The following is a 58710-nucleotide window of genomic DNA, read 5'->3' on the forward strand; positions in this document are numbered from 1 at the left end:
TGGTCGTACCCCGAGATGATTCAAACCCGCAAACCTCCCACCAGAGCGTTGTTTTACCATGTATCAGCACTATCCCTAATTTATGAGCATGAGTGTAGAATGTCGTAGGGATCTCGACCCTAAACCAGGTAGCATGTCATATCGTTCTCAAAGGTGACTAAGTTGCTACAGTGTTTGGCTTCAAAAAAGACTTGACTTAGAAGGTGAGTGGTTTGGCCAGCAGATGGAGGTGAAGGATTCGGAGCTGCTGTGGCCACTGTCCTCGGTGCTGGGGGAGCTGCGACTGCTGGGGCTGTGGGTGCCACCCCCGGGCCGCCGACTGCGCCATCGCCTGGCCCTCGCCTTCGTCATGGTTTCACACATCGCCAACCTCCTCGGCGCCCTCGCCTGCATCACCATGGACGCACCTAGCGATCTTCCACAGCTCTCCTTCATAGCCTACAACTGCCTCACTGACGCTGGTCTCACTTGCAAAGTAAGTAACGCAGTTGTAGATATCTTCTTCCTCATTACTACGTTTCCGACTTGCTTAATCACTGCCTGCTTTGCTCATTTTGGTACCTTATCCCATGTTTTTTTTTCCCTTTATTGTTATTTTATACCTTTACAAAAGGCAGCCCGGAAGTGGCCTATCCAGCCGCTCTTTGGCGACAGAAAAAAACCATACACAAAACATGAAGACATTAAAACAGATGTACAAGTAGGATAAAAACAGGAGACAGACAAACGAAAAAGGAAGGAAGTCGTTCACGGAAGGCACTGGTCGCACAGGGAAGGTCAGCTCAGCGCACAAACGTAGACAGACGGTTAAACACACGAATGTAGAAGCACCGATGAAGAAACACTTTTGTACTAAGACGAAAACAAACACTAACACAATGATGGCAATCTTTGACGCACTATAAACACACTTTTGTACGAAAAAGTGGGGGGGGGGGGGGGTGTCTGCCACAGGGTAATACGGGAGGGTAGGGGGAAGCGGAGGGGAAGGATGCCAGGTGGAGAGAAGATGAGAACGAGAGAGGAGAGGGTATGGGGAGGGTGTGGAAGCCCAGGGAGGGGGGAGGACAGGGAGAGAGGAGGCAGAAAGTGAGGAGGGAGAGAAGGGAAAGAGGGTGCCCAGGAGGAAAAACGCAGGAGGAAGAAGGGAAGGATTAAATGGAGGGGTAGCGTCTTTGATTCATAATCAAAACGTTTTCGGTCCCGGGTTCGATCACCGCCACTGCCTAAATTTTGATAAATAGTCAGCATTGGCGGCCGAATACTTCCGGCATAAGAAGTCTGCCTCATTCTGCCAACGGCCTTGTCAAAGAGGGCGGAGAAGCGGACAGAGGTTCTGGGCACTCTCTTGTCCTAGGGGTGGGAAACTGCAGCTAAAGGCGGAAAAATCAGCAATGATCAACGACGTGAGGATGCAGAAGGCAATGGAAACCGCTGCATTAAAGACACGTAACGTGTATCCACAGGACATGTGGCCTGTAGTTGAAGAAGTGTCATGATGATCTCTCCAGTGGCAAAAGATTCCGGAATAGTCCCCCATTCGGATCTCCGGGAGGGGACTGCCAAGGGGGAGGTTACCATGAGAAAAAGATTGAATAATCAACGTAAGGATAATGTTGTACGAGTCGGGGCGCGGAGTGTCAGAAGCTTGAACGTGGTAGGGAAACTAGAAAATCTGAAAAGGGAAATGCAAAGGCTCAATCTAGATATTGTAGGGGTCAGTGAAGTGAAGTGGAAGGAAGACAAGGATTTCTGGTCAGATGAGTATCGGGTAATATCAACAGCAGCAGAAAATGGTATAACAGGTGTAGGATTCGTTATGAATAAGAAGGTAGGGCAGAGGGTGTGTTGCTGTGAACAGTTCAGTGACCGGGTTGTTCTAATCCGAATCGACAGCAGACCAACACCGACAACGATAGTTCAGGTATACATGCCGACGTCGCAAGCTGAAGATGAACAGATAGAGAAAGTGTATGAGGATATTGAAAGGGTAATGCAGTATGTAATGGGGGACGAAAATCTAATAGTCATGGGCGACTAGAATGCAGTTGTAGGGGAAGGAGTAGAAAAAAAGGTTACAGGAGAATATGGGCTTGGGACAAGGAAAGAAAGAGGAGAAAGACTAATTGAGTTCTGTAACAAGTTTCAGCTAGTAATAGCGAATACCCTGTTCAAGAATCACAAGAGGAGGAGGTATACTTGGAAAAGGCCGGGAAATACGGGAAGATTTCAATTAGATTACATCATGGTCAGACAGAGATTCCGAAATCAGATACTGGACTGTAAGGCGTACCCAGGAGCAGATATAGACTCGGATCACAATATAGTAGTGATGAAGAGTAGGCTGAAGTTCAAGACATTAGTCAGGAAGAATCAATATGCTAAGAAGTGGGATACGGAATTTCTAAGGAGGAATGACGAGATACGTTTGAAGTTCTCTAACGCCATAGATACAGCAATAAGGAATAGCGCAGTAGGCAGCACAGTTGAAGATGAATGGACATCTCTAAAAAGGGCCATCACAGAAGTTGGGAAGGAAAACATAGGTAAAAAGAAGGTAGCTGCGAAGAAACCATGGGTAACAGAACAAATACTTCAGTTGATTGATGAAAGGAGGAAGTACAAACATGCTCCGGGAAAATCAGGAATACAGAAATACAAGTCGCTGAGGAATGAAATAAATAGGAAGTGCAGGGAAGCTAAGACGAAATGGCTGCAGTAAAAATGTGAAGACATCGAAAAAGGTATGATTGTCGGATGGACAGACTCAGTATACAGGTAAGTCAAAACAACCTTTGGTGACATTAAAAGCAACGGTGGTAACATTAAGAGTGCAACGGGAATTCCACTGTTAAATGCAGAGGAGAGAGAGAGAGAGAGAGAGAGAGAGAGAGAGAGAGAGAGAGAGCAGATAGGCGGAAACAATACGTTGAAAGCCTCTATGAGGGTGAAGATTTGTCTAATGTGTTAGAAGAGGAAACAGGAGTCGATTTAGAAGATATTGGGGATCCAGTATTCGAATCGGAATTTAAAAGAGCTTTGGAGGACTTACGGTCAAATAAGGTGGAAGGGATAGATAACATTCCATCAGAATTTCTAAAATCATTAGGAGAAGTGGCAACAAAACGACTATTCACGTTGGTGTGTAGAATATATGAGTCTGGCAACATACCATCTGACTTTCGGAAAAGCATCATCCACACAATTCCGAAGACGGCAAGAGCTGACAAGTGCGAGAATCATCGCACAATCAGCTCAACATCTCATGCATCGAAGCTGCTTACAAGAATAATATACAGAAGAATGGAAAAGAAAACTGAGAATGCGCTAGGTGACGATCAGTTTGGCTTTAGGAAAAGTAAAGGCACGAGAGAGGCAATTCTGACGTTACGGCTAATAATGGAAGCAAGGCTAAAGAAAAATCAAGACACGTTCATAGGATCTGTCGACCTTGAAAAAGCGTTCGACAATATAAAATGGTGCAAGCTGTTCGAGATTCTGAAAAAAAGTAGGGGTAAGCTGTAGGGAGAGACGGGTCACATACAATATGTATAACAACCAAGTGGGAATAATAAGAGTGGACGATCAAGAACGAAGTGCTCGTATTAAGAAGGGTGTAAGACAAGGCTGTAGCCTTTCGCCCCTACTCTTCAATCTGTACATCGAGGAAGCAATGATGGAAATAAAAGGAAGGTTCAGGAGTGGAATTAAAATACAAGGTGAAAGGATATCAATTATACGATTCGCTGATGACATTGCTATCCTGAGTAAAGGTGAAGAAGAATTAAATGATCTGCTGAACGGAATGAACAGTCTAAAGAATACACAGTATGGTTTGAGAGTAAATCGGAGAAAGACGAAGGTAATGAGAAGTAGTATAAATGAGAGCAGCGAGAAACTTAACATCAGGATTGATGGTCACGAAGTCGGTGAAGATAAGGAATTCTACTACCTAGGCAGTAAAATAACCAATGAAGGACGGAGCAAGGAGGACATCAAAAGCAGACTCGCTATGGCAAAAAAAAGCATTTCTGGCCAAGAGAAGTCTACTAATATCAAATACCGGCCTTAATTTGAGGAAGACATTTCTGAGGATGTACGTCTGGAGTACAGCATTGTATGGTAGTGAAACATGGACTGTGAGAAAACCGGAACAGAAGAGAATCGAAGCATTTGAGATGTGGTGCTATAGACGAATGTTGAAAATTAGGTGGACTGATAAGGTAAGGAATGAGGAGGTTCTACGCAGAATCGGAGAGGAAAGGAATATGTGGAAAACACTGATAAGGAGAAGGGACAGGATGATAGGACATCTGCTAAGACATGAGGGAATGATTTCCATGGTACTAGAGGGAGATGTAGAGGGCAAAAACTCTAGAGAAAGACAGAGATTGGAATACGTCAAGCAAATATTGAGGACGTAGGTTGCAAGTGCTACTCTGAGATGAAGAGGTTAGCACAGGAAAGGAATTAGTGGCGGGCCGCATCAAACCAGTCAGCAGACTGATAACCAAAAAAAAAAGTGTAGATGGAGGGGCGAGGGGATCATACGGGAGGGGAAGTTGGCAGAAGCCACATAGGACAAGGGTATGAAGTGTGGTAAATTGGAGAGCAGGTGGGATGCAGGTGTACAGGCGCAGCAGCTGACGGGGGTGGGAAACGATAAAGGGTGGGAGAGACGAGAGACAAGCGGGTGAGGGCTATCAGGTTTACGGGAGGTGTAAAGACTCTGTATCCGTTCAAGGAAGAGGAGGAGGTGTGCGAAAGGAATTTAGTCGTAGAGGATCCACGTGGGGGATGGGAGGCGGATGCGATAGGCGAGACACACCTCATGGCTCATCCCATGTCAATGGAGACAATTCTTGTTTCGTAGCTCTTGCGATACACTCTTGATATTTATAGTCTCTCACCCTCGAAGGTAAGGGTACAACTCACTGTAGGCACATCTACATGATCGTCTGCTGATCTGCTGATCGCTTCATAGATACAACAATTATACGAGGGGCATTCAATAAGTAATGCAACCCTTTTTTTTTGGGCACTTTCGGTCGAAAAATGCGGAATTTATCGTGGGACATCATGGAACAGTCCCGCTTCAGCCACTATAGTTTAACGAATTTCCCAAAGGTGGCGGCACTATACGTAGCTTTCGAAATGGCGTCTGTAACGGAGGTGGGTTCCAAGCAGAGAGCTGTCATTGCGTTTCTTTTGGAGGAAAACCAGAGCATCAGAGATATTCATAGGCACTTGTAGACCGTCTACAGGGACCTGGCAGTGAACAAAAGTATGATTAAATCAATGTTGTACAGAGCACACAAATTTCCACTTCAACGTAGTGAAGTAAGAAATAGAAACCATAACATATTCTGCAATAAACAATGGATATGATCCTTCTCTAATTAATACAATGTCACAACAGATAAAAAATAAACTGAACAAACAACATCAAACTACACTCACAACTGACAGTGCCCCAGCAGTCAAATATGTTAAAATGTTATACTTTGGAATAATATCTGACAAATTAGCAAGACTATTCAAAAACACAGAAGTATAAATCAGCTTCAGCATCAACAACAACCTAATTAGGAAGCTTATTCACAATATAAAACCACCAGATAAAAGTATTAATGCATCTGGCGCTTACAAAATTACCTGCAGCCAATATAATAAATATTATATCGGCCAAACAGGCAGAAATTTCAGAACCAGATTTAAAGAAAATTTAGACAGCTACAGGCTTCATAAATGTAACAAATCAGCAGTAGCAACTCACATTAAAGACACAGGCCACCCTTTGAAAATCGAAGACAATCTCGAAATTTTACACAAAATAGGAAAAAGTAAAAGAATGGATATCATTGAAGAAAAAGAAATTTTCATACATAATACAAAGCATGGAGATAAAATTCTTAATGAAGTAACCGAATTTAAAAACTCAAAATTCTTCAACAGTCTTAAGCCAGTTTTAAGTCAATAGATTCTAGATAAGTAATAAACCCAGCAAGACAATGGCTCCGACGTCGACCATTAGATTGATACCATGCGGACATACAGGTCGTCTGTGTAAAGTGGCGCAAGGTCCTTGATTTGAAGGGAGTGTACGTTGAAAAATAGGGTTTTTTAGCTAAAAGAGTGAGGAATAATATGGTGTATTAGAAACCTGAGTAAAACCCATATGCTTACAGGAAAAAATGTATTGTGGTATTTATTGAACGCCGCTCTTAAATTGGCTTCTCAACTAGTAATTATGTAAGGACAGGTAATTATAAATCCAGCCGTGGATGCTGCTGAAGAACATCATTTCTATGGATACAATAACAAAGAGGTACACACTTCAGACATTAAACTACGAACCCAGCCACCTGACCTGATCGTGTTGGCTGGTAAAGTTATTGGATGCATGAATCCCGCACACATTTTCAGCTATGACGAGTGGTAATATATGTACCTCCCGAAAGCTGCCCAGCATATGCACCCACTTCGTGAAGTCTTGTGTGTTCCATACTCGACTATATTATCGTGTCGTTGGATGATATTGCTGATGCCCCATCGAAAACTTGCTTCCGTTGCCTGACGCCTCTCCCCACTCACTTCAGATGTGCGGAAACTTGCCATGGAAGACCGAGGAACAATTCTGTGAGGAATGTTGACGGTAAAAGTTGGCGGTGACCGACAACTAACAGAGCATGTTAGGCGCAGATAACTGCAACTCCAGGGTGGAAATGCAGCTTTAGGCTGGACTCTCACCACCCAAAAGACAAAGAGTATATGGGTGAAGATGGTCGGAATGTGACGGGCAACAGTGATGCATTTTCGAACAGGGGGATCATCTCCCACAAGCATGAAGCTAAAAGACAGGAACAGAAGCATATCACACCACAACACCCTCCATAAAGCCAAAGGAATTACTAGGATGTATCTATGGACTATAAGCGATGTAGTGCTTTTGTGGACTGAGCTACAAAAAAATTTATTAACATTGATTACAATGTATTTTGAGTAGACTAAAGAAATAGTAATGAAACTGGAGTAGCATTATGTATCGCTAACTATAGGAGTAGAAGCACTGATTTAGGCTAGAAATGGTTAGGGTGATGGCAAGTACATTACTTTCCATTAAAACTACACAATGAAAGACAGCAAGTAACGAAATGTAAGACTATTACTTATTCTAGTATTGTAGAAAGAATACGCAAGTAAATTTGTGGGTGGCTTGGTGGAATAAAAGGTGTGAAAATTGATACTCTGAGTTACCGGTTCTGGCAGCAACGAAGCCTCAAACCCTGCCCGATATTGAGTCGAACTGAACTTGAATGACAGGTACGACGTTGGATCCATGTTGCCATCAATCATAGTGGCTCGCAAGTGACGGCATGTTTGTCTCGCGGCGCCCCGTGACCAAACGATGGTTCAGACGGCTCTAAGCACTATGGGACTTATCAGCTGAGGTCAACAGTCCCCTAGACCTAGAACTACTCAAACCTAACTAATTTAAGGACATCACACACATCCATGGCCGAGGCAGGATTCGAACCTGCGACCGCAGCAGCAGCTCGGTTACGGACTGAAGCACCTAGAACCGCTCTTCCACAGCGGCCGGCCATGACCAAATATTTCCATTGAATATGAGATCTGTAGAACGTGTACAACAGGGAGGCAGTCGAACATTTTCTGGTCTGAACAACATGGGTAACACCCAGTGCTGCGTTAATTCGTTGAGCGATAAATCCACGCAGACTTCAAAGATACGGCACAACCGCCAGCCTTAACGCGTCGGAAATGTAATGGCTCCTGCCCAGGGTGAGTCATTTGGAAACGGCACTTCTGATTTCCTTCCCTATCGAAGCTTGTATTCCACACCTTTTGCTCGTAACTCACCTGAGCAAGCTGACACCGCGGTTAAGACACTGATATTTTGACGACAGTAGATATAATCTTGAACTGGAAGTGAAAGCCAGTATTTTTTCCTTTGAAAGTGGCGTGGCCGACTTCCTTTCCCGTCCTTCGTCAAGCTAAACTAGTGCATTTTATGTACTGACCCTGTGGCCCATAAGCTGTTAAACTTTAATCTTCGTTCGTGTTCTAATGATCTAATTGTCCCTGAGACATTAAATCCTAACGGTTCTTCCTTAGTAAGTAGAGGCGCAGTGGTTAGCACACTGGACTCGCATTCGGGAGGACGACGGTTCAATCCCGTCTCCGGCCATCCTGATTGAGGTTTTCCGTGATTTCCCTAAATCGCTTCAGGCAAATGCCCGGATGGTTCCTTTGAAAGGGCACGGCCGATTTCCTTCCCTATCCTTCCCTCACCCGAGCTTGCGCTCCGTCTCTAATGACCTCGTTGTTGACGGGACGTTAAACACTAATCTCCTCCCCCTCCTTAGTAAGTTGAGATTAAAACACGTTATCCTTCAGCTTTTCTCGACGTGTTTGATGCATGTGTGTTTCCAGGAGTCCATCAGAGTTCTTGTATTCGTTTTCTGCAGAATAACTCGTCGACCGACCCAGTTGTCCTCTTTTGGATCTGCAAGTTGTACTGTCGCGTGTACTCGCTGTCTGGACTCCAGCCAGGTTCAAATAGCTCTGAGCACTATGGGACTCAACTGCTGTGGTCATCAGTCCTCTAGAACTTAGAACTACTTAAACCTAACTAACCTAAGGACATCACACACATCCATGCCCGAGGCAGCATTCGAACCTGCGACCGTAGCTGTCGCACGGTTCCGGACTGCGCGCCTAGAACCGCGAGACCAACGCGGCCGGCTGGACTCCAGCCAGACTGCGTCGTTGTATACTCTTTTGTTTTTCAGATACTGCACTGATACTGAGTGAAACACACGTTCTTTCCGCGCTTGTCAGCTACGTTACACGTAATGGAACAGATACCAAGACTTGTTTAAACTAAAATCTCTATCTCTGTTTATTAGGTCTTCCAGCATATTTCAATAGACTCCTTCGTTGTGCTGTCTCCGAAATTTAACGTTTGCATCACGTTGCTGGTCTCATTGTATCTCATTTGCTGATTATGTTCGAGTCAGCTGCCAGCAATAGCTGGCTTGATTGGTTATTTTAGCCAGGTGGTCACTGATGTTCCTTCCATCTCTCCTCAACTGTTATGCAGGGTGTCTTTGCAACTTAAGACTTTAATATCTTCAAAACATGTGATAAAATAACTCATTAAGTTTTGTTTCCTCATTCATACGCATCAACATGTGCACCTTTTGGAATTCTATATTTCTCCACGTCTGAGCCAAGATATCCACGGTGACATGTTCAGATCCAATGTGAATGCGTGCCTTCAAGTCCTGTAGGTCTCTAGCCTTAATTCGGCACACCAGTTTATTCGCAAAACCGCACAGAAAGAAGTCTAGTTGTGTAAGGTCAGAAGATCGTAGCGGCCATCGAATTAGACCATCTCGTCCCGTCCACCTATACGGATAATTATCATCGAGAATTTTTAGGCAACAGGTGGATGGTGCAATTAGTGGGAAGGTGCCCCATCCTGTTGGAGTATGACATCAGACCATCTCGTCCCGTCCACCTATACGGATAATTATCATCTAGAATTTTTAGGCAACAGGTGGATGGTGCAATTAGTGGGAAGGTGCCCCATCCTGTTGGAATATGACATCAGGTTGCAGCTGTTCCAATTGTGCACATTCATGTTACATGTCCAGGTAAACACCACCGTTGACAGCAGACTCGATTAAAAAAGAATTGACCATTGCTGCAATTGTGCATCAGTCCGCGCCACTGACCTTGGGACTGCCTCTTTCCATTTCATGTGTAACACGAGGACACTGCGAATGCCATATACGAAGGTACTGACAATTCAGGTTGCCGGCTACATCAAACATCGCCTCACAGAAGAAACAAGTCACTGGTTGCGTCAATCTTGCCTATCATAACCACTGCAAAATGGTCGCACAGATGGTTGTCCGTAGGCTTTAATGCCTGAAGCAGCTGCACCTTGTAAGGACTTAGCCATAAACTCTTCTGCAAGACACTGCTCATTGTTGATTGTTTCATTTCCAACTCTCTGGTCGCCATTCGCATTTGTGGGACTCCTTGCAATCGCCTGGCCCACCTTGTTCACGTCGGCTTCTGAAACAGATGTCCCCGCCATTTTCATAGCGAACACTACCTGTTTCCATAAACGCCGTATGCGAAGCCCGAATAGATGGCCGGGACGGTTGCCTTCCATATCTAGTTCGAAAATTTCGTTGCACTTGGGTATCGGATGTCGTCTGTATGAACCAAACCATACACTCAGCTTTCCCTGTGGCGTTCACATTTCATCAGTTTTTCAACTTCAGTTTTACTTAAAATTGCGGCGTTTCGAAGATAAAAAACTTGCTGAAAGCCATTTTTTAATATATAGCATAGTTTTCAAGTAATAAAAAACTTATTTTTTGGACACCCCGTATTACTGTCCCTTCGTAAGACACGCCACATTTGCACGGAACATGGTACACACCCGCCTTTCGAAGACGTAGATCTTCTTTAGCATTACAAAAAAAAAAAAAAAAAAAAAAAAAAAAAAAAAAAAAAAAAAAAAAAGGCTCTGAGCACTCAACTGCTGTGGTCATCAGTCCCCTAGAACTTAGAACTACTTAAACCTAGCTAACCTAAGGACGTCACACACATCCATGCCCGAGGCAGGATTAGAACCTGCGACCGTAGCAGCCGCACGGTTCCGGACTGCGTGCCTAGAACCGCGAGACCACCGCGGCCGGCTTACAAAGAAAATTTTTTTAAATCTGTCGATGAGAGCGAAGTACTGTGTATATCATGTTACCGATCTTTACGAATACTGGGCCAGCATAAGGTAGATACGCGGATCTGGACTTCTCTTTCTCTGTCTCTGTCTCAACCTCTTGCTCAGGCGTTCTTGGTTTTACTGCAATGCCTACTCAAGTTGAGGATATGAATAACCATTCCAGCGAAACACTGTTCGCTGTGTTGCCATTCTTAGGCGAAGGATTCCTTGTCTGAAATTGTTCGAGCCCATTCAACCTGAGTCTTTAGACCGAATTTGATGGTGACTGGTGGTACTGACTGAAGGCTTGGAGGTAGAGGTCAGTGTCCGTGGGTTTCCTATATGCTCTGAGATGTCTCCGCTTTTCTCATAACACGTCGAGAAAAGGTAGCAGGCCCTCTTTCTCACTCGGAAGCACACCATTAGAGATGATTACAACCTGTGGTTAACTTGAAGGTACACTATGTGATCAAAAGTATCCGGACACTGCCAAAAACATACGTTTTTCATATTAGGTGCATTGTGCTGCCACATACTTCCAGGTACTCCACATCAGACACCTCAGTAGTCATTAGACATCATGACAGAGCAGAATGGGACGCTTCGCGGAACTCACGAACTTTGAAAGTCGTCAGGTGATTGGGTGTCAGTTGGTCATACATCTGTGCGTGAGATTTTCACACTCCTTAACATCCCTAGGTCCACTGTTTCCGATGTGATAGTGAAGTGGAAACGTTAAGGGACACCTACAGCACAAAAGCGTACAGGCCGACCTCGTCTGTTGACTGACAGACACCGCCGACACTTGAAGAGCGTCGTAATGTGTAATAGGCAGACATCCATCAAGACCATCACACAGGAATTCCAAACTGCATCAGGATCCACTGCAAGTACTATGACAGTTAAGCGGGAGGTGAGAAAACTTAGATTTCGTGGTCGAGCGGCTGCTCATAACCCATACATCACGCCGGTAAATGACAAACGACGCCTCGCTTGGTGTAAGAAGTGTAAGCATTGGATGAGTGAACAGTGGAGAAACATTGTGTGGAGTGACGAATCACGGTACACAATGTGGCGATCCGATGGCAGGGTGTGGGTGTGGCGAAAGTCCGGTGAACGTCATCTGCCACTGTGTGTAATGCCAACAGTAAAATTCGGAGGCGGTGGTGTTATGGTGTGGTCGTGTTTCTCATGGAGGGGGTTGCATCCCTTGTTGCTTTGCGTGACAGTATCACAGCACAGCCCTACACTGATGTTTTGAGCGCCGGTCGCTGTGGCCGAGCGGTTCTAGGCGATTCAGTCTAGAACCGCGCTGCTGCTACGGTCGCAGTTTCGAATCCTGCCTCCCTCGGGCATGGATGTGTGTGATGTCCTTAGGTTAGTTAAGTTTAAGTAGTCCTAAGTCTAGGGGACTGATTACCTCTGAAGTCAAGTTCCATAGTGCTTAGACTTAATTGAACCATTTGATGTTTTGAGCACCGCCGGCCGCGGTGGTCTCGCGGTTCTAGGCGTGCAGTCCGGAACCGTGCGACTGCTACGGTCGCAGGTTCGAATCCTGCCTCGGGCATGGATGTGTGTGATGTCCTTAGGTTAGTTAGGTTTAAGCAGTTCTAAGTTCTAGGGGACTGATGATCACAGCCGTTGAGTCCCATAGTGCTCAGAGCCATTTGAACCATTTTTTTGAGCATCTTTTTGCTTCCCCCTGCTGAAAAGCAATTCGAGGCTGGCGACTGCACCTTTCAACAAGATGGAGCACCTGTTTATAATGCAAGGCATGTGGTGGAGTGGTTACATGACAATAAAATCCCTGTAATGGACTGGCCTGCACAGAGTCCTGACCTGAATCCTATGGAACACCTTTGGGATATTTTGGAAAGCCGACTTCGTGCCAGGCCTCACCAACCGACATCGATACCTCTCCTCAGTGCATGACTCCGTGAAGAATGGATTTCCATTCCCCAAGAAACCTTCCAGCACCTGACTGAATGCATGCCTGCGAGAGTGGAAGTTGTCATCAAGGCTAAGGGTGGGTCAACAACCATACTGGATTCCACATTACCGATGGAGGCCGCCACGAACTTTTAAATCATTTTCAGCCAGTTGTCCGGATACTTCTGATCACATAGTGTACAACGTTACGATGAAAGAAAAATAAATGTCCTTCCTCTCGGTGCAGCATGTACTGACAGAGTCGCAGTCTTATTCTTTCAAGTGTTTATCAGCAAAAATTGTTCGACTACGCCCTTGGAAGGCCTGGACTGTCCTTGCCTGAACTTTGTGGACAGCTAAACCTGTGTGTAGCGAACTAATCTCACAGCCTACGAACGACATGAAGATTTAACGACAAACTCTTCTCCTGGTTGTTCCTTCTTCCAACTTGCGCTACGGAACTTAACCGCAGTTCATCTGACAAATTGTGCACGGTCGCCATTCGACCAAGCTGCTTGTCCTAACTGCTACCTTATAATCTAACACCATCAAATCAAACTATATGGTTCCAGAAACGTTTTCAAGTCTCAAACCTACGACGTATTCATGCAGACTGAAGTTACAAATGAGAATTTCTACCAAGGCTTGGATTCGAACCTAGGTTTCCTGTACACTAGGCAGATGCGCTAACCACTACGCCACCGTGGCGTAGTAGCTTAGCGCTGCTGCATGGACTACCGAGCACGTCTCCTTCCTCAGTCCAAATTCACATTGACGCCTCAGCCCACTTGGTATTCACAGCTTTGATATATATTTTCATTCGTCGCTTCAGTCTGCATACATACATCATAGATGTTTGCGACTTGAAACGATCTCTGGGACCATGTTGTTGTTGTGGTCTTCAGTCCTTCTTGTCCAAACTATTTATCGTCCATACACTCCATACAAATACTTTCAGAAACGACTTCCTGACACTTAAATCTGTACTCGATGTTAAGAAATTTTCTCTTCTTCAGAAGCGCTTTCCTTGCCATTGACAGTCTACATTTGATATCCTCTCTACTTCGACCATCATCAGTTATTTTGCTCCCCAAATAGCAAAACTCATTTACTACTTTAAGTGTCTCACTTCCTGATCTAATTCGCTCGGAATCACCCCACTTAATTAGACTACATTCCATTATTCTCGTTTTGCTTTTGTTGATGTTCATCTTATATCGTCCTTTCAAGACACTGTCCATTCGGTTCAACTGCTCTTCCAAATCCTTTGCAGTCTCTGACATTATTACAATGTCACCGGCGATCCTCAAAGATTTTATTTCTTCTCCATGGATTTTAATTCCTACTCCGAATTTTTCTTTTGTTCCTTTTACTGGTTGCTCAATATACAGATTGAAGAACATCAGGGAGAGGCTACAATCCTGTCTCACTCTCTCCCCAACCACTGCTTCCCTTTCATGTCCCTCGACTCTTATAACTGCCATCTGGTTTCTGTACAAATTGTAAATAGCCTTTCGCCACCTGTATTTTACCCCTGCCACCCTGGGACCATATACTTTCATTTGATTAAGGAACATATGCCTGGGTTTCAGGCAGGCTCCGCCGTTTTGTTCAGATATAGTTGGAGAGTCTCTACAATGCTGTTGGAGTTCAAGGGGGAAATACCATGTGGTTGTGAATGGAGATTGGGACTGAGGATTGTGGCGTGCTTGCGTAGTCCATGCAGCTGTGCAATGTCACTGTGTGAGGGTGGCGTACTGATTAGTTAATCTGCCTAGTAAGCAGGAGATGAAGTTTTGAATCCCGGCCGTGGTACAAACTTTCATTCGTCTTTTCAGTCTGCATACATACATCTAACAGCATCAACAGTTAGCTTGGCGTGACAGCATTAGCCAGAACTATGCAACTAAGCTGGTTTTACCTGTGGTGTTTTTGGCTGCAGCAGTGTTATAAAAATCTGCTCGAGTTTCGTGACAATTGCAGTACTCCTGGTCTTTGGGAACTGATGCGTGTGTTTTGGCATGCGCTATGCAGATGTTCTCGTTTTCGCTGGACGGTCAGCGCCTGACGGAGCTGCTGCGGCTGCTGGCGGCTTCTCGCCAGCGGTTCCCCGACAAGGCCGGCCACAGGGCTCGGTGCCAAGCCACGGCCGTCAAGCTGCGCCGCTTTATGCAGGTGAGCGCCGACATCCGTTAAAATAAAAACCAATACATCGTCACTCACTAAATACCCTTTATACAATCATATTAAATATAAAAGGAAAATGTCCGTATTTTTGGGCGGACGCCTCTATAGACAATGTAGGTTGTCTATATCTTCTGCACTATAACGATGGGTCCCCTCCGAAGTGTCGTATGGATTATATCGTTGCCTAGGCGACAGACAGCAGCGCGGCAAAGGAGGCAGACATATGGCGCCGCTGCCAGGACTACAGCGTCCATGGGGCCTGGACTAGGCAACACGTAACATCGTAGCAGAGAGGACAGCCATTTGGGTCGCTACCATAGCACTGGCGCCCATAGTACCTGGAGTAGAGGGCTCTGTATATACGGTTACAGATAGGCACACTTAAACTTGTTACGTTATTAAATAATAGAAATAGCATATAAATAAGCACAAAGTCAATAGAATACAGACAAGAAATTGTTTCCAGAATGAGATTTTCACTCTGCAGCGGAGTGTGCGCTGATATGAAACTTCCTGGCAGATTAAAACTGTGTACCCGACCGAGACTCGAACTCGGGACCTTTGCCTTTCGCGGGCAAGTGCTCTACCAACTGAGCTACCGAAGCACGACTCAGGCCCGGTACTCACAGCTTTATTTCTGCCAGTATCCGTCTCCTACCTTCCAAACTTTACAGAAGCTCTTCTGCGAACTAGCTAGTTCTGCAAGGTTCGCAGAAGAGCTTCTGTAAAGTTTGGAAGGTAGGAGACGGATACTGGCAGAAGTAAAGCTGTGAGTACCGGCCGTGAGTCGTGCTTCGGTAGCTCAGTTGGTAGAGGACTTGCCCGCGAAAGGCAAAGGTCTCGGTCGGGCACACAGTTTTAATCTGCCAGGAAGTTTCAAGAAATTGTTTCCTTCCCCCTTAGTATATTACGAATGAAGATAAGGTAACTTACTAACGTTCTTTTATAAGTTTGACGTTGAAAAGTTTTTTCACATTTATATAACAGTGTTTTTTTTAAAAATCAACATGGTTTCTTGAAATTGTTAACTCAACACAAATCGTATTTATACTTCAATTTTTAAGCCTAGACGTCTAACATTGGCCACTGCTGGAGGCGTTGCTTACGCTCACGTGCTCATAGCTTACTATGTAAACCCAGGCACTAGGTAAATTCTCCCCCACTCCCAAATTTTGTAAGTCCCTCCAGATCCTTGAGCATCATGCACTCCGCCTCGCCTCCTGTATACGCCTCCCGTCCCCCACGCAGATCCTCTTTGACCTGATTCCTTTCCCCCATCTGCTCCTATTTCTCGAACATATCCGCATACTCTACACCTCCCGCTGCCTTGATGCCCTTCACCCCCTTTTTGCTCCTCTCCCATCCCCGCCCCTTGCCATGTCTTCACTGTTGTGTCCCCCGTACCCTCCATCTCTAGACCCTTCATCTCCTTTCCCAAGGTGGCTTCCATCAACTCCCCCTCACAGATGATGCCCTCTCTCCCTCCATTTATCCCTCCTGTCAACTCTGATCCTCACCCCCCACCTTTCCTCCATCCTTTTCTTGGGCTCCCTCCCCCCACTTCCATCCTCTTTTTTCCCCACCTACCCTCTCTCTTCCCCCCTTCTCCCCCCCGAGTCCTTTTTCATTTCCCTCCTCTGCCTTTTTCCATTCCCTCTAGTGTCTGCCCTGCCCCTCCCCCTCCTTATGGGTCCTCTCCCTCCTTTGGTTCTCCCCCTTTCGTTTTTCCTCTCCTCCCTCCTTATTTTCCCCCATACGTAATGCATCAGTTATTCAAAGAATTTTCCAAAGCGACTGAAATATGCTCTTGTTAAAAACCTCTTTAAGAAAGGTAATAAGAGAGATGTCAATAACTGCCGACCTGTTTCACTGCTGACATCATTCTCTAAAATTGTTGAGAAGGTGATGTGTTCTAGAACAGAATCTCACATTAGTGGCAATAATATCCTCAGTAAATCACATCTGAGTTTCAGAAGAGTTTCTCTATTGAGAATAACATTTATATATTAATTCGCCAACTCTTACAAGCATTACATATTAAAAAGCAGCAGATGGTATTTTCTTTGTCAATCATGGTATTCTCCTAGATAAATTGGAGTTTTATGGGACTGATGATAAAGCCAAGTAGTGGATAATGTCATATCTAACCAATTGGTAACTCCACCAATACCAATTGGTTAGATATGACATAATTCTGGTGACATAATTCTGACTAGGGAGAAATCATGTTTGGGCTTTCTCAAGGCTCAGTCTTAGGTCCACTACTTTTCCTCACATGTGTGAACGATCTTCCACCTAATAAACGACAATCAGAATCAGAATTAGTTATTTTTGTCTTTAGCACTGATATTGTAATCAGCCCAGACATAGTACAAAAACAGAAGGAAGTCTTAGGTGAAGAGATTGGGTCAGGAGAGGAATTCCTCGCGGTCCGCTTGAAACAGTCAGCAGGCTAATGACTAAAATACACTGGTGTACAAATTTAAAGCAACAAGCTGCTATTTCCCCGTTCTCTGTCTAATTCACGATATAATCATGAAAACTAATAACAGATGTCCATACGACTGAGTTCTGCACGAGAGGTGGCACTCAGGTCAACGGACAACCACGCCAACAATATCGCCAGGGCATTTATCAAACGGTGTAGTGTTTGTTGGGTAGTCCCTCATCCACAACTGCTGTTTACACTGTCACAGACGGTGCAGTATGGTACAGAGAAGACGCCTACCGGACTCTCGGCGGTGGAGAGCCATAGGAATAATGGAAGCAGGACAATAGCAAACTGATGTGTCCCAATGGCTTAATGTGAACAGTTTTGTCTTTTCTCAGATGTGGCGACAGCTTATAGAGACCGAGACTGCCGAAAGAGCAGGACAGGGTCGAATATTTGTGAGATCAGAAAGAGGGGACCGTTATTTGGTTGTACGTGCACGGCGGTACCGCCTCAGTAGTGCACTGCAACTGCCGTCTCATCCCACAACATCCACTGGACGTGTGGTATCGAGGCAAACGGTGTACTGAAGGCTTCGGCAGAGTGGTCTTTATTGTCAGAGACCTGCTGTACGTGTACCTCTGACGCTTATTCACAGAAGGGAAAATCTAGAGTGGAATTGACGGCATGTCGCCGGGCAGTCGAACAGGAGGCCAATGTTCTTTTCACAGAAAAGTCTCGATTTGGTCTCGAGAGTGATTAAAAACGGATTCGCATCTGGAGGGAATGTGGAACTCGATTTCGGGACTCATACTTTCTGGAAAGAGACCGACTGATGTGGGCAGGGATTATGTTAACCGCGCGTACACCTCTTCACGAAATTGTGTGGGTGAACCTGCTAGGTTTAACTGCGATCGTGACGATATCTTAGGACCTCATGTACGGTTGTTGCGAAATGCTGTGGCCACCGACTTCGTATTGATGGACGATAACGCTCAACCTCGTAGAGCACAGGTGGTTGGTGTTTTCTTGGAAATGGAAGATGATCCAGCCATGACGTGACCTGCTCCACCTCCAAATCTGAGGACCATAGAGCATGTCTGAGGTGCACGAGAAGATGGGTTACATCACGTCAGCTTCCACCAGCCACTTCCCAGGAATTTCGAGCAGCCCTGGAGTAGGAACGGACGTAATTTCCTCAGCATAAGATTGATGACATCATTCACAACGTGCTCCGTCGTTGTCATGCCTGTATTGCTGCCAGAGGTGGTCACACCACATACTGTGCATATTAACAGTTGTTAGAATGAGTGTACAAACCCTTTAAGTTGGAAAAAACGAACATTTTCGTCTGCCTTCATGCGTTATGCAGTTGTTTATGTTCCGTATTCTGTACATTGTTTCTACTCTAATGTCACCTGTGTATAGTGTTTTGTGGCTAAATAAACGCAACCGTGCAAAATTTCCGTTTGTTGCTCTAATTTTGGACATCAGTGTAAATGAACAAATCAAAAAGAAAACAAAAAAGCTGTGTATGAAATCTCCCTGTGTCCCTTCAGAATATTGTGCAAGAGTGCAAGAAAATGAGAAACTCAGTTTTACACGAGTTACGATTTCTAAATCCATGTCTATTTGTGGCGTAGGCACTTGGAAAAAAATTGGTCTAGCTGTTGCCCAAGAGGCGTACACTTCTTTGGCCAGTGCTAAACGACCCTTGTGAGAGTGTAAAGTGCAACGACACTGGTCAGTGGTACACTGGAAACGAGTGATTTGCAGTGTAGAATCAGGCTATGCCCTGTGGCTGTCTGATGGAAAGGTTTGGTTTTAGCCAATGCCTGGGGAACGTCACCCGCCATCACCTTTTAGTGCTAACAGTTAGGTACAAGCGATACGGTGTTAAATATGGTGGCGTTCCTCGTGGTTAAGGTGGGATCACCTTAGTGCGTTCAATAAAATGTTGAATGCAGAAGAATTTTACTTCATTAGGTACTGCGTACAGTAGAGGAAAAGTTCGGAGACGATGACTGTTTGTATCAGCCTATGTGAGGCAATGATTTGTAGAGAGTAACGTTCCTGAAATGGACTAGTCTGCACAGAGTCCCGACCCGCACCCAACTGAATACTTATGAAATGACTTAGAACGTAGACTTCGCTCAGGACCATAGCATCGTTTGTGGCGGCTCCCAAACCCAAGGTCCTCGGCGGTACTTTTGGGGCAGCCACAACAAATTGTATAAAGAGTAGGCAGTGACCAGGATGTAGCTATGTCTGTTGGCCGAAAAATTATTAATGACAAGAATTGCGTCAGCTAGAATGTAGAGATAACTTACATTTATTTCTGACTAAACGTGCACCAGCAATACAAGTCCAAGTAATATCCTAGAGTAATCCGTGTACTGAGCCTAGTCCAATACAATAGCAAATATCACACTGCAATCGCTCCACTATAAATTCCACGAAAGGCTAGCAATAGACAATCGACAACAGACTGTCCGTCTCGGGGCCAGCGCTCCTCCTCACATGCGAAAGGCAGAGGGCGTTGCGGACCCGAGCTCAGCCATGGCGCGACCTCTTCCGTCGGCGGTAACGCCCTGAGACGCCGACGGCCGCGACAGGTACTGTGGCCAGCGATGTCACGGTCAGGGCGCGCTTGCGTGAGTTGGTTGGTTGGGTCCGTGGATACGACAGCATCCAGCGTCATTACCTTATATGGTTCCTCCACAGGCACTCAGATACCTCAGAAAAGGGCCCACAACGGAGTTCAAGCCGCCATAAAGACGAAGGGTTGACATACCACATATTAATGTCCAGTAACATGGGTCCAGTTACTTTTGATCTGGTAATATACATACTAGAGATGGGCAAACCCGTTCATCCTTGGGAACTAGACCACTGGTGATCGCTCTTTTTTTGGAACCGTTCATTTTTACTCGTTCACCGTTCATTTGTGCTTTGTATACGGTTATTATGAAAAATTCGAAATTAGTAGCATAGGTGACTGAAAATGGAATGCACCAAGAGGGGACACTTGCCTCCACCACCCTGGAGTACAGAGTTTTTATTCATAACAGAATTCTCACACAATTGTAATTTTCGTGATTGTGCAAAACCTCTCGTTTTACCAACATAGGGTTTTTTGGCTGATCGCAGTGAAGTAATATAAGGTGGCGCACGTAAAACCGGCCACGAGTACAGACAGCTAGCTAGTTACGCACAGATTTGTTGACCGCTACGAGCAGAATAGATAAACATGTAATAATGAGACAGTGAAGAAATAATAATGCAAACAACAACTTTGAAACGACAGATGACGATTGGTGGGCGACAATGGGCAGTCTAGTACTCGGGGCCGATTTCTCGTACGCCACCCTATACCACTGAAATAAGATTGTAGAAGTTACCGTATTCTCTTTACAAAACGTTACACCATGCACTCAGTTATGGAACGCGGACTTCATTCAGCTGTAAGTCGGTCTGCCTTCCATAACAATAAACGTGCTCTTCTACCTTGGATCAAAAGACGGATAATGGCCACTTCTTTTGCATGTGTAATGAAAACATCTTGCCTTTTTACAAATGTTTCTTCTGCTGTTTATGGAAATAGTGAAGGAAGCTGATATGCTGTTTTGTTACCTGCAAAGATGTATGTATTACATAGAACGTAATTTATGTAATTTACGTAATTATAAAATAGATTTTAATTACTGGTCATGGACGCTGAGTAGAATACGAAAAGAACCAGAAGTTTAGAGTTCAAAAAAGGTTTGAAACAGATGTAGAATGGGCTTGCGCAGCGAACGAAACGAAAAACAACTCGATACTGAACTAACTAGGAGCAGTCGGCAGTGGAACTGCAACAGGGGCCACGCGAAGAAGGACGAGTCCGCCCGAGCGAGACCAAGACAGACGGGAACGGGATCCTGGCTGGGACGAGAGCGGCCGACGTGCCGTTGCGGGAACGAGACCGTTCCCGGAAACTATAAGCAGAAAGCCGCGACCGAAGTGAACTATGAAAGACCGTTCCTTAGAATTCGTTCATCACTCGCTCCGTTCATCTTGACGAACCGTTCCTTTGTACCCGTTAGTTCGCGAATGGCCCGTCTCTAACTACAACGAAGCAGCGAATTTAATTTACTCCCTGAGCTACAAAAACAAAACAAAAAATTGGATGAAGCATACATGCTACATGTGAACTAACGAGGTTAAAAGAGATCCTACATTACAGTATTAAAACTAAGACTTTTTTTAAAACTTTGCATTTATGTGGTGCGATCCCCAAGGTGGAGTGGCCCCCTAGTTTGCAGTTTAGATATGCATCAATATTACGAGTAGCAATTGAAGACAATGTTTTGGTTTTACAGGTGACGTACAGAATCAACACAGCGTACTGGCTGCTGGCTCCCATTGTCAGGAACATAATGGCTGCAATATCCAAGAATACGTCCTCCATCAGCAGAGATATTCCCATTCCTATATGGCTGCCGTTCGACGCTCGATCCTCGCCGGTCTATGAGATACTGTACAGCCTTGAACTGGCTTTTGGATTCGCTATTTCCGAGACTACAGTGCTCATCGACGGCTCCCTGATAGCCTTGATACTGCAAGTGGCCGCCGAACTGGCAGTCCTGAATGACCATCTCGCAGCCGGCGTTACTCCCACTCTAAAGCAGTCACCAAGTGGCGTTACCACCACTGAAAGTATAGTCCAGGACTCAGACGTCCAGGTACTGCCGAAATCATCGCCGTTCTTAGGTGATGGATCCTTTTATGATTTCCTGCGCAGCAGAAGTTCCACAGTCTCGGAAGTCGAAATATATCAACAGCTGATTGGGAATATTCAGCATCACCAGACCATTATAAGGTAAGTAAGTAATTAGTATCTTACGTTGAGATACTTTCAGTAAATGCTACTATCGACGGAAACCTGGAAGTCGAAGAAATCGGTTCATCAACGAAGGTATTGCGTTATTATTCATCTGCGCGACAACTGAAATTTTCCAACAGAACGAGACTCGAATGCAGGAACTGGACTGTACCACATATGAAGGCATATCAACAGCCACGGTAATCCAGTCCGTCTTTGACTCCTGATCGTCATAATCAGTGATTAAACGCTTGATGGTTACTTGGCCTCAAATCTGACGTTCCTCTCCTTTCTTCCTTGGTCTTAGAACGCCCCTTCTTCCATGTTTCGCCTTGTGGCTGACCAACATCTTCGGAATTCTGTACTCACTACTCATCCATTACAGTTACATGTCCTTTTCACCACGCTGAGTGACTGCACGGTTAGAGGCGCCATGTCACGGATTGCGCGTCCCCTCCCGACGGAGGTTCGAGTCCTCCCTCGGGCATGGGAGTGTGTGTATTGTTCTTAGCATCAGTTACTTGAAGTAGTGCGTAAGGCTAGGGACCAATGATCTCAGCAGTTTAGTCGCTTAGGAATTCACAGACATTTGAACATTGGTCCCTTCCGTATCTTTCTATATCTTACTATTTCTTCTTTAAGATTCAATGTCATTAACTCCCATCTGACGCTTTTATTTCTCTTCATAAGCAGTGATGTACGAGTAAAGAATTATAAATGAAAAAATTGTGGATGTTCCACAGTATTTTTTCGACAAATGGTTTTCGGTTTAGAAGGTCATCATCAGACTTTCATTGACTATCGTCTTCACTGAGGATACAGTACTGATGAACTACATTACAAAAGATATCACACATGAAGCGTGAGCTGCAAACACCAGTGAGGTCTATTCTACACTCCTGGAAATTGAAATAAGAACACCATGAATTCATTGTCCCAGGAAGGGGAAACTTTATTGACATATTCCTGTGGTCAGATACATCACATGATCACACTGTCAGAACCACAGGCACATAGACACAGGCAACAGAGCATGCACAATGTCGGCACTAGTACAGTATATATCCACCTTTCGCAGCAATGCATGCTGCTATTCTCCCATGGAGACGATCGTAGAGATGCTGGATGTAGTCCTGTGGAACGGCTTGCCATGCCATTTCCACCTGGCGCCTCAGATGGACCAGCGTTCGTGCTGGACGCGCAGACCGCGTGAGACGACGCTTCATCCAGTCCCAAACATGCTCAATGGGGGACAGATGCGGAGATCTTGCTGGCCAGGGTAGTTGACTTACACCTTCTAGAGCACGTTGGGTGGAACGGGATACATGCGGACGTGCATTGTCCTGTTGGAACAGCAAGTTCCCTTGCCGGTCTAGGAATGGTAGAACGATGGGTTTGATGACGGTTTGGATGTACCGTGCACTATTCAGTGTCCCTTCGACGATCACCAGAGGTGTACGGCCAGTGTAGGAGATCGCTTCCCACACCATGACGCCGGGTGTTGGCCCTGTGTGCCTCGGTCATATGCAGTCCTGATTGTGGCGCTCACCTGCACGGCGCCAAGCACGCATACGACCATCATTGGCTCCAAGGCAGAAGCGACTCTCATCGCTGAAGACGACACGTCTCCATTCGTCCCTCCATTCACGCCTGTCGCGACACCACTGGAGGCGGGCTGCACGATGTTGGGGCGTGAGCGGAAGACGGCCTAACGGTGTGCGGGACCGTAGCCCAGCTTCATGGAGACGGTTGCGAATGGTCCTCGGCGATACCCCAGGAGCAACAGTGTCCCTAATTTGCTGGGGAGTGACGGTGCGATTCCCTACGGCACTGCGTAGGATCCTACGGTCTTGGCGTGCATTCGTGCGTCGCTGCGGTCTGGTCCCAGGTCGACGGGCACGTGCACCTTCCGCCGACCACTGGCGACAACATCGATGTACTGTGGAGACCTCACGCCCCACGTGTTGAGCAATTCGGCGGTACGTCCAGCCGGCCTCCCGCATGCCCACTATACGCCCTCGCTCAAAGTCCGTCAACTGCACATAAGGTTCACGTCCACACTGTCGCGGCATGCTACCAGTGTTAAAGACTGCGATGGAGCTCCGTATGCCACGGCAAACTGGCTGACACTGACGGCGGCGGTGCACAAATGCTGCGCAGCTAGCGCCATTCGACGGCCAACACCGCGGTTCCTGGTGTGTCCGCTGTGCCGTGCATGTGATCATTGCTTGTACAGCCCTCTCCCAGTGTCCGGAGCAAGTATGGTGGGTCTGACACACCGGTGTCAACGTGTTCTTTTTTCCATTTCCAGGAGTGTATTTTAATGTAGAACCCCAGCTGTTTGAACGTGCCTCCCAAAGATGCTCTACTGCCTAATTATAGCATGGCTGCCACGAAATTTCACGAAAGCGTTAAAGAAAAATACTTTTCGATTCTGCTTCCACATCAGCCTATTACATCGGATGTTGATATAAAGTTCAAAGCCAGAAATAAGTGGCAATTCTTTATCACGTACAGACAGACGGAAATTTTCTTGCCTAGTCACAATATGGCGGACTATGTAGCTCACAAGAATCTGCAGGCACTCCACATACTCTGAGATCAGAGTTCTACATGCAAGTAGTATAGGGTCTCTGGCAAACAAAGAGTAAATGACATCTTTGACAGTGTAATGGTGACGTACACCAAAACGTTAAAGTTAAACAGTAAATAAATATATAGGGAACAAACCAGAAAAAGATTGACACTATATAATCTTTCACAGGGTAAGGGTCATGTTCAATGATAATGTTTCTTCCTAGTTTATTCTCTGTATATTTATTAACTGATTAACTTTAAGGTATTGCATTACGTTACCATTAAACTCTCAAAGATGAAACAGAGGCTACATTTTCAGCTTAATCCCTATGCATGTTTTGCAATGTTATATCCTCTTTGATGGCGAGTTGATGTCAGTCAAGAATGTCTTTCAGGCGACAAAAACGCCATTATCAACGCCTCACTAAGTTTGAACGAGGTCGTGCAATAGAGCGACGAGCGAAATTGCAGAAAGACTTGGCAGGAATGTAATCACTGTACCTGATTGCTGGCAACGGTGGTCACGGGAATGTACGATCCCGAGAAGCCCTGGCTCCGGACAGCCACGTGATACCACAGCGAGGGAAGACTATCGTGTTCGGCGTCTGGTTCTGGCACATCTTACTGCATTCGCAGCAGCAGTTTGACAGGCAGTTGGCACCACAGTGGCAAGGTGATGTATTACATCTACATCTACATGACTACTCTGCAATTCACATTTAAGTGCTTGGCAGAGGGTTCATCGAACCACAATCATATTATCTCTCTACTATTCCACTCCCGAACAGCGAGCGGGAAAAACGAACACCTAAACCTTTCTGTTCGAGCTCTGATTTCTCTTATTTTATTTTGATGATCATTCCTACCTATGTAGGTTGGGCTCAACAAAATATTTTCGCATTCGGAAGAGAAAGTTGGTGACTGAAATTTCGTAAAAAGGTCTCGCCGCGACGAAAAACGTCTATGCTGTAATGACTTCCATCCCAACTCGTGTATCATATCTGCCACACTCTCTCCCATATAACGCGATAATACAAAACTAGCTGCCCTTCTTTGCACCCTCTCGATGTCCTCCGTCAATCCCACCTGGTAAGGATCCCACACCGCGCAGCAATATTCTAACAGAGGACGAACGAGTGTAGTGTAAGCTGTCTCTTTAGTGGACTTGTTGCATCTTCTAAGTGTCCTGCCAATGAAACGCAACCTTTGGCTCGCCTTCCCGACAATATTATCTATGTGGTCCTTCCAACTGAAGTTGTTTGTAATTTTAACACCCAGGTACTTAGTTGAATTGACAGCCTTGAGAATTGTACTATTTATCGAGTAATCGAATTCCAACGGATTTCTTTTGGAACTCATGTGGATCATCTCACACTTTTCGTTATTTAGCGTCAACTGCCACCTGACACACCATACAGCAATCTTTTCTAAATCGCTTTGCAACTGATACTGGTCTTCGGATGACCTTACTAGACGGTAAATTACAGCATCATCTGCGAACAATCTAAGAGAACTGCTCAGATTGTCACCCAGGTCATTTATATAGATCAGGAACAGCAGAGGTCCCAGGACACTTCCCTGGGGAACACCTGATATCACTTCAGTTTCACTCGATGATTTGCCGTCTATTACTACGAACTGCGACCTTCCTGACAGGAAATCACGAATCCAGTCGCACAACTGAGACGATACCCCATAGCTCCGCAGCTTGATTAGAAGTCGCTTGTGAGAAACGGTATCAAAAGCTCTCCGGAAATCTAGAAATACGGAATCAACTTGAGATCCCCTGTCGATAGCGGCCATTACTTCGTGCGAATAAAGAGCTAGCTGCGTTGCACAAGAGCGATGTTTTCTGAAGCCATGCTGATTACGTGTCAATATATCGTTCCCTTCGAGGTGATTCACAATGTTTGAATACAGTATATGCTCCAAAACCCTACTGCAAACCGACGTCAATGATATAGGTCTGTAGTTAAATGGATTACTCCTACTACCCTTCTTGAACACTGGTGCGACCTGCGCAATTTTCCAATCTGTAGGTACAGATCTACCGGTGAGCGAGCGGTTGTATATGAGTGCTAAGTAGGGAGCTATAGTATCAGCGTAATCTGAAAGGAACCTAATCGGTATACAATCTGGACCTGAAGACTTGCCCGTATCAAGCGATTTGAGTTGCTTCGCAACCCCTATGGTATCTACTTTTAAGAAACTCATGCTAGCACATGTTCGTGTTTCAAATCGGTTACTTCAACCAATGCTCCAAACTACACTCATACTCATAAATTAAGGATAGTGCTGATGCATGGTGAAACAACGCTCTGGTGCGCGGTTTGCGGGTTTAAATCACCTCAGGGTATGACCATGCGGTGCATTTGACCTGCGGCCGTCGCACGGTGGCTCTGGCAGCAGTCCACATACGCAGAGGTGTGTTGGTGCATGTCACAGTGCAGCGAATAAGTGTGCAAACGTTTTCAGACGTGCTAATGGTGACTGTATGTTGAAAATGAGTTAAAGAACACATGCTGATGACGTTATGAAAGGTAGAATATTGGGGCGACTGGAGGCTGGTAAAACATAGCAGGTCGTAACACGGGCCCTCCGTGTGCCACAAAGTGTGATCTCAAGATTATGGCAACAATTCCAGCAAACAGGAAACGCATCCAGGCGCTACAGTATGGGACGTACACAGTGTATAACACCACAAGAAGACCGATATGTCACCATCGGTGGCCGCAGACGGCCACGGAGTACTTCATGTAGCCTTGCTCGGGACCTTACCGCAGCCACTGGAACAGTTGTCTCCAGACACACAGTCTACAGACGACTGAACAGACGTGGTTTATTCGCTCAGAGACCTGCAAGGTGTATTCCACTGACCCCTGGTCACAAGAGAGCCCGTAAAGTTTGGTGTCAAGAACACAGTTCAAATGTTCAAATGTGTGTGGAATCTTATGGGACTTAACTGCTAAGGTCATCAGTCCCTAAGCTTACACACTACGTAACCTAAATTATTTTAAGGACACACACACACATTCACATACACACACACACACACTCACACACACACACACACACACACACACACACACCCATGCCCAAGGGAGGACTCGAACCTCCGCTGGGACCAGCCGCAAGAACACAGTACATGCTCATTCGAACAGTGGTCCCGGGTTATGTTCACGAACGAGTCCAGGTTTAGTCTGAACAGTGATTCTTGCCGGGTTTTCATCTGGCGTGAACCAGAAAGCAGATACCAACCCCTTAATGTTCTTGAAAGGGACCTGTATGGAGGTCGTGGTTTGATGGTGTGGGGCGGGATTATGATTAATGCAGGTACACGCCTGCATGTCTTTGACAGAGGAATTGTAACAGGTCAGATGCATCTGTACGTCATTTTGCACCAGTGTGTCCGCCTTTTCAGAGATGCAGTGTGTCTCACCTTCCTTCTGATTGATGATAGCGCACGGCCCCACAGAGCTGCCATCGTGGAGGAGTACCTTGAAACAGAAGATATCAGGCGAATGGAGTGGCCTGCCTGTTCGCCAGACCTAAATTTCATCGAGCACGTCTGTGATGCTGTCGGTCGACGTATCGCTGCACGTCTTCAAACCTCTAGGACACTTCAGGAGCTTCGACAGGCACTGTTGCAAGAATGGGAGGCTATACCCCAGCAGCTGCTCGACCACCTGATCCAGAGTATGGCAACCCGTTGTGCGGCCTGTGAACGTGTGCATGGTGATCATACCCCATACTGATGTCGGGGTATATAGGCAGGAAACAGTGGCGTTTTGTAGCACATGTGTTTCGGGACGTTTTTCTCAAGTTATCACCAATACCGTGGACTTACAGATCTGTGTCGTATGTGTTCGCTATGTGCCTATGCTATTAGCGCCAGTTTTGTGTAGTGTCACGTTGTGTGGCACCGCATTTTGCAATAATCCTTAACTTATGTTCTATAGCGTGCATTCCGGTGACTCCGCCACTACCATTTGCAATTCGTTGGAAAGATGGCGTTCTTCTCTTGTGGTTTCTGATGAAAGCTGGTTCCGCCTCGGTGCCAATGATGGCCATATGTTGGTTATAAGGAGAGCAGCTGTGTTGTAGTCACACTGGACGTACAATTGGCGTTATGGGATGGAGTACCATTTCGTATGACAGCAGGACCACTCCCGTGGTTATCCCGCGCACTCTAAATGTAAATTTCTACGTCAGTTTGGTGATTCTACCTGTCTTACTGCCATTCGCGAACAACATTGTGTGGGTGTTTTCGAACAGGATAACGCTAGCCCACATACCGCTGTTGCAATCCAAGATGCTCTACCAAGTGTCGACATATTGCCTTGGCCTGCTCGATCGCCAGATCTTTCTGCAGTCTAGCAAATGCGGGACATTACCGGACGACGGCCCCAGTGCCATCCACAACCAGCATTAACCGTCTCTGTATTGACCGTCCAAATGCAACAGGCATGAAACCCCATCCCATCCAACACCTGAACAACACAGTGCATGCACGTTTGAAACTTCCATTCAACCTTTTGATATTACACCGATTATTAATGTACCAGCAAAATTCGCACTTTCAGTGGCTTATCTCGCACTTGTATTGACATGTGATCTTGCAATATTAATCACTTAAATATGTTACTTAAATAAATCTATTCTTGGTATTTCATTACTGTGCATTAATTTTTTTGTGTTGCGATTTATTTCCGTCACTGTGTATGGAAACACTATAAACAGCAAAATTAATGAGTGGAGAATACTAGAGCAAAATTATGTTCATAATTTACGCAAATAACTGTGTACAGCACAAAAACTTAAAGCCTAAATATTACATCATATAGCGCAGGTACACACAGCAGCTCCAAACGGGACCATCAGAAGAGCGAAGGGAGAGATTGGACGTTCACGTACGAGATACCTTGACAATATTCTTACTGGCTTGGAAACATTGAGGCAAAAAACAGTATTTGGAAGGACAGAACAGAGTGGCTCACGTAATGACAACGGTTGGTGAAATGAGCTGCACTGTGCAGCAATTCATATAATAACAAGTCAAACGACGCACTACAGATAATTGGAGATAATAATGGGTAAATCACCCCCTTGTACTAATTAGCGCGCCAGGGAAAATCGCAGCCAGTCAATAATCGAAAGGTGGTGGATCTGAGACGCTGGTCAGGAAACAGAGGCATGGTGGTTGTAATACAACAATAGAAGTCACACGGCATACAGTTTAGGCATGAGCTGAGACGTCCCTTTAGGGCAACAAAGCACTGGCCGTGCGCCGCGAAGGTTGGCGAGTAACGGGCTGTAAATTTCTCGCCCTGATGCAGTAGTATCCGATCACCGAAGTTAATTGCCGTCAGGCTGGCCTAGCACTTGGATGGGTGACCTTCGGGTCTGCCAAGCGCTGTTGGCAAGCGGGTTGCACTCAACCCTTGTGAGGAAGACTGAGGAGCTACATGTCTGAGAAGTAGTGGCTCCGGTCTCGTAAACTGACTTACGGTCGGGAGAACGGTTTGCTGACCACATGCTCCTCTGTAACCGCACCCAGTGTAGCCTGTGGGCTGTGGATGACACGGCAACCGGTCAGTACCGTTGGGCCTTCACGGCCTGTTTTAGTTTAGTTTCAGTAACATGAAAGACAACATACTGGTTGCCGTTTAACCATGCGGGATCAAGGCCGACGCTGTCGCCAGCAGAAATCTGCGTTGCCGCGCGGTCACGCGGATCCGCGGATGTCGACTTCGACAAACCTCCTCAGGACACACCACACCTTACCTCCTTCCACGCCTGCCTTCTGCGACGGTTACGCTGTGAATGATATCGATACAGATAAATTTACTTTCGAAGTGAAAAATCGCCCAGCCATCTTGAAACGTCCCCTTAGAAAAATTATACAAGACTGTGCTTAAACTGACACACAATATCTTTAGCGCAACGCAATCTGACTTCCAAAAATCCCTACGAAAGAATGGCCCTGACTAGCATTAACCTATACGTTTCACAAATCACTTACCTCACAAAAATCTTCGTTACTCAAGCTACTGCAATACAGCGAGCTTATGATATTAAAATATTGAAATAAAATAGTAATATTCTTCTCTGATTGTTACCAGCAGTTTTTTTTTTCGGTGTCTACACAAGAGTGCGCTTCGTATTATTCCAGCTTTCGTTCCTCAAATTTTGGAAAGTAGTTGGTCGAAGGAAGACGTTCATATTCTGATGTCATTAAAAAAATTTCCTCAGATTTTCTCACTCCTTGTAGAAGGCGACAAAAACCCATTGGTATTTCTTTTCTGCAGGGAAGGATGCGCCCACTATATGTCTTTTTTGCTTCTGCAGCATCTTTTCTTCTTTAAACGACGCCCACCGCACCTTCCGCAGGTACTTTCCTTTTGGATTGCTATTTCCAATAACTAGAACAAACAAACAAAAAATGTCCGTCGGTCGTATTTCGATCGGAACAACTCAGACGGCAAGCAATGCAACGGGACCTGCAGAGCATAGTGACAGACCGAGTTCACGCATCGCGGCTGTCTGCGGTCGACTGCAGTGCAGCCCGCAGAAACGGCAGAACCACGTTCCGTACATTGTCCCGGTTGCCAGACCAGTACGTTGTACGCAGCAATGACCTCCACCCACCCCACCGCAGCGGGCGGCGGCCAGTACGTTGTTGCCCTTCGTTCTTCGGCTGGTCGCGACCTCCAGGCGCGCCGTATTCTAGCGTTATAGGATACCGCTATCGATTAATTCACTCATTTAGAAATTTTCATGTGCTCGACCTGTTTGCAACTGAATACGCATTGTATTTCAAATTTCCTACATTTGGCTTCCTGCATAAGCTTTACTCAGAATGGCTCGTGACTCCTCTGAAAATCGGGACAGTACGCGAAAATTGAGAGATTTGGCAAGAGTACCAATCCCCTTCCGCGCCGCATGTCGAAAGCATTGTGCAGGCGCTATCTCAGAGGTGAATCGTCCTAAACGCCCTCCACTCACGATATTTCCACGTTCTAGTACCATGTATTCGCCTGCTTTCAATACGTAGTTACAACTGAAAAGCTGTGGAAAACTGGGGCTCTAATCCAGATTCCCTACTTATCGTAAACAGTCATCTTAATCACCTGGCTTTTGCCTCTAGCCTGGTCTCTGGAGATTTCTCAACACTCTAGCAAAGAGTGTCTCGCACAGACTATATGGGGGTAGCAACTCTGAGGTGACAGAGATGCTGAAGGGCCGTAACTTACCTTGCATCTATGAGGCGTGTTCGGAAGGTAAGGTTTCAGAGCGCAAAGCGATCGTGTAGAAATACCTAAAACAACAGTGTCACCTTGACAAGTAGGTGGATCTGGTGAGAGATTTCGCCTTAAGCTCTGCAGCACACAAAACATAAATGTCATGCGTTTCTTTCTTCAAGACAATTTTCAGCCACGCTCTGCAGGGGCAATGAAGACGCTCTTGCACCGTTTTAGATGGAAACTGATCACCCACAATAAAGCCCTTAATTGTCTCCCTCCGTTGTTCACCTCTGCTCACATGAACTTCTGTCTACGAAGACAACATTTTGGCACAAACAACGAAAGGCAGACCAGCGTAGAGAATTGGTGGAAAGCACAGGCGCCGGCGTTCTGTGACGAGGGTACTGCAAAGTTTATACAACACCGCGACGAATGTCTAAGTAGGAGCGGCGACTATTTAGAGAGGTAGTTCGCGACCGATCGGACCTTATGTTTCGAACAATCCTCGTATATATAGAAGTGATATCAATGAAGATGCTGTAACATTCAGTTATATCAATGCTACCAGTTTAGATATGCTGACTCTGAACTGTAATGACACTACTGTATATATTCAAGACATTATGACTTCAGTTTATCTCCCTTACTGCAAAGTAACATTGTCCTATGAAACTCTGATCATTAATAGGAATATCCGCTTCTGTATATTGCAGAAGGTAACTGAAAGAAATACGCAATGAGACGAACAGAAATGATACTTCTAGTCAAAGACAATAATTACTGTGAAGTCACGGCGATTTATAATTCACAAAAGTGTCAGTACGCTGATGCAGTGTTATCCCTTCCCACATCATAACACCCGGATCACCAAAACGATAATGTTCGAGGATGCTGGACGTACATCTCGAGACATGAGAACGCGCTACGCACACAGGAAAATACTATTTTACTCATTACTACTTACATTATGAACAGCATCCAAAGTGTCATTGCTACCTCTTCAGTCCTGTTTGCAGGCAGAGTTGCAGGAAGCGTCGGCGAGGGAATAAAAGTATCATTTGTGTGCGTCTCACTGCGTATTCCTTTCAGTTTCCTTCTGTACTATACTCTGGCAGTTGCTCCTTTCATAATATTACCCCTATCTCTGCTGGGAATGATACAATTCATATGTAGTCTCTCGTCTGTCCAGAACTGTTGACATTTGTCGAGTGCCCAGTCTCCAAGATCTAACGTATTAGTTATTCTGGAACCTGTTATTTCTTGTATTTTATTTATATTATCTCGCCGCAACTAATATGCTCTGTGATATCTGCGGGGCAGATTCCTAGAGTGACGGGAAGAGCCTCTGCCGGTATGATACTGAACGCTTCCGTTATCCTTAGGAGAACCCCTCGCTGCGTACATCTGAGGCACGCTGTGTCGTACTAAACATAGCCTGTGTGACCCCGAGCACTTGCTGCAAAGACCACAATGGGAGCGGCATTGCATTGTGGTACAGCTTTACGGCCTCCATTGGGTACCTTGGTAGTGCTGCCGCTGGCTGTTTTGTGCATGATTTAGAAACGTTTAAATAGACTGTATCTACAGGTTCCGAGAAAAACTCCTAAATAGCTGCACACAGTGCTTTGCGTAATTGGGATGTTAGGGAGAGTTTACGCTTAGGTAGCATGTATGTAGCTTTATTTGCTGCTGTTGCTAATTTATTGCTCCTGCACTATCACCGCAATAAGTTAAAAATATTTGATATCGTACACCACATTAGGTTTCTCCAGATTTCATCCGAATCGATGTAGTCATTTAATCGCTCATCTTGCCACGTTTTTTATTCGTAACGATGCCAGAACAGAAGCTATCTGTAATACGATTGCTTGTGATTATATTTTGAAATAATAACCATTTTTAATTAAGAAACGTTTTCCGTGAGGCACAAATATTCCATTCTTGAGGATAGAATCTACCGTCGTACCTAATGGAGTTTAGCCTTTCCTGATCCATCGTGTCGTCGGTGGAAAAATTGTCTACCTCGTAGTAAATGTATCTTCACTTTCTGAATACTCGTAGTCACACTGTGCCAGATCCGGAGTATACGGGATGTGAGGCACGCTTGTGGTGCGCCCAGGTTGTTCGAAGCTTTACACTGCAATGCGAAGCATGGTGTACGCATACTGGTTTGCCCACGACGGCAAAATTAAACGGGAAAACTTTTTTTTACTTTTACTCGCAGAGGTACATTTGTTTGTGGCATCCATGATGCAATCAAAGAGTAGAATTGAAAATGTTGACATAAAACATATGTACACTCAGTGCTAACTAAAACTTTTTTTTGCCATACGGTTTTAACAAGAGTAACAACAGCGGGCAGTTTCGGCCTAAAATAGCCTACTAAACAAATTCTGCAATAATGTGTACACGAGAAATGACTAGGTCTTAAGGTCTAGAACACAGTAACACCAAATTTCTCACCAGTGACGTCAGGGCGTCTTCGTACAAGGTAGTCTATGAGATAATTGCAACAACAAAAATATACTTAAGCAAAATACATTCCACGCCTAGCAACCAAGGCCGAACTTGTAACCTAGTATACAGAGTTGCACACGAGTTTGTATGCATACAAACCTCTAAGAACTGGTCATAAATTCAGAATAAATCAACTGTAAGACAAAGAACTAATCCACTCTGCATTGGTACACTGACGATATTAAAACCAGAAATAAGGCAATAAACTGATTAACAACGATTGCACTGTATTGAAAAAGATACAAATACTCGCCACACATGTACTGACATACATTGTAAAGAAACTCAAATGATTACGACGGCAGTCAAAATATAAAATCAAATTAATTATCTAGACGTTTCTTGTTCAGCAGAATAAAGGGAAGTAGCTATACGAGGCTTTTCGTGGGAGGGTAGTATTTACGGGATTTCCAGAATAAGTTACCTACAAATGATGAAAAGAGATACAATTAGACAATTAGACAAGTAGTTAGTAGCAGTTACATTTTATAGCTATCATAAGGACATTGCGAAGTTTTTTGTTAGCTAAAAATATTCCACGAACGATCAAACCACAGGAGGAGGTCGGTTCCAATTGTTGTGTTGTCATTGCTGATCAGTGATCGAAAAGACTCTGGCTTACTTGCTGTGCGGAATGAGTCATAACAGTACAAACTATATAATTAAATTTCACTGCACAGGTAAACGGTGCGACTCGAATGGGAACGTCGTAAAACAATGAAGAACAAATGTTTAGGCATTACGAAGAGAATACTTATTGCGGTGTCAGATGTAAGAGGTTCGGGTTCTAAAGATAACGAGATAAACATTGAATTAGCGAACAGTAATTCAGACATAACCGTCATAATTACGATGTTAGTAAACGGAGGCTTTTAACTGATGTGCGAGAATCTGTTCTTCAAACTACGAGAACGTGTTGTAATGCTGGTGTATAAAAACTGACCACCAGAGATGTAGCCAGCTATTGTTACTTAAGTGCAATACTCGCGAGAGTGAGTTTTAGAATAGTTAGAAGTCATCTGTCAGCCACTGATGGTAATAAGATGGTGGAAACGATGAATCCACACCTTCGTATGAGAGTCTTCAAAAAAGTTGAAACATCTAACGACTTTAGAACGTTAATTCTCGCACTAACGCTACTGATTCGTTGATTCATTGTTTGCCTTCACGCATAAGGAAAGTTTCTGCAGAACTGTAGACACTTCTGGTGAACAAACACAAAATGATCGATATTTCGATATTTTTTTTGTCAAGAAATACTAAGATAGACAGATTAGTACACTGCGTATTTTACAGTCTTGGAAGATATTCCTTTGTTGCCAAATTATGATGAACTCAGTTTTCCAGGCATGCTCACAAGTATACTTTTTATTTTCTCTCAAAAATTTTTGGTTTTATACAGCTGATTACTCAGTGACAATCCTCAGAATACAAGAGAATTCAGTTTCGAAATATCCAATCTGTAGAACTTCTTCACTCGTTCTAAAGAAGCCTGTAGTCTGAATTAAAAATTGGGAAAAATGGTGTGACTAAAGAAATCACCCAATGAGAAAGGAAAAGGACAGAATTTGAGACGTTGGTTTAATGTTAGAATAAAGGATCATCAGAATTGTTCGAATAAATATGTAATAGTATCGTGGTTGGTTATCAAGCAAGCACTAAGTCCATCACTGTAATACAAAGAAACACATCGCTTATCCGTTCTCTTTTCCAGCTGTGTGAGACTCCTGCGAAAAGTTCTCAGCCGCGCCACTTCCGTACTGCTCTTCTGCAACACGATCTCCATCTGTTTCCAAGTCATCGCTACTGCTGTTGTAAGTACTACATATCTGGAACAGGTTAAAATGCATGGCAATTTCGTAACTTATAGCATTCGTTACTTGAAATAAATGTTGACATTCTTTTATCTCTAGCGCCAACTGATGGCCTGAAACTGTGATTCACTGATAAATCACAAGCGGCCTTAAAAATCAACAGCCATTTGACATCAAATTTTGGATCATGGCGTCCTCTAGACTTGCAATTCGCTCGTCCGAACCCAAATTGCTCCTACATGTTTTCTTACATCGTTTGTCCCCCTTCAAATACGACCCCGTCTCGACCTTTTTTTCATCTTCCTCAGTCTCAAATACATCCATCTGGTGACACCTCCCATCCATTTCCGTTCCCTGTTCATAACAGTCATGCATGGTGGACTAAATGAAACTGACCTGGAAAGTATTTCATTCACCGTGAGACAGGCAAGACAACTTACATCCTTCACTTGTGAGGCAGATACCTTAAGCTTGGTTGCCTATCTCAAGGTGCATGAAATATTTTCTCCGCGAGCTTTATTTTGTCCAGCACACAGTTACGTTTCCAATCCAGTCTATTCCATTACATACTGGTTTGTCCTCCTGTATCTGCTACTGATTCGCAATATGCTTCTCTTCATTATTCATATAGTAATTTTCTGAATGGGTTTTACAGTAAACAGTCGAAATTAGTGTCTTCTGTTCATATAATAGAACAACAAAACTGAACTGGCAGACCCTTGAAGACAGACAAAAACTATACGGAGAGAGCTTACTTACAGAGGTTCAACAACCGGCTTTAAACGAGGACTCTAAGAACATAGTACAACCCCTATATAGGTATCGTGAGCAGAAATTGTAAACAACCAGACTTCCCGCACTCCTTACAAGAATGGAACAGGATAAAAACCGTAATAACTGGTACAATGGAACGCATCTTCTGCCACGCTCTACCGTGCGCTTCACAGGTATTCTACATTCCCCCATTTATCGTCTGCTTGGAATGTTTTCTCGCATAGCCAGTCGAATATCGAACTACAGTTGTTACGAAGGTGTTTGTAGAGCAGTTGTACCGGATAATCGACCGTGAAGTATTTCGTAGTCAATTGCTCTAGCTCGCTGGTGACTACGTAGACCTATTGCGCTGGCAGTTATTTTCTCTACAAGATTTCTGTCAGACATGAGATCACAAAATTAAATCAGTTTTTCTTTTAATATTCTGGTACTCACTTCTACACCTTCTGCTCTTGAATCTGACCGTTTAGAAGTGCAAGAGGAGCACTACACTTATTCCATGATAATTTTTACAACTCCATCTATTACCCGACTTTCTCCAATTTATATCACATGACATTTGCTCAAATTCACACATTGTTGTTATTGTAGTCTTCAGTTCGAAGATTGATTTGCTGCAGCTTTCCATGTTACTCTATCTTGTGCAAGCCTCATTATGTCCGAATAACTACTGTAACAAACTCCTTCTAAATCTGCTTACTGTACTCATCTTTTGGCCTCCATCTACAATTTATACCTCCTCTCACGCTTCCCTCTAATACTAAATTGGTGATCCCTTGATGTCTCAGAATGTGTCCTATCAACTGATCCCTTCCTTTAGTCAAGTTGTGCCACAAAGTTCTGTTCTCTCCAATTCTATTATCTCCTCATTAGTTATACGATCTATCCATCTAATCTTCAGCATTTTTCTGTAGCATCACATTTCAAAAGCTTCTGTTCTCTTTGTGTCTAAACTGTTAATCGTCCAGCCGGCCGCGATGGTCTCGCGGTTCTAGGCGCGCAGTCCGGAACCGTGCGACTGCTACGGTCGCAGGTTCGAATCCTGCCTCGGGCATGGATGTGTGTGATGTCCTTAGGTTAGTTAGGTTTAAGTAGTTCTAAGTTCTAGGGGACTGATGACCACAGCAGTTAAGTCCCATAGTGCTCGGAGCCATTTTTTGTTAATCGTCCATATTTCACATCCACACTTGGCTACGCTCCGTATATATGCCATTAGAAAAGACTTTCCAACACTTAAGTCTATGTTCGATGTTGACAAATTTCTCTTCTTCAAAAACGCGTTTCTTGCCATTGCCTGTCTACATTTTACGTCCTCTCTAATTCGGCCACCAGCAGTTATTTTGCTGCCTTAATAGCAAAATGCATCTTATAATTTGTCTCATTCTACCATCTAATCATTCTACAATCCTCGTTTTGCTTTCGTTGATGTTCATCTTCTATCGTACCTTCAAGACATTGTTCTTTCCGTGCAGCCGCTCGTCATTTCCTTTGATGTCTCTGACAGAGTCATAACGTCATCGGTGATGTTTAAAGTTTTCGTTTGTTCACCCCGAACTTTAAACCGAACTTCAAAGTTTCTTGTTTCCTTTGCAGCTTGCTCAGTCTGCGTATTGAATGACATCGGGGATAGGCTACAATGCTGTCTCACTCCATTCTCAACCACTGCTTCCCTTTCATGGTCCGCTACTCTTATAACTGCCGTCTGCTTTCTGTAAAGTTGTAAATAACCTTCGCTCCCTGTATTTTATCCCTGATATCTTCGGAATTTCAAAGAGGGCATTCCAGTTAACATTTGCCAAAAAGCATTGTCTAAGTGATAGTAAAATACTATTGATAATACTTTTGTCTGATATAAAAAACTTATATTACAATAAAATGGGATGAACGGGATTGAAAAACATAAAATTTTTAACTAATAAAAAATCGACACTCTATGAAACACCATTTCTTTTTATTTCGACAGTTACGTCGTTTGGAGACGGCATCTACATCTACATCTACATGACTACTCTGCAATTCACATTTAAGTGCTTGGCAGAGGGTTCATCGAACCACAATCATACTATCTCTCTACTATTCCACTCCCGAACAGCGAGCGGGAAAAACGAACACCTAAACCTTTCTGTTCGAGCTCTGATTTCTCTTATTTTATTTTGATGATCATTCCTACCTATGTAGGTTGGGCTCAACAAAATATTTTCGCATTCGGAAGAGAAAGTTGGTGACTGAAATTTCGTAAAAAGCTCTCGCCGCGACGAAAAACGTCTATGCTGTAATGACTTCCATCCCAACTCGTGTATCATATCTGCCACACTCTCTCCTCTATAACGCGATAATACAAAACGAGCTGCCCTTCTTTGCATGTTGTTGTATTTTTATTACAGTCGTTTTCATACTGCGAAAAATTTATCAGTAAATATTATTTTAGCTGTTGCAGAAGGACGGGGATATAGCGCAAACTCTCAAGATGCTGATGGGTTCATCACTGTATGCATATCAGGTCGCACTCTTCTGCCTCCTCGGCCAAAGGATCATCAATCAGGTCAGTGAACCTCACCCAGACCGCTTGCCCTTCCGTATACGCATCCGGTGTTCCTAAGGACTGAGGTACCATTGGACCTTAAAGGCCAGTTCGGAGGGTGTTTTTTAATTTTTTTTAAGTTATAGACTGCAAAAAAACAGCTCTAATAATCAACTTCACAGCTTCAAGACGTTCTGATCCATTCATAAGCTCCTATCCAAAACCCAACAAAATGCTTTTCTATTCACACCGAGACTACTGCAAAAGATCAGAATCTGTATTAACGCGAAGGTGATCTATGTTACGGAGAAAATAATAGAAATTAGTCTTAACTACGTTACTACAGTGTGTTCCAGTCACAGCAAGTAAAACGATGTTACATCCATTATGAGGGAATCTAGCAATGAAGAATCGCTATAGCAATTTGAATTTTATTGAGAATGTTTTGATCTTATATATCGGATATCTTCACTGGGTTCTACCATAAAACACATATATTTTAAAATAATGGAAACATAATTTATACATAATTATTTCTGCAGTTGTAATGGTGACCAGCAGTGAGTCGCTTAACAAATGTAACTATTATTGTTATTATTATTATATTTATTTTGTGTTAACTGCGAATTATTTGCTATCTCTCTCGACGTATCTGTGTTGTGGGTGCTGGAGAGGCTGCCTATTTTATGGTAAGTGAATATCTCATTCAGTGATTAGCTACGAGGTTTACAGGTGTGAGAACAGTAGAGTCTCCTGAAACGTAATATTTTTATTTACTTTGTAGTGTCATCTGTGTACAGTAGCTCAAAGCTTAGATGTGCGTTTCGTAACTTCTTTAGAGAAATTATCTTCAAGTTGTGGTTGATTCCTGTGTTTGGTGCTTTTCTGAAACGAAGTTTTCTGCATAAAATGGGTGACCAGAACATTTCTAAATCGCCCCAGGTGTACTTCGAGCACTTCTATGCTAGAGACCACGAATAAAATTGTCTGCAAAGGACTAGCACATTGTAAGAATGTACAGCTCAGTTTTTGAACTGTAAAATCAAGATGAGTCTTTCTTATGTACCTCTCTTCAGCGTCCATTTTTACTTTTACACTACAAAATAATTACGCTTGAGAGCAGCGCTTGAAATTCATGACAAATATTGGGGGTACGTGTATCAGCAGCAGTATCTTAAATACTGTCCACTATGGTCAAAATAGGAAAATACATTCTATTAATAAAAATGCTAGTCGTGTCACTACCAATAAAAATCTTCGGCCTTACTTTCTCCGATGGCCTCGTCAGTTAGAAAGTGACATAAAACTGATGAGACTAAAGAGCTTTATGATAAAATCATGAAAATTTATTCTGAAATGATTGCTATTTGATGTTTCTTGACAACTGTTTGGCTCTTGCCGCAGCTGTTTCCCAACATCTTTCTAACATCGACAAATACATTTCACAAGCCACCCTACAATGTGTGACGAGGGTACTTCAGGTACCATCATCATTTCCTCATTCCTACTCTATTTACGACAGAAGGAAGAAAGAAGGATTGGGTTTAATGCCCCTCGACTTCGACGGAGCACAAGCTCAGATTTTGTTAGGATAGGGAAAAAGTAGGCGGTGCCCTTCCAAAGGAACCATCCCTGCCATTTCCTGGAGTGACTTATGGAAATCACGCGAAAAATAAATCTGGATGGCCGGACACAGATTTCAGCCGTCGCGTCGTCCTCCCGAATGCGAGTCCATTGCCAGGAAGGGAAGAGCTGGGCTGGGAAAGGTGAAAATTTGTGCCATTTACGAATGGCGCGTGAGAATAACGGCAGACGGTCAGTCTCTGTTTAGTTTAAATTTTTCTGCTTTCCTCGCCGTGGTCATTTTGCGACATATATGTGGCAGGAACTAATACACTGTCTGACACTTCTTGGAAGGGTGCTCTTGGAGTTTTAAACTCCTCGTGACGCACTCTTTTGCAGAGCCTGCCACTGGAGTCTGATGTGCATCTCCGCAACTCTCTCACGTTTATTTAACGAACTCGTGACGAAATGTTACGGTCTTCTTTAGATCTCTAGGAATCCTACATAAAGTGGATCCTTGTTGATGAGCTTTACCCAATATCGGCCGAATGAGTGTTTTTGAGATTACTTCTTTCATGGATGAATTACATTTCCTTGAGGTTCTTCCAATAAATTTCAGCCTGGGATCTGATTTAACAACAACTAATTTCATCGATCAGTGAGCCTTTCCACCTACTTATGTGCGTTCAGCTACATTTATTTAAGCTGGTAGTCAATGTCAGTGCCCTGCCCCAACTGTCGATCATCTGCAGGACTTACTGCATTTCACGAGAAAGTTCATGGTGCTGAAACTTGCCTATTTACATCCTCGCGAAACATTTGACGTTATTCACCTGACCACTGACATGGTCCTATATTCCACAAGGCCGCGTTTTGAGTGCAAACTGTGTCAACATCCAGTGTGGAATTCATCTTCTATCAAAGTCTTGAGTGCACTACCTGACAAGAAGTGTGAAGCACCCAGAAAAGTTGGACGAAACGAAATGAAACTTCACTGTCTGGGAAGGTATTTGACGTTATTTCAGTGATAATAAAACCGCGTGAAATTGACGAAGAATTTGGCAGTGAGACACCAGTTGAAATGATAATTAAATGAAGACCCTAAGCTGTCGACTGGAGTTGATATACATCAACGGGGACAGTTGAAAATGTGTGCCCCGACCGGGACTCGAACCCGGGATCTCCTGCGTACAGGGCAGACACTACCCATCTGAGCCACCGAGGGCACCGAGGATAGTGCGACTGCAGGGATTTACCGCTTACACGCTGCCCGTGAGACCCACATTCCCAACTTAATGTCCACTCACTACATTCGTTGTGGCCCTGCCCATTACAGTCATTACTCGCGGCAGACAATCTTACCGAGTCCGGTAAGAGTTCGAGCAATGCGTGTGCATCCAGCACAGAAGAAGAAGGTCAATGGCCGGTTAGCCTTAACTATATGAATGTCCGAAAGAACAAATACCATCTTCACATAATAGACCAGTTATCAGTATGACACTGCACCACATATGGCATGCATGCGCGAATTGAATCGGTTCTAAAGAGAGTTATAATGCCGTTGCACTCACTATACATGCAAGCTGCGAGATGCGTTCTGTAAGTAATGCAACACCTTTTTGTGTCGGCAAATTTCGGTTGAAAAAAGAATCGGAATTTGTTGTGGGACACCGTGGAACATTCCCGCTTCAGCCACTATAGTATCATGATGTTCCGATAGGTGGCGGCCCTACACATAGCCTACAAAATGGCGTCTGTAGCGGATGTCCGTTCGAAGCAGAGAGCTGTCATTAGTTTTCTTTTGGTGGAAAACCAGAGTATCGCAGATGTTCATAGGCTACAAAGACCTCTCACTGAACAAATGCACGGTGAGTCTTTGGGTGAGGCGTCTGTCATCATTGAAAAATGTCGCGCAATTCTGTCCCATCTTCCGTGTGTTGGTCGGCCGCACACGGCTGTGACTGCTGCAATATTGGAACGTGCGGTCACCCTCATTCGAGGTGGTCAACAAATCAAACACCTCGCTGCTCAACTGAACGTCTCTATTGGTATTGTTGACTCACTTGTCCACAAGTCTCAAGGTGTGTGACCGCTGTGTTCCTCACCACGTAACAGAAGACCAGGAAGAGCTTCTGTTCGGCACAAATAAGGATTCACTCCGCGGGAAGAAGTGCGTGGATGGTGGGGAGGTTACTGATGCAGCAAGACGTCGGCCAAAGGAGTAGTACCATGTCGGCATACAGGCTCTCCCAGTAATTTGGCGTAAGGCTATCGCACAGAACGGAGATTATGATGAAATATAGTGTTTTGTAGCTAAAAGAGTGGGGAATATTATAGTGTATTGGAATCATGAATAAAACGTACGTGCTTTCGGGAAAAAAAAATGTGTTTCGTTTGTTATTGAGCGCCCCTCGTTAGCTGACACGCGGTGGTTGATGCGGATGGCTGTAAATGGGAAATGCCTTTATGGTCTCTCCTATTATCCACCACGCCGAGTGTCAACTTGAAACATCCCCTTAGAAAAATTTATGAATTACTGTGCTGGAAAACCTCTACGATATTTGATTTTCAAACAGCTGAGCTCTCTCTTTACATATTCTGATCATCACTAAACTGACACACAATATTTTTTTTTAGCGCAACGCAATCTGACTTTCAGTAATCCCTATAAAAGAATGACCCTGACTAACAATAACCTGTACCTTTCATGAATCACTTACCTCACAAAAATCTTCGTTACTCAAACTACTGCAATACAGCGTGCGTCATTACTGCCAGCGGAATAAAAGAGTCTAACTACTGAAGGCACTAACTACTGATAGGCATAGTAAGCAAATGAAAGATTTTGATAGAGAACAAACTATGTATTTACCTCTTTACCTTAATAGTGTTCCAAAGTCCATGACATCCAGTATTACAAATTTACTGTTTCTGATGGACACATGTCCATATCGTCCGCTCTCAAAATTCTGCCATCTCTCTCCCCACATCCACCACTGCTGGCGGCTCACCTCGAACTGCGCAGCGCTACGCGCTGTTCACATCCAACTACCCAACACTACAATAGCAAATATTCCAACAATGCAAACCAGCCACAGACTGCACACAGCACAGTCAGTGATTTTCATACAGATCGCTACATGGCGTTACCAACATAAAAACCTAAACAGCCTACTTACAAACTTAGTTTGCACGTATACTACTCTATCCTGAGGCAAGCTGCCCCTAATAGTTTTAACTGGTCGCTGGTATCATGGTTAGTGGAACTGGGGTAGAGTTGACGTTAGAGCTGGTTCCACATGTGCTCTGTCCTTAAATAGCTGATTGGTAACTGTCTAGCTGAGTATAAAGCATATTCCACTGTTGTTCTTAGCCGCTATATCCATAACGCTCTGTGTCACAGAGCGAACGCCTCATACGGTCGGCCTTCAGCGGCGACTGGCCGGATGGCGACGTCCGCTGCTGGCGCCTGGTGCACATGCTGTGCCTCAGCACCTCGAGGGCCCTCAGCCTCAAGATCTGCGGAATATACACGCTCTCCAGGATGACTCTGCTCCAGGTGTGTATCAGTGAGCAACGAAAGTAACGTTTCTCGCCTCAAAGTTACGAGCGTAGGAAGTAGGTCAGTAATTTTACTGTAGGCCCTGCACAATACTTGTTCCACAAAGTACGTAACACATAATACACGATAAAAAATTATTATTGAATATATACTAGTCATGGATTTTTCCTTATGATATGGCCTCACTCGGCTTCGTGAGGCCAACTGAGGAGCTACACAACCGATTAGTAGTGGTTCAAAGGTCAAGAATCCCGACATAGAGTAGGATAACCGTGTGCTGACCACATATCCCTCCGTACTGCATACGATGACGCCACTGGACAAGTATGACACGCTGGTCATACGAGCCTGACTGGGCTGCCAGAACGCGGCACATTAACATTACCTTACCTTACATATATGTTACTGGGTTGATTGCCCAAACAAGCAGTATGTTTGATAACACGATGTGGTAGGATTACAGCTGTTGACAAATCCAATTACGATTCAGAAATGAGCAGCGGGAATTAGGACAATGATGTCTTTAGTACGACGGCGTCCGGAAAGCAATGCCTGCGAATTTTTTATGTGGTAGCTCTTAAAGCTTCTTGAATAAATGCACTCCCTCAGAAATTTGAGTCCTACTAGCTTGTTGCTCTTGCATACCTCCGTGTTCTGAACTGGTCCCTTCACCTTCTAAATCCAAAGATGCGGCTCTAATCTGTAAACCACGCACATGATCCATAACCTGCTCAACTTCTCGTTTCTCTGTATCCTTAAGCTCTATACTACCCAGGTCTCTCAAACTGTTCATGTCATGAATTAACTGTGCTTGAACACGACATACTTGTCTATGTGTCGGTTGATTATCGCCCAAGAAGGTAATATTCTATCCATATCACGCATGGCACCCACAAGAAATTGCAAGACGTCACCTACCTTGCCAATGATGTCGGGCGAGACAGAAACCGGCCGATCTAAAACCGCGCGCAACCTAGCCGCTAATTCCGAGACACTTCCCGTCACCGGTTGCTCCCTGACCTTGAGCTCATACTGCAAAAACTCTTTCTTTAAATACCTAATGCCTGGACATTCCCTCAAAGCCATATAGGACGCCAAGCACCTGTGAACAGTAATGTTAAGTGAAAGCTTACAGTAATCCTAAATAATAACACACAAAGAACGAGTGATAAAGAATTAAGGGAAGACAATCCTACCCCCTACCCCCTCGCCAACAGAACGAAACCACGCTCTGGGAATACCAGTAATGGTACGTGTTACAAACCGGACACAATAGGAAGGACCAGGCCCCTTTGCTGTTTTTTTCATTTATCACTCGTTTATTACATCAGAGAAATACACATTTTAAGACAAAATTTAACTACATGAAACATTGCTCCCAGTAAAGGTTAACATAAGCAATGACAAAACTTAGTTCTCTTAAGGGTTTCTGCTGGCAACAAATTTTAAGGAGGCAATGTAAGGTTTATATCAATTTACCTCAAACACGTAGCTAGTGATTGAATCACGACACAGTCACTTAAACAATTTCGGAACAAATAAATAGCGTGAATTTGTACTGACCGTAAACAACTAATCAACAGCAGTGTCACTGAATAAATAGTAGGCCATTTGGAACGAATTAGCAACACCTAGCAACTAGAGGAGTTAATACGAACAGTCTCTAAATGTCTTGCTCCCCATTAAATAAACAAACTTACAGTGATTAAGTGAATAACAAATCAAACACACTACGCTCCACTTAAACTCTTCAGTGGAAGCCAAGCCAAAATGAAGATTCCATTAACTGACTAGCACTAAAGTCACACTAAAGCTCATCTCTGTGTTCCCAGACACACATGGAGCAAACTTATACAAGACAAGATTTTGAAAGGAGCACATCAGTAAAACCGGTAGTGGAGCTTACTCGTGCCACTGAAAATTAAGGTACTAGACCGGGGCACAAGGTGGTATAAAATGAGGTTGCCTTAGTGATATACTAGGCTCCAAAATATTAATTCAAATGTCCAATTCAAAATTAAGTACACATAAACCAGCATTAATTAACGAGGAGTGACACTAGGTCGCTCGAATGGATGACAACCCTCCATTGAAGGACGAATGCCGGAGGCGGCAGTAACATCAAAAACCTTCTCCGAGTTTTAACGAGGAGTCACTTCCCGTTATACAAGTAAACATTTAACCAAGTCCAAGGAAGGAACTCCAAGGAGAAAATTCAAATAAAACCTCCAGAAGATTATAAACGACAGGGAACCCCAACTATTTAAATTTAAAAGAATTAGCTCTCCCCAAAAGCAGTGTAAATGATAAGGCCGCACTTAAGAGACCACCAAAATTGGTTCCAAAAAGTCTTATACATTTGCTCCTTTTCTTTAAAAGAAACACAAGGCTGCTTAACTTCTGCTGGACGTCCAGTATGGCTCGTGTAGGATACACCAGGCAGCAACGCAAGCTAAGCGGTCGCAAGGCACTGCGAGCAATATCAGGAGAGCAGACAGGCAGGTAGCCAACACATATCCTCCGTCCTGAACCGGCAGACCGCGTACAACCAACTCTACATATACGAGGTTGCTTATCACCTCGTATCTCGCGGCACCTCAGCAGGTAGCCCGAGGAAACGTCAACTGCCACTTGCTCCGCGAATGCGGAAAACAACAAGGCAAGTAAAAATAAGAAATATCGAAGGATCGGTAATGGACATCCAAGAGACTGGAGCGCCATGACTCAGAACTTTATCAATATTCTACATCTTTGTTCTTCATGTTTACACATAGTCACCTTGGCGACAAACACATTTCTCCCAACGGCATACGAATTTGTTGATACCATCACCGTAAAATGATTGACATTATTCACGGAGCCGTAACCTTAATTCTGCATACACCACTTCATGACTATGAAAGTGAAGTTCTCGAAGGAGTTCTTGAAGTTTTGGAAACAGATGTTCTCTTCCAGAATGAGATTTTCACTCTGCAGCGGAGTGTGCGCTGATATGAAACTTCCTGGCAGATTAAAACTGTGTGCCCGACCGAGACTCGAACTCGGGACCTTCGCCTTTCGCGGGCAAGTGCTCTACCATCTGAGCTACCGAAGCACGACTCACGCCCGGTACCCACAGCTCTACTTCTGCCAGTACCTCGTCTCCTACCTTCCAAACTTTACAGAAGCTCTCCTGCCAAACATGCAGAACTAGCACTCCTGAAAGAAAGGATATTGCGGAGACATGGCTTAGCCACAGCCTGGGGGATGTTTCCAGAATGAGATTTTCACTCTGCAGCGGAGTGTCCGCTGATATGAAACTTCCTGGCAGATTAAAACTGTGTGCCCGACCGAGACTCGAACTGGGGACCTTTGCCTTTCGCGGTCAAGTGCTCTACCAACTGAGCTACCGAAGCACGACTCACTCCCGGTACCCACAGCTCTACTTCTGCCAGTACCTTGCCCGCGAAAGGCAAAGGGTTCGAGTCTCGGTCGGGCACACAGTTTTAATCTGCCAGGAAGTTTCAGATTTTCTCTTATTTTCTGGCTCAGACTGTTGATCCAGGTTTCATTATCTGTCACAATATTGTTAAGGACTCCATTATCCTCATGCTCGAAAAGCTAAAGAAATTGTTGACAGGTATCCTGTCTCCTGTGACAATGTCAGTAGTGAGCATTCGAAGCACCCATCATTTATGTACCGCAGTTTTGCAATGAATTCGTGATATGCCGCACTTACCTGAGAGTAGTCGGTGTTATCCGACGGTTTTCGTTGATGAGTTCATCAACCCAATTCCGACGAATCTCGTCGGTTGCCGTACACGCTCGTCCACTGCGAGCCCTGTCATACACTTTTGGTATTCGATTCCTTCGTTACGAGCACGAAAGATCCAACGTCGCAAATTATTGATGCCGATACCACCATCATCGAACACAGCTTTTACTTTTCCGTGGATTTCGATTGCGGACACGTTTTCTGCTGTTAGAAACTCGATGCAGCACTCTGTTTCTCACGAACCGATATACAGTGTGACAATTAATGAAATATGAAATATGAAATAAAATCGTCATAATTTCTGAACGGTTTGCTTTAGGACGTTCAAACTGTACGGTTGGCCGCGGAGCATGATGGGAAGTAGTATGCGCATGAATGGTTTGTTTTAACGACGAAACCCTGTTCGTCAATAAGCAAAATTGGTGCATCTGGGGGACTGAGTATCCGCATTTCGCGGTTGAGAGGTCTCTTCACCGTCAACGGATGGCAGAGTGTTGTGCAATATCCGGTCGCGGAATAATAGGTGCGATATTCCTTGACGGTACGGTAACTACCGAACGGTACGTGAAAGTTTTGGAAAATGATTTCATATAGTTCAGTAACTGTTACCCTGTAGATACGTTAAACACCACCGTGTTACAAGCTATAATTAGGAACCCTCCGGTGGCAGAGGATTGTATCTTCCATCGGCGAAGTTGAAAAGTCGACTGAGCGAGAAGCACGCCATGTAATAATACCTCAACCGATATTAAGAACATAATAAAAATTCGGAGGCATTGCTCTTCAGTACGCTGTCGTGTCTGACAATATGAAAGAAGCAGTCCCTCAGTGACATTGCGGTAACATTTTTAACTGACTTTAATTGCATCATCAGCCTCTTTTTTCAAGAGAGACTGTGGTATATCGTCAATACGAGAGTGTGAGGGTTAGAATAAACTGTCAGTGGTGCATCGAAAACAAACAACTTGACTCCCAGAAGAATGTCCATACGGCGACCGTAGGGGCGTTAGTCACTTGGAGGGAAGTTGACTAGAGACTGTAGTATTGAATCACGATGCAATTTTTGAGTTACATCGTCAATACGAGGATGCGACGGTTACAATAAACTGTCAGTGGTGCATCAGAAACTTGACTCCGATGAGAACGTCCATCCGGTGACCATAGCCGCGTTAGTCGCTTGGAGAGATGGCGGCTGGAAATTGTAGAATAGTAGCCGAAGTAGACATTTGCTTCTTTAGTACAAAAAGGTTGCTCATAAATGATACGAGCGTTTCCTATTCCTTAAACGTGACTACTTCGACTTGTTACGCATCCGCTGTGTAAGAATAGGTTTCATTGCTGGATTTTATTTTACTCCCTAACTAACGAATTCTCGGCGCTTCAGAAGATCGCACGGCTTGAGCAGAAATCGAGTTTCATTTTTATTTTTACTGTTTTATATTTTATGACTTACAGATTAGTGTCATTTATAATTCATAGCTATGAACACAGAAGACGTTGTTCTTTGAATATCTGTCGCAGAATGGGTCTTGGAATTTTCAGTTGTTGTTATCGGTGAATGGACAATGGACTATATCAACACTACCTGCCAATCTATTACGTTTTCAACAATACGTATTCTCCGTTCGTCATAAGAATAGACCTGATGTAAACAAACGAAAACACGACGATTGGTCAGACTTGTGGTAAGGTGTTATAGGACCAAACTGCTGAGGTCATCGGTCCGATTTGTCAGAAGCCGTAGCACATGTGCAGTGGTATTGTTACGTCGTTTTAAGTAGGTCTTACTTATGCATTAGATATCTTATTACTTAGTTACGGTAACTGAAACTTTAAGAAATGGTAATGTATTAACAGCCTTCAACGTGTTTCTTAGTCACGCTTTAGCGATATAGTTTTTTTAAAAAAAATCGTATATAGTCCTAATCTCTGTGCTGTTGTGCTCTGATTGTTCGCCCTCTTAATACACAGTTTAAAAATGGCTGACGCTGCATCCTGCTCCGTAACGCGCGTGGAACACCGTTAAAATGTGGCAAGAAACCGATAGTTCTCTAAGTTTTTCACAAGTTTACTGGAGAAATTCAGTTTTGAAGTTTTGTGGGGAATTTTATTTTCCACAGTTTAGACGTTTACAACAATGGATACATGGTTGCATAGGTAGGGTTATAGATGGTACTCTCATATAGTGCATCGATCAATGGTTCGACACTCGCTTTGATTTTTCTTTCTTTTTTTTTCTTCAATTTGGGATACCTACATACTTCAATACAACCTTTAAATGTAAAATTCATCAAATTTGTGCTAATTAACACGTATCTAATCATCATTTTTTAAGAAAAATGTACGTCTTTTGTTTCTCGCAAGATATTGAACGCAAAATTGGTTCAGATGGTTTAAATGGCTCTAAACACTATGGGACTTAACATCTGAGGTCATCAGTACCCTAGACAGAAGAACCTAAACCTAACTAACCTAACGACATCACACACATCCATGCCAGAGGCAGGATTCGAACCTGCGACCGTAGCAGCAGCGCAGTTCCGGACAAGCGCCTAGAACCGCTCGGTCACAACGGCCGGCAATTTTCATTGAAAATATAACTTCTTCTATAAATATAACTAATTAAGTTTTTAGGACAATAGTGAAAAATCAAATACACTTCATCTGGACTCTGTCCTTTGTTTTATATTACATGTATGGTCTCACACGAGCCAGACTGACCAGCATCATAGAAACTTGAAAAACAATTTTCACAAGGTCGAGCAGACTCTGCAAATGCTGCATTTTTACAGGTGCCACAATACCGTTGCAATACAACCGCAACAAAATTGATCTGGAGCCAAGTTAAGGGATTTGTCGTGACAAATAACAAAATATTTAAGGTGCCAGAACTAATGCACAAGTCTTTGTCACACGTGAACGCCTAACGCTGGTGAAATACAGAACGGCATATCAAAAGAAGGGGAGGTAACGTGGCGCTTGGATGGCCTCGTCGATTCTGTTGTTGACCGTATCGTTATCAACGTAGCAGATGACAGTTCCATTCTAAAATGTATTTCTCCGATTCGGATATTAAAGTTCAGAGATTACCGGACGACTAACTTACGTATACCTACAGTGGCTCTAGTATTTAACTATACCATGAAATCCCTGCAATACGCTTTTGCGTTATTCGTAGTTCTGCCAGAAAGATTACCCTATGTTTAAGGTACAAATTTCCAACAGTCTTATTTGTAATTACGGTACAATACTACGTTAGCTAGGAACGGGAGAATCTTACGCTTTCGATCTGATCCGCTAACAAGCGTGCGGCAGTGCTAGAGTTTTGCTGGATATTGTTTCACTCTCTCCAAACATTAAGCGACATTCGAAGTTGTATTGTTTGTCTGCTCGTCTCTTTTTACATTTTAACTGATGCTGCTCAATGCAGACTAGTTGGACCAGGTGGCTGGCCATTGCAGCCTGAGGCAAATGGGCAGGCAAAGCAATTGTCCTGTATTATCGCACATATGAGGTGTGCGTAACGCACAGCAAAAAACCGTATCCTTTTTACCGTACTTGACTCTTCTCGAGACAGCTTGGCGTTCGCTCAGCGAGAAACGAAATCCAATGGGATTCCAGGTAACGTGGAAGAATACATGGCATATTATTTACATCAGGTTTATTCTTATGATGGTCCCAGTATAATACCATGATGTTTAAGCCGTTCAACATTTGGCGTCAACATACAGTTGCCAGAGTAGTGCATTTCATCGATAGAAAATTCCACACAGTTTATAAAACGTTATTGCGTAACTTTCTTGTTCCATTTAGCAATTTTTCACAATAATAACTTCCTATTATGTTGTGTAACGCTCCATAACGACTAATGGCGGCTAACAGCGACAGAGAACGATGGAAGTCGCAGTGCTGCCAACCTGATAATGCAGGAACAGCGTGTAGTTGGAATCCTGCACACTTGTTTTTATCTGTCACCATGTCGGTCCTTAAAGATTTCCAACAAGAACTATTGTTATGTCGCTGCATCTCCAATGTGAACTGATTTACAGAACATACGTTAAGATCTTCCACAGATAAATGTAGCGCACAAGATCCATGAGACCAGGCGACGAAGATATCACTGACGCACCACCAAAATAGAAAGCTTCAGATCAGTTAGCTGAAGTGCTTTATTCATTAAGTTTTCTATTGAATGGTTCGCTAGTGTATTTAACGTAGGGTTGTTTTTAGCAAAAAATTCATATTGTATACCTGTTGATTAGTAAATATTTATCTAGATAACACATCTCTAAAAAGCGAATCACATTTTTCTTTGAACTCATTCACAAAATACTTGAGATGCTGTGTCAAAACAGAAACGGTTTCGAACCTTATTAGAATACCGGAAGATCTTTAAATGAAGTGTGCAGTCCTTCAGGTTGCCAACCTGGAAACGCAAATTGTTCTGAAAAAAAAAAGAAAAAAGATGTAACTGATATTCGCCACCGGTTTAAGACATTGAAAACCCCAGTCTTAGTGCTTAATGAGTGACAAACTTTACAACGCTTCTGTCACGCTTGGGGACGAAATTCGAAACAAAATTTTTTTGTTACCTGATATCATCCTAAGAAATCCGTGGTTTTGTCGCTCTCCACGTTGGCTTTTTACAACAAAATTCGATATAGGTTATTGAATTGATGACCATTCTCACCTCATAAATAAGTTTTTAATCATCTTATCGGAAGTTAAATAATCCAGAACGACAAGATTCTACATATCGCTAGTTGATTAGTGTTACATACAGTCCAGTAATAGATCGAAAATAAAACTTCCAAGACAAGTCACTAGCTTTAATATTATTACACAATTAGAGAAAAATCTCAGCTTTTTTCGACATATTGAGTCCCCGAAACATAAATATGTCCTAAAACGTCAGTAACATTATTCAGAGGAGACAAACAAAATAAAAAAAAATTTCTTTTTTGATGAACTGTGTACAACAAAATTATTTTTAAGGAAATAGCATGTTTTCTGGAAACATGTACGGGAAACTACTTATTTTGTCTCTTTGAAATGAGAATAGTTAACTTAGCGCTTCAGAACTGTTCACTGCTGACAAGGATTCACTCACTGGCACTGCATATCAGAAGTCAAGTTCTCCATCACTCACTTTACGGCTGCAAAGTATATAGGAAATCACCGCTTCAATCCATGTTGCCCGCCTTGTCACCATTGGCTCCAGAGGTACATCAGATGGCTGCTTGTAGCGTTGTACGCAATACGCACATTTCAAGAAAACCTTCTTCGTCGCTGGTATTAGTGTATCTGCTTCTAGGAACTGATGTCTAACTATATCTGCCAATTGTTGCAATGCCTGAGTCGTACATGTAATATGCACTAAATTTGCATAATATACTTAAAGCGATTTACCTGCTTTCAACATATATGGAGTTTTCTTTATACATCAGATAGACCTTTACTTCTTTTAAGGGGGGTAGGACGTCAAACGGGCTGACTTGGAGCAGGAGAGTCACCACAGAACTTTTTAATTTCTACTGTCTATACTTTTCCAAATAAATTCATAAAACATCGTCACCATCACCAGGAAGGATTGAGGACTCACACTAATCGCAGTGGAAGCTCAAAAACGTAGCAAAATACCTTTTTTTACATGTAAAATTTCATCATTTTTGCACTTATTACTGGCTGCATTTGTTGCTATAGGTACACTTGTCTTCCTAAGTAAGAGAGATTCTTCGATGAGTTTTTCATAGCATACAAACAGTAGTTACAGGTGTATGAAACTCTAGAATTTTCCAAATCTATTAAAAAATCTGGAAAAATTGAGATAATTAACTATAAATCTTGAATTGTTTCTAAACATGAAGTTTAAAATGTAACAGTTCATTCATTTTTTCATAAATTAAATAACATCTAGAGTTTCATACACCTGTAACTATGGTTGTATGCTGTGCAAAAGTCATCGAAGAATCTCTCTTACTTAGGAAGAAAAGTGTACCTATAGCAACAGATGCAGCCAGTAGTAAGTGAAAAAATGATGAAATTTCACATGTAAAAAATGTGTTTTGTTACGTTTTTGAGCTTCCACTGCTTTGAATATGAATTCTGAGTCCTTCCTGGTCATGCTGTTAAAGTGTTATGAATTTATTTGTAGAAGTATTGACAGTGGAAATTGAAATGTCCTGTGGTGCCTCTCCTGCTCCAAGTTTGACGTCCTACCCGCCTTAAATTATCTGAATCTAGCAAATGTTGAACTATTTGTTGTTACAATAAATAAAAGAAGGCTTAGATGCAGCCTCAGTGCCCAACTTAGCAAATTAGATTAGCGATTAAATGGCCTACAGCGTCCGTCACCTCTAAGCAGAAATCCGTATAGGTGTTTTGCGAATGATAACCCAATTTTTTTGTAAAATGTCGACACAGCAATAATCCAGTTAATTCTTCCTGAGAGTGGACTCGTTGGAAATATTGCGGTTGCAGTATTTTTGTAAGAAATGTTTAACATCAAGTGCCTGAAGTTCGTTCCGGGGTATGTTCCCTAAAACGAATGCAAAACACAATTTTTTCTAAAATTCACTATTACATGATGTAGGCTGTCCCTGAAACTGTGTTTCTTTCAAGAAATCCGTTGTTTATCCCTAATATGTAGAGTGTTTCGTAAATGATATTTAGCTTGACATTTCATCGTGTATCCTATACGTTTATCACAAGTTTTTTTGATAGAGGACTATTTTACCGTTATTGGTTAAATAACTGTCAATAGAAATCCACGTTTTCAGCTTTGGTGACAACGAAGATGCACCCGGCGCCATGGTTAATTTAGATGCAACTGAGTGTCGCGAATTGGGAAGCGTTTGAGAACGACAAACTAAAGCGTTTTAAACGAGCCGTTGTTGTTTGCATCAGACTTGTGCAGTACAGCTTTGAGTGTAACGCGACTGACGAACAGTATGAGAAAAACAAGTAAAAATGGTGTCTGGTTGTGCCGAATGGGGTTTTACTAGGATTTGTAATTCAATAAACCAAGAGGGAAAGATTATGATAACTTTTCGTCATTAATGTCGATACTAGCAAGGGCGGGTAAGGAAGACTCCCATCATAGAATGACATTACGGAATAAATGCAAACTTATAACCTTCAAAAAGCAAACAGCCTCTATCACAACGTCAAGTAAAATTCTATTTCGCGTCCAGCAATAAGACACGTTTATTTCTTTGTTAGAAGGAACATATTCTACTAGTCCTTCGTAGGCGCGATTATCGGAACGGATCTTGAAATATAAAAACTTGACCTTTATGTTTAATTTAGCAAAATAGTATCACAACGACAACGCGAGATCCATGACGACCATACAAAAACCACATGCTATTTCTATGAATCTATCTGCTCTCCTTACCGAGTCCACGGCAGGTCCTTTGCAATTTCATGCGTTTCATCAAAAGTTTTGTTGGGGTTGTATATGATAAGGGTAGAAGGACGGTGCCTGAACTTTACTACGAGAAAATCACAATAGTGATTACAAAGAAACGGATTGGATTAACGTGCAGCCGCCACTGGAGGCAGATAACCCGGGAAATCAAGTCACTGCAAGGAAGTAAGAATACAAAGGGATATCCCTTCCATATGATAAGTAAATTACTAGAGCGTTCGTCACACGAGCTGAAACTTACTGCACAGTAGTTGATGGGCTGCCCCGCTAAATTGACGTACACCAAGCGACGTCATTCGAACATTCAACCACAATTATGATAAACAAAACATAGAAGATCTGAGTCATAATGGTTGTCCTCTGTCAACAACAACAATTAATGACTGCTAACTCGTGGGTAGTCAGAATCGAAAGGAATAAATATTAGAGTTTACGGTTCCGCCAACGACGAGGTCATTAGAGATGGAGAACATCCTCCGGCAGGGGAGTGATGATACAGAAAATCGGTCCAGTTCTCTTCAGAGGCATTATCCCGCCATTTGCCTTAAATGATTTAGGAAACAATGGGCAGTCCATAACTGAATGGCCAGGTGCGTCTTTGATCTTACGTCCTCCCAAATATTCAGTGCCTTGTCAACGCGCAACATCTCGTTTAATTACCACGAGAAGAATCCAGCGTAATTGCGCATTGTAGGTAGGGCTGTGACGATCCAGGCAGTACACAACAGTCTCTGCACAGTTAATCAGGCCTATAGGCGCCCATTAAGACCAACAGAACACACCGAACAGCACCTTCCTGCACGAGGGAGGTGGATAAGGGAACAACTGGTATGGGACTTCAATCAGTGATGTTCGGTTCCGTTCAGCGACGAGTGCAAGATTTGTTTGGAAGTGTTTGAAGGTGGCTACGTGTTAATGAACTTGGAAGGGATGCCCTCTGAACTGTTTCACTGAGGAAAATCGCAATGTGATTCTTTCTTTAAAACGTCGCAAGAACGTCAAAAATGGCAGGGATCTAAATTAGTGACCATGGAATAGAAGAGCTACTAAAAGCACTGAAGGCTACTTATCGCGACGGTATACCAATGCGATTCTGCATAGAGTACACGAAATAACTTTCTCTTCTTCTAACAGTTGTGTACTCAGGACGCTGAGAAGCAAAGTGTTCATGATGAATGGAAAAAAATGCGTGTCATTGTCCTTTTCAAGGAGGGTTGTCGAACACAGGCACAATACTGTAGGCCTATATCTCTGACGTCAGTCTGTTATAGAATTGACGGAGTTCAAATCTCCGTCTGGCCATTTATATCTACTTTTGCTGTAACATCCCTAAATATGCTAAGCTGAACACCGTGTAAACGGCATTTACTTTTCCCTTTCCTTTCTGCTTTCTATCCAAGCTTGTGATCCGTCTTCAAAGAGGTCGGAGTCAACCAGGCGTTGAACCCAGGTCGTCGTTCCCATCTATATTGCTAAACTTGACAGGAAGGAGGGCCTCATTCAGAAATCCGTGTTTCTCGTCTTTAGACTTGCAGATAATATTAGCAGTCTCCGAACGACCCGCAGACAATACTCGCAATCCCATAACTACACCGCAGGTTTTTTTTCTTCAAATGTCTACTTTCTTAATTCGCCCCCGGCAGTCTAACACATCACACACACACACACACACACACACACACACACACACACACACACACACACTCACACACAAACACATTCTGTCTTCATATTCGTTTTCGGCGACGTTGTCGCGAAGCCAATTTAAAACCATTTCTAATCCTGTGGGTTTTCTGGTAGTAATCAGGCTAAGGCCGGAACGGGAAGTCCGTTTCCAATATTCCCAATTGAAAACTCTTATTCTCCACTCGTAACTATAACTGGCGGAAAACAACCGAGTTCTGCAACATATAAACCTTGTCTCGTGCGAACTACAGGAGTAGCAATTGCCAACTGCGTTTTATATCGACACGAACTGTGTACGACACAAGTGACTCCGTATAAAATATAAATCACTTACCTGTTATACTCTTAATTCCATTTCATTTATATGTAGTAACAGATATAAGAGTTAGTACCGCTTACGAAAGTGTCTACAGATTTTCTAACAATTGGAATCTTTTGTTTCACAGATACTAAATGTTTCGTACAGTCTGCTGAACTTCATATACCAGACGAAGGCGGAACAGAACGTTGCCGAAAAGGCCCTATGACACTACAAGGAAGGAAGAAATCTGCAGCATAAAATCAATCATAGCAAGCTTCTCTACAGGAGCAGCTTCTGAATATAAAACTCGCCACTCATGAGCAACTCCGAGCTTTCTCTTAAATGTATACAGAAAGCGGTGTTTCTGCGTAAAATGGTCAAATGCTGTAAACTATCGACGGTAGATGCAATATGGACAATGTTGTATTTCACATTATGTAACACATATTATAATTTTCATGTTTGTGAATAAAAACTCATCACAACACTTTATATACAACATTGCCCCTTTTATTGTTCTCTATTTCTATAATTTGTATTTACCATTCCTTCAGCACGTTACATTTTAGCAGATTTAAGTCCTATATTTCATTAAGGTATGTAACAACTTTTGTTAAGGAAGACCCAGAAAAGGGAAGAGAAAACTGTGTTGTCTAAATAGTGTGCGGGCTGTACAGCTTATAGACACCTAACATAATTTAGCTGTTACTACTTGTTAAGGGATGTGAATATGGGACATATATTGTCTGTGATGAATTTGTAGGACAGTATGCATGAAGAGGAAGATCACTAATC

General features: G+C 43.6%; 1 protein-coding gene across 1 annotated transcript; it reads left to right on the forward strand.

Annotated features, from left to right (window-relative positions):
- The first annotated feature begins 223 nt into the window (after positions 1-223).
- Positions 224-58141, forward strand: LOC126285087 (uncharacterized). Its single transcript, XM_049984412.1, has 7 exons — positions 224-475; positions 14726-14866; positions 21671-22170; positions 36226-36325; positions 39528-39641; positions 44587-44742; positions 58061-58141. Exons 1-7 carry the CDS (start codon positions 224-226, stop codon positions 58139-58141), a joined length of 1344 nt encoding a protein of 447 aa, XP_049840369.1.
- Positions 58142-58710: the final 569 nt, after the last annotated feature.

The sequence above is a fragment of the Schistocerca gregaria genome, chromosome 8 (assembly GCF_023897955.1).
Source record: "Schistocerca gregaria isolate iqSchGreg1 chromosome 8, iqSchGreg1.2, whole genome shotgun sequence".
Classification (NCBI taxonomy): domain Eukaryota; kingdom Metazoa; phylum Arthropoda; class Insecta; order Orthoptera; family Acrididae; genus Schistocerca; species Schistocerca gregaria.

What these genes read in the sequence shown, in the direction of transcription:
- LOC126285087 (XM_049984412.1), top strand. Translation starts at nt 224, where the DNA reads ATGGAGGTGAAGGATTCGGAGCTGCTGTGGCCACTGTCCTCGGTGCTG. An exon ending in ACGCTGGTCTCACTTGCAAA is followed by an intron (nt 476 to 14,725) that starts GTAAGTAACGCA and finishes TGCGCTATGCAG; the next exon opens with ATGTTCTCGTTTTCGCTGGA. An exon ending in CCAGGATGACTCTGCTCCAG is followed by an intron (nt 44,743 to 58,060) that starts GTGTGTATCAGT and finishes TTTGTTTCACAG; the next exon opens with ATACTAAATGTTTCGTACAG.